This window comes from Ursus arctos, unplaced genomic scaffold (assembly GCF_023065955.2).
Source record: "Ursus arctos isolate Adak ecotype North America unplaced genomic scaffold, UrsArc2.0 scaffold_18, whole genome shotgun sequence".
Lineage (NCBI taxonomy): Eukaryota > Metazoa > Chordata > Mammalia > Carnivora > Ursidae > Ursus > Ursus arctos.
This window is the reverse complement of record NW_026622852.1, coordinates 55,628,952-55,687,503: the sequence shown is the minus strand read 5'-3', so window position 1 is coordinate 55,687,503 and position 58,552 is coordinate 55,628,952. Positions and strand designations below refer to the sequence as shown.

Below are 58,552 nucleotides of genomic sequence, written 5' to 3'. Positions count from 1 at the left end.
GGCATCCGGATGGCGGTGTGCCTTTATCAGCACAGAAACCGGGTGCTGGGGAAGAGGGGCCCCAGGGCATCAGACCCTATCTGTCCCAGGGGTCTTCAAAGAACCTGGGTCTCCTTGGCACCACCTACACCAGACCCCAATCCTCAAACTCCCTCTAGAGCACCAGCCTCCTGCCCCTGTCCTTCCTCTCCTACCTACAGAGTCCCTCCCTGGGTCACTGATGTCCACCACGTGTCTCTCTCTCTCTCTCACACACACACATGCACCCCTCACCGCCCATGGCCTTGGCTTTCAGCTTGTCTGTGGAGGACCATGCCTCTTCCCTGAATGCTCTCCCCCAACAGATCTGGACGGGTTCAGACAAGCTCTCAGTATATGGCCTTGTACCCAGAGACTCCTCTTATTCTGACTAGGAGTGGGGGGCCCTGGCCTAAGCTGGGTCTGTCTCTCTTGAGAGAAGGTGGAATCAGGACAGTTTCAAGCTTGTCTCTGCGTTTGACCGAAGACATGGGGCTAGAGTGGGGGGGGGGGGGCGGGCATCCTCTTCCATCAAGCTCAGGAAGAGCAAAGAAAGCTGCTCTGTGGTGGGGTGGGGGGAAGCAAACATGGGTGGGGCGGTGGGCTGGGGAGAAGCAGAGGCAGAGGCCGAGGGAAGGGGCAGGAGGGAGGGGACAAGAGAGTCCCCGCCCCAGGCTGTCTGGAGGCTTGGCAGTCTTTCCCACCCCAGGATTCTAGGAGACACTCCCATGTCCTCCCAACGAACTCCCCTTTTTAATTCAAACCAACTTGAAAGGGGTTCAGACCATGTGGCCAAGAGCTTAGACTGCATGCGCTCCACAATCCATCCTACCCACACAGCCTGGGGTTCTGGAGTGATCTGTGCTGGCCAGGCCCCCACCCTGTGAACCCTGAGCTATTGCCTACCCTCCTGCCTGGAATGTTCCCTCTGTCTCCCCATCCTTTAAGGCCTGGCCCAAGCCCTCCTCCTCCTCCTCCTCATTGGTGTCCCTCCCTGAGCCTTTCTGTGCCGGGGGACACTTGATCGAGTTCACGGTGTCCTGCCTCAGTGTCTCCAGCCTGAACCAGAGGTCAGCTGAGGGCCCCTCGCGCTCCCCTAGGCTTTGCCTGACAAACCCCCTGGAGCGGAGGGAAGAGAGCAGGTGCCTGTGGTCGTCGGACCCCAGCCGAGCCCTCCCCACGGGAAGACCCTGGCAAAGCCAGTGAGCTCCGCTTTGGCCACCTTCCTGCTACTGCACATGGACCAACGTGGATCACTGAACAATCTTCCACCCATTCACCGGGTGCTGGGCGTGCGCACCCACATGCCAGGGTAGTGAGTCTACACCGACAGCCGGGGCCCTGCTGCCAACCAGCAGGAGAGGACCAAAGGCATGCCACCCAGCTAGCAAAGGGGTCCTTTATTTTCACATTAAACAGAACCAGTCCATGCTCCTGCCTGTCCCCCCTGCCTGCGGCAAGAAGAGCCATGGGAGGGGTGGTGGGCTCCTGAGGCACGATCCTGGTGCTGAGGGCCTGATGTTGGCGCAGAGAGGGCCCCGGGAACAGGGAGGAGCTCCGGGAGGAAATGCCAGGAATCCCGGGCAGAGGCTGGCGGGGGGCCTGGCCACAGGGGGACTCCCCAGCAGGACAGACTGGAGAGGCAGCCAGGACCCCACACCCAGCAGGGGCCTCCCCAGGGGCAGGTAGGGCCACAGGGCCTCAGGGCCAGTGTCAATCAGTCAAAGGCCGACTGGGGTCATGGGATCCCAAAGAGGAGCTCCCCCCAGGACCCTAGTCCCCCTGAGGCCCTTGAGGCCCAGCTTTCTGTTTAGGCCACAGGCTGAAAGGAGCACCGGGCCCAGGGCGGGTGATTCCCAGGATGCCCAGACCAAGCATTGCACGGAGCCAGTGATAACCGTGCAGGGGTGGGCTATCCCCTTGGTGGGCCGAGTAGGCTGCACCACGGCCCTAGAGGTCCCCAGGCCTCAGGTTCTCCTGCTGAGACCCCCCGAGACCGCTGCTGAGGACCTGGCACCTCTTGGCCTGCCTGGTCCCTCAGCTGTGCAGAGCGGGCGATGGCGGGTGTCCCGGAATGTCCTGCAGCAGGACAGGGGGCAGCTCTGGGGCTGGGGCCTCTGTCTTGCCAAACCCACCCCGGATCTCTGCAGGTGGTCCCTCCTCAGCCTCTCAGGCACCAGCTCTGCCTGGGTCCTTGCCTTCGAAACAAGCGTGAGGGCGACAACACCGCCCCCAGCATCCGGAGGGGGTGCGGCGCAGCCGAGGCACCGGAACCGGCGGGGACTGAGTGTAATGCGTACACGCGCAGAGAAACTTGCATACGCGTGTGCACTGTGCACACCGGCGTGTCCCCACAAGGTGTGCCTGTGTTAGGACACTGGGGCGTGCACTTCTGTGCATGGCATGGGAGTGCACGCCTGGGTGAACTGTGTGGTACACTCACGCTGGTGGGCATGGACAGGATGTGACCATGCACTCGGAAGGCTAGGTGGGTATTCCCCTGGGGTGGGTGCACAGCGGCAGGCTCTGTGGGTGTGCCTGCAGGGGTGCAGCTGTGGGGTGCATGGGCATGCCCCGGGCCAGGGCCACAGCGGGGGGCCTGGGCGGCCCTCACTGCCAGCTGGCACAGCTCTTGGGCAGGCTATGCAGAATGGCCTCCAGGTTCTCCTTGTCAGCACGGATCTCGGCGAGGTCATTCTCGAAGCTTTGGATCTGCAGCTCCTGCTGCTCGGACTCCTGCTCCAACAGCCTCAGTTTCCCCTGCAGGGTCCCTGGCGGGCTCAGTTGCAGCCTCAGGCGCTCCAGTGCCCTCTGGGTCTTGTTCAGGGCCCGGGCTGGGGCTTGATGGGTGTCCAGTGACCCTGCAGAGGGGCCCGGACAGCCTCAGCCTTGGCCAGCGCCCCTGCCGGCCCCAGAAGTCTGTTCAGCACCCCCCCATCCCTGAGACCCTTGCCAGCCCAAACCTTCCAGAAGTCTGACTGCCCACAATCCACTATGGAAGCAAGGGACGGAGAGGGCAGCATGCCTGGTCTGGGCACCCCACTGGGTCCACATGAAGACTCTGAAACTTTCCCCCTAGGCAGCAGTGGGCAACTGTTCATTTTTGTTGTTGGTATTATTGTTATTGATAAAAAGAACGCCCTGGGGACGCCTCAGTTAAGCGCCTGCCTTTGGCTCAGGTCATGATCTCAGGGTCCTGGGATCGAGCCCCACATCAGGCTCCGTGCTCAGCGGGGAGCCTGCTTCTCCCTCTCCTGCTCCCCCCATTTGTGTACTCTCTATCAAATAAATAAAATCTTCAAAAAAAAAAAAAAAAAAAGAACACCTTGTGTAGGTCCTGAGCCCATTTCCTAAAGCCATGTGTGCACACACGGTCCCCATGACTCCTGCAGGCTCCCACAAACGTGCTGATCCGCCGAGAGCACATGCTTACAGACACCCCCTGTGCCAAGAGGCGGACGGCCACTGGGGTAAAAAGAAGCATCTCTGGCATGAGAATGAGGGCTGGGGAAGCAGATGGGGCAGGAAGGGCTGCGGGCCCCGGTAAGCAGGCAGCGGGGGTCTCGTCCTGGCCCAGCACCGGTTAACTCCATTTCTTGGAGTTAAGTACTTCCCAAAGCCTCTCCAAGGGTAAAACAAGGAGGTGGGGCCCAGTGCTCACATGAGAACTTGGTGGTGGTGGTGGCGGTGGCATGGAATCCCCGGGCTGTCACCCCCACCTGGCCTTTGTCACCTTGTCATTTAAGGGTGACATTCAACAGGAAGACGAGGTTCAGCCAGGTGGGAGAACAGTGGGGATGGGGAAGTAAGCTCAAAATGGCTTCTAATCCCACAGGACCCCACTGTGCGCAGGGCTCCCCCGAGCCCCAAATTTCCTCGGCAACGAAGGTGGGGGTTGGAGGGCAGGCAGTGGCAGGAGCTGAGGGCGGGGGAGGTGAGCAGGAAAAGGCATCGGGGAGCTGAGCCCTGCTGGCCTGGGCAGATCCCGCTCCCAGCAAAGACCTCCAGCCACAGCAAAGTCAAAACTGCCTGGGCTTCGAGGAGACTCAGGTTCAGGTTGCAGCCACACTCCACCTGCCCAGCGGGGGCTCCCAGGCAGGGTCCCGCGGGGTGCGGTTCACGCCTGCACCCCCGAGTCAAGTGCAGCACGGGCACACATGAATAAATGACAGCCACAGCCACAGCAGTTTACCCTCGCAGAGCGCCTGCTCCGTGCCAGGCACTGTGGCCAGCGCTCTGAGTCCCTGACGTCGGGTACAGACCAGCGGCTACCAGTGGGCACCCCGCATCTGCTAGACCTGCGTGTGAACCTCAACTTCCCCACGGACTGGCCATGGGGCCCCGGGCACATCATTTAAACTCTCTCTGCCTCAGACTGCCTGTCTGCAAAATGGCAAGAGAATCCAGGTCCTTGCCTCCAGAGCAGAGAATTCTAGAACATGTGCACGCGTAGCTTGGCGTGGGCCTGGCGTGCGGACACAAGGCGGAACGTGGCGACTCTTCCCCTTATTAATAATAAGGGAAAATGTGTGCTGTTATGGAAGGTGACCCTGAGGACGTGACACTAAGTGGCAGACAGTCATAGAAGGACGGATACTGGGTGTGAGTCCACTGACGTGAGGCCCAGGAGGGTCAAGTTCACAGAGATCGAAGAGAAGATGGTGGTGCCAGGGGCTGGGGCAGTAGGGAGTTCACGTCCAATGGCTGTGGTGTTTCAGTTTGGGAAAATGAGAAGGCTCTAGAGACGGATGGTGGGGACGGCTGCCAACAATGTGAATGCACTTAATGCCACTCAAGAGTATGCTTAAAGATGGGTAAAATGGCCAATTCTGTATTATGAGTATTTTACCACGATTTTTAAAAATGCATGCCTACTCTCCCCCCACCGCGCTCCGAGGCCTCAGGCCCTGCTGGGTGCTCGCCCCTTCATCTGAAACGTCTCCATCCTTCCTCCTCCCTGAGGGCCGCTGTTCACGGACTCCCACCATGCAGCGTGGTGAGCACTTTCTAAATTACACCAGTGTTTACTCCCATTTTACAGATGAGGGAACTGAGGCTCAGAGAGGCAGAGTGGTTTTCCCAAGGTCTCACAGCCAAGGAAGAGAAAGCACCAGACTTAAATCGTGGCCTGATTCCAAACCAGCACCTGATTCTCGATGCCATCCTTGCTTCTGTGACATCCCCTCTCCTGCTCTGAAACTCTCAACCGCTCAGGGCCCATCTGCTCCTGTGGTCCCCGCAGGTGTTCTGTCTGCTGAGATTTCCCTGTCTCTCTCTCCGCGCCGGACTGGTGGCCCCAGAAGGCACACAGTGACTCGCTTTGGGACACCAGCCCCACCTCGCACGGGGCCTGGGGCTATTACAAATGCTTGTGGCTGGGGGCGAGGAGGAAACCTTCTCTAGAACTGGGCCTCACAGAAGCTCCTGGGGGTCCCCCAGGGACCCAGGGGTCTCCTTACCCAGCCCGGCGAGCAGCTCCAACAAGGCCTGGATGTCCTTCTCCAGGGAGGTGCGTGATTCCCGGATCTGCCACTCCAGGGCATTCAGCCCAGCACCCATCTGGAGGAGGGAAAGCTTGAACGGCTCCCTGCTGGCTCGGGGGCCAGGAGTCATGGGCGGGGGCTTGGCATGCATACCTGCTCAGCTTTCCCCAGCTCCTGTCTGCGGGCTTGTGAGGCCAGCACCTCCCGGGAGGCCTGTCGGAGCGTCGCCCGCGTCTGGCTGGAGAGCCGGCCTGCCCGGCGGTGCTCCTGCTTGCCCTTCCCGAGCAAGGCCTTGGCAAGCTGGGGGGTGGGCAGCAGTGGAGGGAGAAGGGGATGAATGGACTGAGTCTTTTCAGAGGTAAAGAGCGCTGACGGCCATAATGCCAAGCAGACAACAATTTGAGCCCCGACTCATTCATTCATTCCACAGACACGGACCAGACGCTGGCTAGATACACAGAGCCGGCGGGGCTGGAGAGACGCACATGGATTAGACTTTGGCCCCAGTTAAAAAACAAGAGCCTAGAAGTTTGGGGGGGTAAAGCCAAACAGACCTAGGTGAGAGTCCTGGTTACGTGACTCAAGTCACTAAACTGGGCTGGTCCTCGGGGTCCTCCCCTGTGACACCAGTGATAAGTGACACCAATTTCTTGAGGAATCAACAGGGTCACTTGCATGGCGCTCCAGGGCTCCGAGCCTGGGGCTCCCTGAGCCCTCAGTAAGTGTGGACCATTCAGCATGGTCTACACAGAAGGGGGCAGATCTGTAGGGACCACGATTCACCTACAGAAGGGGCAGTTCTTCTAGGACAGTCCTCCCCCGGGCCCAGAAGGCGGGGACGTCACTGCTGTCACACCGGTGGCCCTGACCTTAGCACTGTCCTTGGCCAGCATCTCGGCTTCCCTGCCCTTCTTCCGGGCACTGGAGGAGACAGACGCTGCGTTCCCCAGCATCCTCTCCGCCTGCTTGGTCTTCTTCGTCACGTCTGCGAGGAGCCTGCCGCTGACGATGCCTGCCTTCCTCCCCACCGTGGCCTGGTCCCTGGGCCGAGGAAACTGCCGCTTCATTTCTGCAAACCCAGGAGAGGCTGCGTCAGCAGGGCGGGCTCACCCCTCAAAGCCTGCCAGGCGGTCAGTCACTGCCTCAGGCCCGCAGACAACGTGAGAGGGGATTCTGGAGGCAGGAGATCTAAGTGTAACCTTCTGAAGCTTGTCTGGGAAACAGGTAACGCACAAGACATACTGTTCAGTGAATTTAAAGATTCATATTATATTATGGTGTTGACTCCAATCGCAAGATTGCGTGGTTGGCCAATGCCTGGGCCAGGGGTGGGAATGGAAGGGGAGCCACAGCACGGTGCCCAGCAAATCCATCCAGCTCTGTTTCTGTATATATACCCCTATTTCTAAAAGGGCTTTGAGGCAGCTTATAGTGATAAGTAGGTCAACAACTGGACCATTAAACTGAAACACCAAGGGCCATATGCAACTGGGGATGAGGAAGGGCAGAAGAGGAGTGGGACATGCCAGAAAATTAGGATAGTGATATTGCAGGCACTGAATGCTCTATTTACCTCTGAGCTTCCTAGCAGCCAAGACAAAAAGGGAAGTATTATGATTTGCATAGGTTTTATTACCTAATAAGAAGTAGCTTTCCTCTGTAAAGAGGAGAGTCCAGAGAAAATTCTAAGGGAAATCAGGAGTACTAATGATAGTCACGTTTTAAAATGAATCAAGCCTTCTAAGGCAGAATGTCACGTAATTTTCAAAGAAGATAATCGGGAAATTAGATCTACTTTGTTTCCTGTACACAAAACTGGTGTTTCTTAAAATGCACAGAGTCCGAACTCGATGGGGTATTACTAAACATCATGAGGAAACGTCAAGCTTAAATAAAGAGAACCAGGTTTCTTCATTGCAGGACTTCTCAGGACCTTTACTATTGTAAGGCATGCACCGTATGGCTTCAAGAGGGCACTATAGTAGCGACATTTCCTAAACTTATCTGAATACAAACACAACTCGTGGCAGAGCATGTCTTGGGCTAAGAGCCCCAGGGCCACACCCTGGGGAAAGCTGATCCATATTCGCTCAGTGAATTTTCCTTTCATTTTGAATACACACTGAGCACAGACGGACTGGTGGTGAGAGAGGGTGTCTCTGAAAAGGGGTAGGATTGGGGAAAAAAGCCTGGGGTTAGCGGTTTGAGACGAGTCCTTGTGTGGACCACGGTACTGCACCAGGAAGGCAAATTTCCACGCCACACATCCAATGGCGAGAAGGCAGTACCCTGTGAGCTAGTGAGCACCCGTTGCTGGAGGTAGGGAAGCAGAAGTGCGAGAGCCCCTGCCCGGTGAGGGGGTTGCAGCAAACGGCTTTAGCAACCCTGACAACTTTAATGTTCTAAAGTCCTAATATTCTACCGCTAGTATCACAGAATTTACATTCTCCTAAACACGACTCAGAGACAAGTGCTCGTGGCCACACCTTCCCATCGGAAGCCCCCTGGTTGGTGGGTGGCCAGGCCTTCCGACTGCAGAGAAACCCAGAGAACAGGAAGTGCTGACCAGCTCGCCCTCTGCCCCAGAGGGCAGGGGTCCGAGGCCAGAGCCACGTCTCTCAGCGGCAGTGGATGGAGTCGGGGAGGAAAGCCCCGGAGCCGAGGGGACCGCAGAGCCTCACTTCTGGCCTGAGTGAGACCCCAAGGGGCCTCTGGGGCTGCCTGTGTTCCTGCCCTGCCCGGGTCACTGGTGCAGAGCCACAGATAGGGGGTGAGGGGGCTTCTGTCTGGAGCAAAGAGGACATCACCGAAGCCTGTTCTAGGGGGGACACGGAGCTGGAGAATCCGAACACTGGACGGTTTCTATTCAGTGCACCTCTGACTCAGGGATAGTTACCAATCCCTTTCCTTGGTCTACACATCTATAAAATGGGACCGCTTAGCCTCATTTTCCTAAAGTCAAGGAGACCTGGACTGGCATCAACCCACACCCCTTTCTAAAGAGAAGTCTGTCTCCCTCCCTGTGGCCCCAGCTGAACCCTGGAGCGTGGCAGCCCTTTGTACCAGGTGACAGGACCCCCGTCAGAACAGACTAGACCAAGGATGGACGGCCGAGGGCATCAGATTCTCTTCCCATCTCCCCTTGACGGGTTGTGCATATGGTCCGATGACTGACAGCCACGTGGGCGAGACACCCGTGAGTGGTGTGTGACGGAGAGAAGCGGCTGTGGGAGAGGTCCTGGCTGGGGGTGGGGGGTGGGGAAAGGGCTTCTCGGCTTATGCCCCCACATCTGGACTTCTGTCCCCTTCTTGTCCCCAGGGCCAAGCTGGCCTGGCTGAGGCGGAGTATGGATGGCTGTCACGGGCATTTGTGCGTCAAGAAGCCTTGGGCTTAGCAAGGCCTGTGTACCTTCCAGGTCGGCCAGCAGGGTCCTGGCTCCCGTGACAGTCACTGTGGCAGCCTGGACGGAGGAGGAAGCCCGGGTCAGGGCGGCTCTGGCCTCCTGGCGTAGCTGGAGAGAGAAGAGGAAGGCTGGGCGGGGGGTGCTGCAGGCGGGAGACACTGGACGGATGGGAAGAACTATTTCCAGTCTTTGCCGTTCCCTCTCCTCTACAACCCCCCTCCCACCCAAGGACAGCACCCCCCACCCCCCAGGTGCCTGCCTCAAAGGACAGGAGCCCACCTGCGTGAGGGGCTCGGTCTTGTGCAGCATGGCCTGGGCAGTGGCCTGGAGGGCCCGGGCAGCGTCAGTGGCCTTGTGCTCTCTGGATGCGACCATCTTTTCCAGGGCCTGCACCTTCAGGCTCAGGGCCCTGGCCTGGGACTTCTGAGGCTGCAGGGAGACGGTGGGCTCAGGCAGGGCCTGGCAGGAAGGCTGGAGGGGCAAATCCTCTAGCGGGTGAAAGGTGCCCTGGGGGCGGCAATGGCGGGGGCTGAGGGGCCAGGGCGGGGGATGCCAGGTGGGGGAATCTGTCTCTATTCCAGCTCTACCAGTTACTAGAAGTGAGGCCTCCCTGACCTGCATTTCCTTCCCTAGGTCCTCAACCTCAGCAGAAACCCTGGGGTCGGATGGACTTCCACATTCAGAATTTCCCTGACTTGAGAGAAGCAGAACAGTGCAGGCCCTGTACATCATCTGGCACCTTTGGCGGCATCTGGGGCCGCGCTCAGGGTCAGGCCTGTTAACACCTGCACAGGACTCTTCGCGTTCGGGGTGGGGGCAAGCACAGACCCCAAATAAGTGGCTTCGGGCCGGTCAGGTTTTACCCCAAATGTATTTGCAGAAGCTTAGTCTCTTCCTTAAAGTCCGGTTTCTGAGTTCCGGGATTTCAGGATTCCTGGGCAGACATGACCACGCTGATTTATCCGGGGGGCCGACAAGGGAATCCTCTCCCGGCCCGCGTGGACACAGCCTTAGCACAACCTAATGGGCGAGCTCTGACAGAGGACCTAAGTGAAGCTTGTTGGGGGGGAAGTCCTCGGCCAAGGTCACAGATCTGGAGTGGCCGGCGGAGCTGGGATCTGATCCCACGTCTGTCTGGTGCCTTTGCTAATGCCGCTGCGGAGAAGACGCCTGGCCTCACTATTATTATCGCGACCAACAACAAAGCCCGGCCAAGGGCTCACTCTGTGCCAGGCAGGCGCTCTGCCAAGCCACGGCGGTGGATTATCTCGTTTTAATCAACTGCAATCTAGTTAAAAATAAGCCACATCATCTGCCTGAGCTGGGCCGCACTGGTCTCCCCGCTGCCGCCTTCCCCCGCCCCCGCCCCATGCCGCGCTGCAGGGCCGGCCGGCCGGGCTGACCAGTGCTGCAGGGGCGGCCAGCGAGGCCAGGCGCAGGGCAGCGTCTGCATCGACTCGCTGCATGGCGGCCAGCGCCCTCTCCGCTTCGGGCAGAGCCTCTGCCACAGCTGTGCCCAGCGCCTTCTGGGCCGCCTGGACCTCCTGGTACCTGAGAGGAGACAGCAGAGGTGGCTCTCGGGAGCAGGACACTGGGCGACGCTTCCCCACGGCTGTCCCCCCGCGTCCCCCACCAGAGCCCTCTTCAGGGTGGGCGCCCAGCAGCTGGCCTTGGAAACTGGCCGCTACTCGGCAGCGTTGGGATGAATGGAAGAGGCAGTAGCGGCATTCATTCCGCTCAAGCACTCTCTTCTGAAGGGGCTGCCCTTGCTTTCCACCCGACAGCCATCTGTTTTGCAAATGTTGGGAGCCTCTGGCTGAATCACTAAGCGGAAAGTGCCTGGTGCTGGAGAAAGGACGGAAGCCCAGGCTCTGGTCTTGGCTCCGCTGTGCCCTTGGGTGATCTTGGGCATGCCGCTCTCCATATAAACGGAGAGCCCTGGGCTGTGTGATCACTCTGGGGCCCCTTTAGCTCTGAGGGGCTGTAGTCAACTGCCTAGAACAGTTCCCTGTCCCGTCCTGTGGATTGCACCCTCCCCGCCCAGCTCCGGAGGGCACTGCTGGGGCAGGGACCTCTGGCCATCTCTCATCTCTCCCCACTTCTCAGAGAGCCCCTGCCCCCACCCGTCCCGGGAGTGGGTCATGTGACCTCACCCCACCAACGCCAGTTGGCTGGGGGCTGGCCACCTGATTGGAGGCGGGCTAATTAGATTCTTTCATCTAGGAAGTCACCTTGGGACTTTTGAGACCTTGCTGGGTCTCTCCTGACACTTTGGCTATGGAGAATATAAGAGGGTCACCCAGAGCAGAGAAGCAGAGGCCAAGCAGGAAGCTGGTGCCTGAGAGGAGCTGTTTGGGGGAGTCTGGGGTGGGGCTGGGAGATGCTGCAGGGGTGAGAGAGGGAGGTGCTGTTCTGGACCCTCCTGGTTCAGGCCCTCGTCCCTTCTCTCCAGAGGCTGAGCTGCACCCCCAGGCATAAGTGGGTTCCTGTAACTCACCACCCAGTGGGCCCAAGACCTCAAACAACCCCCCCACAACCCCACCCAAAGACCATCAGGACTCGGGAAGGAAGCCTGTTCTGGAACCAGTGGCCTCTGGCCAGGCCCAGTCAGCTGCAGCAGGCCAATTCAAGCTCTTACCAAACCTGGGAGGCCTCACCTGTCCTCTAGTTCCCGCTGGGCCTCCAAGGCCACTCTGCCCTCCACCAAACTCCAGAGAAGCGCGTAACTGGTGTTGGAGGCAACCAGGGCCCTCCGAGCAGTGGCCTCGATCTTGGCAGTGGTATCCCTGTGGCTGTATGGAAATGCCAACCTGACCATTACCAACAGCTCACACAGAAAGGGGCCTGTGCCCGAACCCACACCTCCCACCACGTGGGCCTCCCACCATCCCAAACAGAGTCCAGCCCCGAGGGCCAGGCTCCTCCCCTCCCTCTGCCTGACACACATCAAAGGCTGATGGGAAGGGGCCCATGCTTCTGTTCCCGTTACATAGAGCTTATGCCTGCTGTCTTGGCAAAATGATCCACAGGCCTTTTTATCACACATAAAGTCTCAGTTTGGACAATAATGATATGGTCACTCTAATAAACCCATCATCACAGCAAAGGGCGGGCAGGACAGCCTGGGTCTGAATCTGGGCAGGGGGACACCTGTGAGGCTGACCCTGACCCCAGAGCCCCCCTGGAAAAGGGCTGGGCTCCCTTCATGACGGTGCGGGTGGGACCTCACCAGGCTCCCCGGGTGGGGTCTCACCTCCTGGCGAGGGCACGGGCTTCTGTGGCCAGGTGGCTCCAGGTGGTGGGCTGGCTGGGCCCTTCCTGAGGAATCGCCTTTAGAGAAGACAGGGAGAGAGCAGAAACCGCTGGCCATCCCTGAAGGGCAAGGGCCTCGTTTGGTTAAATTACTGGGAGAACCAGACGTGCCAGTTATTTTATAAATGCTGTATAAAGCCTCAAAGTCAGTGCTCAGTGAGCAGAGCCCCAGAACATGGAAGCGACAGCAATGCCCCCCCCCCCACTCATCCAATGGTCATTCGCCGTCCACTGGGAACATGCCTTGTTCTATGTAGACATGATCCCACTGAGTCAGCACAAGGGGCACTGTGTGACCCCCACTCTGCAGATGAGGAAACAGCCTCTCCAAAGAGGCACACCCCGGGCCACCAGATAGATCACCAGATGAGCCCAGGACGGGTGGTGGGGAGGGGCCCCTGGGGTACCAGCGATTTGAGGATGATGGCCGCCTGCAGAATCTCTTCTTCCGAGGACTCTAGCACTGTGTCGAGCTCTGCCAGCTGGAAGCACGTCTTCTCTGCCCGGGTCTGGGCACAGCGGGCACTCCTGCCCAGCACCCGCAGCTGTTCCCGGGCAGCCTTCACCGCACCCTCGAGGCCTGTCACCTGCTCCAGGAAGGCCTCCCGGGCTCCTGCATGAGGCCCACAAAGTCCAGGGGTCACAGAGCAACTGAGATTTCACAGTCAAGCACCACCCTCGGGGCCCCCCATCTGTGCCCTGCACTCTGCCTGGGCACAGCTGAGCTCCATCACCAGACCTGAGCACCACCACCAGTCAATCCCAAGGGAAGAGCCTCGCCATCTTACAGGTGCGAAGGCTGAGGCCCAGAAAAGGCCAATCACAGCCCAAGGCCTCCCACACAGGAAGCAGGCCACAGTCGGAGGACTGGAAGGAATCCAGACCTGCTAGGGCTGCAACAAGCAATTCCCAAATCTGAGACTGCAGAGACACCCCCGCCTCGAGTCAGCTCTGCGATCCGCAGTGTGGCTCGGTATGGACTTCTTTTTTCTCTGAAGATTTTATTTATTTATTTATTTGTTTGTTTATTTATTTATTTAAGAGACAGAGAACGAACATGAGAGAGGGGAGGGTCAGAGGGAGAAGCAGATGCCTTGCTGAGCGGGGAGCCTGATGTGGGACTCGATCCTGGGACTCCGGGATCATGACCTCAGTTTAACCAACTGAGCCACCCAGGTGCCCCTAGTATGGGCCTTTTAACACAGAACATCTGGAGGTTCCCTAGTCTGATAATGATGTTGCTAACAGGTGCTCAGCTTACCTATGTCTGGCTGCTAAATGAGCATAGGTGCTTATGAACATGAAATTACAGAGAAGAATCAATTCACTTTCAAGCGTCCCTAAATTGCAGTGTCCCAAGGCCAGATTCCACCTGGCTCTAATAACAACTTTTTTTTTTTCATTCACGCATTTATTTTCTATGCTGGGGAGTGAGGAAAATGGCCTATAGTCAAGACGGTAGAAATGTCACCTGTTCAGCACCAGGGACAGCACCTCAATGATTATTGGTCTCACGAGTGAACCCAGCCCCTGTCCTCACGGAGCTGACAGTCTCGGTGGGGCATGGGGCTAGATGCCATCGTCAGAGACTAATATTAACAAGGTTACAAAGTACAACTAGGTTGGGGACATTGAAAGAAAGATTCAGGGAGAGACAAGACTGTCAAGGGAGGGGCCCACGTAGTTGGGGAGGTCAGACAGTCTCTCCCAGAAAGTGACTTCTTCTTAGGACTGAGCCAAGAGCCTTCGAAGCATCCTGAGAGCAGACCAAAGGGCTCCCAGGGACGTGTCTGACCAGCCAGCCCTCCCGCTGCCTCCCGCTCTGTTCTCTCACTGTACCTTGCAGCAGGTGGTGGCCCTGGTAGATGTCCCCCCGTGGGGCCTCTCCCTGTAGAATGTGCAGTGGGCCCCAGGGCTGGCCACAGTCAGACCCCTGCAGCCACCCCTCCATCAGGGTCAGCCTGGCCTTCAGCTTGGCGGCCTGGAGGAATCAGGAGAAGAAGGGTGCATGAGGCTGGTGGCCTGGAAGTCCTGTCTGGACACCTCCCTCTGGCTTCTGCCTGGCCTTTCCTCCCCAACAGTTCCCTTCTCCCATCTCATCCTGGGCGTCAAAGCTGAGGACGCAGCAGACCTTCGAGAACCTGCCTTGCCCACCCCTTCCTCCTAGCGGTCCCTTCCCGTCTCACACCCACAGCACCTGCTGCCATTCAGCCAACCACTTCTCTGCTCCACTTAGAGAGGGATGCGCAGGGAAGCCCCAGGAGGATCTGTCTGTCCTGCTATATTGCCACAGAGCAGGCGCACCTGGGTGCCTGCTGGCCGAGCGAGCGTGCCGTGCAATGTCTCCTTGCACTGCTCTTCTAACCACACAAACGGGAACTGCATTTACGGAGCATGTGCTAGGAGCCAGCCACTAGCGCCCGTCGGCCACACGCCAGCTCACATTCGCCCTGTAACCACCCTAAGGGCCAGGGGTCGCAGGTCCCAAGCCCTCTCTTCGATTCTAAAAGTCCAGAATGCTCTGAAAAACCACAAGGCTTTCCATTCCTTATATGATGGCAAAATCCAGGTTAAAAAAAAATTCTAAGCTCATTGGGAAGCAAAGCTGTTCTGAACAAGGCTGTTTGTGGCCCTTATTTATTTGTTTGGTGTGACTATCTGCCTGTTTTCCCACAGATACGTCACTGTGTTTGACTGCAGGGACTGGCCTAGGCACTGCTGGGGGGCAGCTTATGCTCAGCGCCCATCATTGTATCTTTCTAGAGTACCATCACTCTGAAGGCTGGCCTCCGCCCCACCCCCAGTCTCAGGGAAGGGGTTGCAGGCCTGTGTCCACTGTGGAATAGGAGACAGACACCGAAACTGACCAAAAGCTAATGGGGACAACGAATGGGGCTGGGGAGGGGAACCCCAGAGCTCAAGCTCCTCATCCCTGCACCACACCAGCAACCTGCTCAAAATTCCACTTGTGCCCCAGAACGGGCATGGCCCTCCTCCTGACCCTCCCCACAAAGGGCCATCTATGGTCTCATCCCCACTGAACTTGAGAAAGTGTGAGACATGGGCCTGGGTGCTCGGAAGGACAGCCGGTGCCAGGCACTTTTCTCCCGTCCACTCAGGAGCCAGGGACCGGCAGAGGTGAGGATGGAGTGGGGCTGGCCTCGGTCCGATGGCTGGGTGGGCACAGGCAGAAGGTGACCAGTGGTCCCAGAAGGCCTGAGAGCTGGGGGTGAATGACATTTCCCGGTGCCCAGCACAGAACATGAGTGCTTGGGGTGTGTGTGTGTGAAGTGATGGGAGGTAGGGCGGGCTCACCTCCTCCTTCACCAGGGCGTAGCAGGACGGGCACTCCTGACAGCGTGTGCCGCCGGCCGTGAGGAAGAAGTTGTCCTGACAGCGGTCACACTTGTAGCCCATGAAGCCGGGCTTGCACACACACGTGCCGTTCTTGTGGCACTGGGCCGAGGCGGCGCCCAACGGGGAGCACCTGCAGGCTGAGGGAACCGGGGTGGATGGCACCCCCCATCGGAAACCCCAGGTCCCCGGCATCCTCACACCTGGCTGCTCCAGACCCCCCGGGGCCAGCTCAACTATACTCCTGGGTCCTTCCCGCGGGACTGCATCAGAAGGTCAGAGGTGACAAGGACTGGTTTCAGTGCCCCTGGCTCTGAGAAGCAGCCATGTCTAGGAATGGCCAGGCAGTCCAGCTGTGTGAATACGGACGCTGAGGCCCAGAGAGGTGACTCGATGGCCCCTGCACACGGGAATTGAGCAGTGGAGTCTGGGGCTCGAGTTTGGGTCCCCTACGCTCTCTCACTCCACATTTCTAAGGCTGCTCTTAGAAGACAGGCCCGCAGCTGATCTTTCCTTCTCTGCCACATGGCTGGTGTCCCCGTGGCTCGGAAACCTGAGGCCCCACCCTCCAGGACCCGGGAAGCACCTGGCCTCCTCACCCCGGCAGCCCTTGATGGAGAAGCCGAAGAAGCCCAGCTGGCATCTGTCACAGGCCTGGCCCTCAACCCCCGGGCGACAGGGGCACTGCCCGGTCTTGGGGTGGCACTGGTCCTCCTGGGAGCCCAGCGGGTGACACTTGCAGCTAGGATGAGGAAGGAACCCGGTCAGAGACAAGCTCTGGGCCGCAGACGGAGGGGGGCCTCAGGATCCCACTCGCTGCCGCCGAGGCCCCATAGCCACATGGCCACACGTCGAACAGCTTTCCCCAAGCTGTGTCCCGGGAAGCACAGTCTCACAAAAGTGCTACCTCTGTCCCCTAAAAAAGGCTGTGGGGACTTATAAATCTTGCAGATTATATCCCTCTGTTGGAAAGTCACAATGCAATGAGCATATTAAACGCTCTGAGGAGTCCTGCAAGGAAGAAGCATGTTTGGTGCACTGGACATTTCCCTGGGGTCTTCCACTGCTCCCTAAAGACACCGTCTCAGGTGCTGCTCTGGCCAAACAGGCCAGGGAGCGACGGCATCACTGAGTAGGGAATCAGAGACCGAACTGGCCCCTGCCCACCCGGGCGTCCCTCAGGGCTGCTCTTGGCCTGCGTCCTGGGCTGGCAGGGCCACGAGTCTGACCCCCCAAGGGACCATCCCTTTGTCCCCCTTTGGGGCAGGGCACAGTGTCCCTGGCAGTAGGCCTGGGACGACACATTCTAAGCCAGGCCCCCCTCTGCAGGCTCCCCGGGACTTCTTCCATCCTGGAGACACACCCAGGGCAAGGGCACCCGCAGCTTCACCCCACCCACCTCCGGCAGCCCCTCCCGGGCTGGAGGTCGTAGAAGCCGGGGCTGCAGCGGCCGCAGTCCCGTCCCGTCACATGAGGCAGGCAGGGGCACTGGCCCGTCACCAGGTCACAGGCTCTCTGCTCACTGACTGAGCCCTTGGGGTGGCAGCCGCAGGCTGGGGACAGAAGCAGAAACAGTGCTGGGGAACCACACAGCTCATTGACTCCACCTTTGGGGGTCCAGGAGAAGATAGGGAGCCCATGGAGATGCCTTTCAACCCAGACTCCTAAGCTTTTTCTGGAAAAAGGCTCTAGGGCCGGGCTCAACTCTCACCCCATTTCCTATGTCCTTGGAGAGACAGCCTAGAATCATCAAGGTGGCAGATGGCTCTTCTGAGCCTGCCCTGAGCCCCCGCTGGCTGGAGAGAAGGCCAGAGACCTGGCCAGGGAGTCATGGGTAGACCCCTGTGCCCACTGTTTTGGGGCACTTGACCCTTCTCTCCTGGCCTCCAAAGGAGAGGCCGGCTTCCCCACTTGGAGAAAGGACTCTAGAGCAAGTAAGTTTGGGGGAAACGCCGAGCTTCCCCCTCCAGCACTTCCGGGGGCCTTCCACGGGCCAAGGTACGCTGCGGCCCTCTGAGCGGGAACAGAGGGCTAAGTGCTAACCCAGGCAGGGGAGAGGAACAGCCCAGTGGAAGCCCAGCGGCAGCACAAACGTGATGGGTGCTGTCTGCCATGGACGACAGTCACAGGTGCTAACTGTGGGGCTTGACGTGAAATGCTAAGTTATCAAGGCAGAAAAAAAAATCACAGGATCAGCATTGATTAGATCAAGGCTAAGAGAGACCCTGACCTTGGAGGAGAGCAAATCCTTAGACCTCCCAGACAAGGGGACAGAGAAGGTGAGGAATCTGCCTGAGGTTGCCCAGCCCCCCACAGCTGCTGCCTGGGTCTGGTAGAGGGCACCCCATGCCCCCCCCATGGGGCGGGAGGTGGGTACTCACGCGTGCATCTGTCTGCGGGCCGAGGGGCCAGGGCGCCCCCGTAGAAGCCTTCCTGACAGCGCTCACAGTGGGCACCTGTCGTGTTGTGCAGGCAACGCAGGCAGTGGCCAGACAGGGGGTCACAGTTGCCCACGGCGTTGGGGTCCACGTTCCCACTGCACTGGCACCGCCGGCAGGGCTGGGGAGCCCCAGAGAGCCCCAGAGGGTCCCCAAAGTAGCCATCATCACAGATCTCACAGTGCCGCCCTGGGGAAGGGAGAAGGCTGTGTGTGGAGGAGGAAGCCCGAGGCACGCGGCTGCCGGGTCCCCAAGTGGGGAGGGCGGGTGCCCCTCGGGCCTCCCTGTGCAGCAGAGCATGGGCTCCGGGGCCAGGGCCCAGCTCAGCCATCAGCTGGCTGTGTGGTCTGGGGCAAAGCCCCTGTGCTTCTCTGAACTGGGGCTCCTCGTCGGCAAAGTGGGGACGATGATGGCCACCACCGCCGAGGGCTTGTCACCACCCTCCTCAGCACCACGGCCACCATCCTCTTCCTCAGCAAGGCCCGCAGGGTGCTGTGTGGTGAAGGCGGGGGCTGGCGCCAACCCAGGCCCCCTTCCCAGGGGGTTGCTCCCTCCACGCACAGCAGCGCCCTCCTCCCCCAAAATCCTCCCTCAGGCACATCTCAGCCTGGGCCAGACTCAACTTCTCGAACTGTCCACGCCCACCGAGGGGGCTCCCCTCATGTCTGCAGACCCGGGGGGAGCCAGAAAATGTGGGGGAAGTTTAGGGAACGGAGGCACAGCATGATGGCAGGGTGGGGTGCAGGGTTCCCAGCTGGGACCTGGCTCTGTCAGGTCTTGGGCCCCCCACCCCCGCTCTGCCGCTGGCCATGGGGAGCTGCTTCCAGAGCTCTCCCCAGCCAAGCAGGCATCTGACAGGACCGATGTAATGAGCCGTCCTGAGGCAGCCAGTCACCAAACACACAGTCAGATGTCTGAGAACCTTGGCAACATTATGTCAAGTGAGACAAGCCAGACACAGAAGGACAGACACTAGAGGACTCCACTCACATGAGGTCCCTGGAAGAGTCAAATGCAGACAGACAGGAAGTAGGATGGTGCTCAGGGTGGTGGTGGGGGGGCGGCTGCAGAAGGGGGATGGGGGCTGTTTAATGGGGACCGAGTTTCTGTTTGGGAAGATGAATATTCTGGAGACGGATGGTGGGGACGACCACACAATGCCACTGAGCTGTATGCTTAAAAATGGTTGAAGTGACAAATTTCATGTTATACATTTTTAGCCATAATTTAAAAAGTTATTAATGGAATATACCAAAAAAACCCCACAACCAACCTTTGTGTTGTATGCTTTAAGTGGGTGAATTGTAAGGGATATGAATAGTATCTCAAAAGAGCTGGTAAAGACAATCAGATGTTGAGGGTGGCCCCGGGGTCCTGGAGTGGGGGCTGGGGGAGTTTCTGGCAACATGTTTCAGAAGCTGAAAGTCTGGGGACACCTGGGTGGCTCAGTCGGTTAAGCTCTGTCTTTGGCTCAGGTCATGATCCCAGGGTCCTGGAATCGAGTCCCACACTGGGCTTCTCGATCAGCGGGGAGTCTGCTTCTCCCTCTGCCTCTGCTCTCCCTGCTTGAGCTCTTTCTCTCTTTGGCAAATAAATAAATAAATAATCTTAAAAAAAAAAAGCTGAAAGTTTAATCAGAGGTTTTCCATGTTAATTGTGTATCAGAATCAGCCAGAGCACTCGTTACGCATACAGATTCTTAGGGTCCATCTCGAGCTCCTAAATCAGGCTCTATGGGGCCAGGGCCCAGACGGGGATTTTCAAAAGCTCTCCTGGAGATGCTCAATCGCTCCAGTTCTGCCAGGAACCCACAGCAGCCTGGGGCCCTGGCCATGTTTCGAAAGGTCAGGCCTGCCCTCCTAAGCTGGGCCCTCCCCCATCTGTCACACTCCAAACCCAGGACCCCACTCCTGGAGGCAGGGCCCCAGGGCACGAGCCACTCACCTCTCTGGCCTAGGGGGCAGTGGGTACACACCACCTCCCTGCTCTCTGGGATGGCTGTGCAGGCTGACTGTCCGGGGCACGGACAGGGCTGGCAATCGTCGGCTTGGCCTGTGAAGGGGTTGCCATAGAAACCTGGCAAGCAGCGCTCACAGGACGGGCCCTCGGTGTGGTGACCACACAGGCAGATCCCTGAGGGGCAAGACAAGCACCGGTTATGACCACCTGAGCCCAGAATGCTCCAGAGACAGGGGGCATCTTGGTGGGAGAGGTCACAAAGCATAGCCCCAGCACAATGGAGGTAGGAACCTTCCCAGGTAGGAGCAGCACGGCCTGGGGAGAAAAAGTCTACCACTTACTGACTGTGTGGAGCTGGGAAAACATCTAACACCCTGCCTCAGTGTCCCCACCTGCAAGATGGACACAAGGGCTCTGACCACGAGGGTTTTTGTCAGGATGCAGTTAGAGAGCGCCCTACACAGTCCCCGGCTCACAGAATGATCTGGACTGTTATCGTTGGTATTTTAAATTCCAAAACCTATCAGTGAACCAACAGACGGCACATCTGTGTCTGCACTCCCGGTTTTCCTGCCCCTTCCTGTGCTCTGTTAACCTCAGGAGCCAAAAGCGAGAGGGCCGCAGACCCGGGAGTCTGTTCCTGACAGGAGTTGGCAAGGAGGCTCCCCACATATGGAGTCTACGGGTTCCCAGAGGTGGCCTGGTCTCATAGAACAGACCCCCCGCCTCCCCTGGTTGCTCACCAGGGGGACCATGCAAACCCCCTTCTCCAGCACCTGGAGTCTGCTTGGAGCCTGTGCCCTGGAGTAGGGAGGCACTGCACCAGGGACTGAGGGAGGGGCCTGGCTAAGAAAGGCTCAGTGATGCAAGATCACCGCTTCCAGGAGGCCCGGCAGCACCTGGAGGGGAGGGGGATAGAGGGAATTCAGGAGGGACCATCCAGGGGGGACCATCATGCCTGTGCTGCTTTCTGCTGGTCCCTGCCTCGGCCCAGACCCACACGCTCACTCCTCTTTCTATCCAGTGTGAGCAGCACTGGCCACGCTGCCCATCTGACAGGTGAGGACTTGCCCAAACGGAGCAGGGAGTCATGGAGCGGCCAAGGGCTCTGAGGGGCGACAGACCAGCCATGCATCCCGCTTCCCCGGCGGGCGCTGCCTGCAACAGCGTGTGGAAGGATTAGGAGGCTGCATCTGGGCTCGATTAGTGATGCCTGCCACGGCCAAAGACTAGAGGCCACTCATATGCAGCGCACCTGTCCCCTCCGGCTAGTCTGCAGATTTCCAGGCTGCTGTCCTCTGTCAGCTCCAGGACAGGCATTTCCCAGAGAGCCCCCACCTGCTCCAGGAGGGCAGCGGGGCATGGACCCTCCCACTTCCGAGGCGAGAGGCCCACAGTGTGGACAGAGGCCCCCATTCGGCAGCTCCTGCCTGGTGACATTGGTGGAGGGCTCTCTCTGCGTTTCCTGGGCTACAAGTGGGGATGAACAGCTGGTAGCGAACTTGTGGCTGGAGCAGCTCTGCCACCTACTGCCGAACAGCCTCCCTGCGCCTGGGGTCTCTCACCTGTGAGATGGGACACTAACCGAGCATCAATGATGTAGTATACAGAAAGGTCCCCGCATGGGGAGGAACTGGATGAGTACCATTTTATGAGCATTGATCTTGGTGACCCCTCGTACATGCACACAGCGGACGCTATTGAGGGCATCGGCTGTGCTGGGTGTAGCCCAGGGGGCTTCTGGATGGGGTGCCAGGACTCACCTGTGTGGGGGTCACAAGTGCCATGCTGGTTGCAGGTGCAGGGGACACAGTTGGTATAGGGACCCCCCAGTGGTGTCTCCCTCTTGTATCCTGGAGCACAGGATTCACAGAACTGGCCTGTGTACCCCTTGGGACACGAGCAGGTCTCTACCCAGGAGGCTGGCGGGGAGAGCCCCCGCTGGGCTGATGTGAGCCGGACCTCGGTCAGGAACACCTGGCCTGAGGAATGAGCATAGAGAGGAAGAGGGTTATAGGCACACATTTCCGCGCCCCCCCCCCAAGACACTCCTATTCACATACGTAACAGGTGAACGGTCATTGGCCTACATACAGAAAGGTGGTCTGTGAGTCAATTACAATTTTATAAAAACAGACAAAGGGCAAAAGAAAAACAAGGTAATTTTCAGAAAAAAAATTGGATATGGCTGGGAATTTAATGGAAAGACATTTGTTCCCCCGGGTTATTAAAGACATGTAAACTTAAATAACGAGTATACCATTCACAGTCCTCAGGTTAGTGAGCATTTAAAGATCAATGACAGCAGGGGCACCTGGGTGGCTCAGTCAGTTAAGCATCTGACTTCGGCTCGGGTCATGATCTTGGAGTCCTGGGATCGAGCCCCGTGAGCCCCGTGAGCCCCGCATCGGGCTCCGCACTTAGTGGGGAGTCTTCTTCTCCCTCTCCTTCTGACCCTCCCCCTGCTCATGCTCTCTCTCTCTCTCAAGATAAATAAATAAGATCTTAAAAAAAAATCAATGGCAGGCAAAGATGGTGGGGGGACTCATGCACAGGGATATAGGACTCTCCAGGAGATTCTGCTTCTAGTGAAGCAGGAGAGCCCCTATCAGACCCACCTTCCCCCAGAAAACAACTAGAAACTTAGGGCAAAATACAAAACAATCCGTAACCCCTGGAGAAGAACCAGAGCAGGCAGACAGTGGAGGAGGGGGGACACATGCCCTGAGAACACAGATGGGTACAGCCTTTCTGCAGGAAAATCTGGCAGCGGCTATCAAACTTTAAAATGTGCCCTCTTTGACCTAACACCAAACATTTCCATTTTTCCATTTCGAGGAACCGATGCTACAGACGGACTTGCACGAGGAGACAAGGACCTTTCTATGGAGCTCTTCCCTGTTCTCTGCAGCACTGTTTGCATAGTGAAAAACCAGAAACCGCTTCAGTGTCTAGGAATGGAGGGATGGTGGAAACTTTCGGGAGCATCTATACCATGGAACGATATGCAGTGGACGGACAGCCAGCCTTTTCTCTGTGTAAGACAAGTAACGGCCTCCAAGACACAGTGTTAGCTGAAAGAAGCAAGTGCATGAAGAGAGATGGCCCAGAACATCATCAGTGGGGAGAGGAGATCGGGTTGGAGGGGAGAGGGTCAGTCGGCGTGTCCACCTGCCTCTCCGGTTTGCCTGGCAGCCAGCACGGGCCCGGCCTAAGTAGGTGGTTTGTGAATATCTGTTCACTGAAGGCTGAGTGAGCGGCAGAAATGAAAATTCCTCCAAGAAGCCTCAGCAGGATGATCTGCGGAGCATGGAGGCTTTGGGGGAGGGGGGGCAAGGACGATGGGGATGAAACTCCAAAGAGAACGAGGGATTCGAGACAAGAGGGGCTGCGTTACAACCCCCAAGCCTGGACTTGAAAGGGCCCCGGAAGTCAAGGGTTCTCAAAAGGAGCCCATCACCCCCCTAGAAGCAAATCTGTGGCTGTCTGGGTTGTCACCATGATGGGGAGACGAGGGCCAGGGCTGTCAGGCACCCCAACATGAGCAGAACTGCCCCTGTGACTTTCGAATGTCTGGCTGGATGCCGAAAGGGGCAGGGGTGCCTCTTTGCAAACATGTGAGCCCAGACCCCAACTCCATTTTAAACATAAGCGCGAGGCATTTTTGAACGTGCAGGTGCACATGGAATGGTCTAGCAGCGCAGCGACCGTGAATGTGGAGGGACCATCATGCTTTATGATGCTCAGAATTTTCCTGAAAGTCATTCACCACTTTGGAAAATCATGTCACCAGTGCGCCCCCCCCCCCCCAGTGCTGGGAGTTCGTCACCAGTGTGCACCCTGCCCACGCCACGGGCCCCTCGGTAACTGCCCCACTTACAGTGATCTGGCCAATAATCCCATTTAGTGATGATGTCAAGACAACACATGTACAAGGTTTAAGGAACAACGGTCAACCATATTCAATGGGTGTCTGAAACTGGGTTTTACGGCTTCACCCACAAATGGTTACTTTGCCGAGGCGTTTTTACCCCCTAACGAAGCAATGAAACCACCAAGGCTAAGTAAACCTTTTCAAAGAACCGCGCTGACCGAGACAGCAAAACTGCACCATCTCCTTGCCGCCTGTGGCCACGCGAACCAGCGGCTTCTGTCCCTGCCATTTCCGTCAGTGAGGGCCCCACCGCACGCTCCTCGAGGAAGTCTGCCTGGGGACTGCTGATCCTGACCCTGGTTTTTATGCCGGCGTTAGCCATGCACGCGCCTCCCGTCGGAACTTCCCTGCTCTCCGCGTATGCAAATGGCCACTGAGTTTCGGTTTCTCTGACACCCACACTTACTCGCCACGGGGGGGGGGGGGGGCTCTGATTACCTCCTTCTGTCGTCCAGTGTGGTCACGCCTGAGCACTGACACTTTGGAAATCGATGATTACTTTCGTGGGCCATTTGCTTTCCTTTTATTTGCTCTGTCTACTACAACTAGGATACTATACTGGTTTTAGAAACTTGTGTCTGGGTAGGTTATGCTATCTCTAAGTTTCCCCTCCAGATAGTAAAGGGGTGTTCTGTGTGACATACCTCTTCTAAAAGGGGAGTAGTGAAGATGTCCAGTCTATACCCACACCCAGGGTATGGGGGGGGGCAGAGGACAGAAGGAGAAAGTACATTAAGGAGAGAAGGAGGAACCAGGAACAGTTAGAGACCAGCAGCACGATCACCATGAGAGCAGGGTGAGAAATTCCCCTGGAAGCTGGGTCCTGACCCAGCCCCCTCCGTGAGAACGTTCAGAAACCAGAGCCGCTCTCAGGGTGGCTTAGGGGCAATACCACCAATGACCAGCAGGAGGAGCCAACTCTGGGATCCTGACCTGCCCCTGAGCCCAGCACCCACAGAGGACCCTCAACGGTCCCGCCTTCTGACAGTGGTGGAATTGGCTGCTTCGTGGCCACACATCTGCCTCTTAGAGCTGTCCTTCCTCGGGCCCCTTACCTGTACAGCCCCGCCTCTGTCCTCAGGGTCTACCCTCCTGGCCCTCACCCGTTACATGACTTTGGGCAAGGGTCCTACTTCTCTGACCTTCGGATGTCTTTGTGGTGAAACAGGGCTGGTACCTGTCTGCTGTGGGGACTCAGCAAGGCTATGCACGAAGGATGGTTCTGGGGATGGGGGCTGTCCTTATCATTACTGACCAGAAGGGCTTGGGCTCTGGCCACCGGCCCGGATGCGCAGAGCCGTCAGATTGGCGAGCAGCCGCTGGAAGTGGAAGGGGGGCAGCGGAGGGTCCACGTCCTCGGAGGTCTCCTGCAACCTGGCAGGGGAGGGGGTCAAACCAGATCCCGAGGCTGGGGGCAGGTGGTGCCAAGGAGCCTCCAGCAGGGGTGGAGAGGGCGGGAGGCCCCAGACCACAGGAGGATCCAAGTGTGCCCAGACCTCAGGGACCACCCTGACTGCCCCACCCCACCGCTCAGGACACAGCAAGACACATAAGACACTTACTCAAACCTGAGCCGTACTTCCCCGGGCTGCCCGGCTTCCGGGGGCCCGGAAAGGCTGGAGTGCTGCAGAGTCAGGGCCAGGCCCGCCCCTTCCAGCCTCAGCTGCACGGGGAGTGGGGAGCCCCCGGGGGGGACCCAGAAGGTCAGTGTGAGGGGCTGTCCGTAGCTGAACCGCTGATCTCCCAGGAACTTCTCTGAAGACAAGAGAAGGCTTGTTTTCACTTACTTAGCTTGATTTCCAAGATTTTAAGTGCCTACAGTATATTGATTTTATTGACAATTAAATATTCAAACAAGATAAAGCTACAGCACGGAGAAAGCCGAAGGCTCCCTGCACAGCAGACGCTGAGCGCGGCCACCCACACCCCCTGCAGGCCGGCTTCATGGCCCTGTGTCCCTGCAGTAACACAGGGCCCCACGCCTGGCCTACTGCTCTGCTGTCACCGTCTCGAGCTTGGGTTCTGTAAGAGAAGCCTGATGGGACAATGGAGTCTCTGGAAGCAAAGCAGACACGTGCATCGCGCACAGTGGTGGCACCCAGCCGTCCCCGTCCCGATCTGTGCTCACAATACCCCACCAGGAGCTGCTGGTGGCCCCACGCGTGGGGGAGCTTAGTGGGGCTCAGAGCGCGTACAAGGTAAGCCTGCTACATGTACGGCTAAGCAGAGGCGCTGACCGCCCCGAGGCCACGCTTTCCACGGGCGTCAGAACATGCTTCGAGCAGAAAGACGGCGGTGGCATTCTAAGGAACACAGAGGAGCCAGGGGCCCTATCACGGCCTTCCAACTGCTTCAGCTGAAAAACCCCCACGTGGCAGGAAAGGGCTCCACCGGACCCTCCCTGCTCTGTCTCCCTCCTGTGTCCCGGCACTCACGAATCAGTAGGGGGCAGAGCGTGTTGCTTGAACATGGTGCATGTCAAGACATGAAATAAAAATGCTTGAATCCGTCCACCTGCCTCACCCACTGCACTGTGCCCAGCACAGGACCCAGCAAAGACTTCTTAAGCAAAAAACTTTTTCTTAAGCCTGTCAACAAAGCAGCCACGGAATAGAGCGTGTTTTGTGCCCTCGGGCCTCTGAGCTCGGAGCACCTGCTCCAGGACGGGGGTCTTAGGACCCCTGTGACGTCTGCTTCCTGCCTGGGTGCTGTGGCCACAGAGCAAGCCAGATGTCTGTGCACCATCACTCCAGCCCTTCTTGAAGAGGGAGGTCAAGGGCAGGACTGGGTTGGGGAAGCCAGTGAACCTGGAATCTGGCCCCAGGAGAGCTAAGAATGGACTCCTGGATCCTGGTTCCAGGTCTGGTACAGTTTCCAGGAGACCAAAGTTGCCCTACTTGGTGGGGTGATTCAGAATAATCTAGAACTTGTTGCTTCTGCAGGAATCCCAGGACCCTGGAAGGAGGGTGCCGTGGCCTGACAGAGTGAGAGGCTGATGGGAGGTATAAAGGGGTTTCTGGGGCCCTGAAGGAGTCTGGTGGCAAGGCCTTGATCAAAAAGCGGGGGGCGGGGGGGCCCCCAGCAGACCCTGCAGGGCGTGTGGTAGGTGGAAAAATGGCCCCCGAAGATATCCATGTCCTGATCCAAGGAATCTGTGAATGTGCTATGTTGCATGGCAGGGGCAATTAAGACTGTGGATGGGATGAAGGCTGTTCATCAGCTGACCTTAGAGTAGAGAGATTATCTTGGATTATTCACCTGGGCGCAGGGTAATCACAAAGCCCTCCCTGCACAGAAGAGGGAGGGAGTAGAGCTGGTGTCACGGAGCTACCACAGGGAGAGACTCCCGAAGACGAGGAGGGGCCTCAAGCGGAGGCCTCCCGAAGCTAGAGAAGGCAAGGGAACGGGTTCTGCCCTCGAACCCCAGCAGCCCCGTGCATGCTGTGCTTTTAGCCCCGGGAGACCCATTTCAGCCTTCTGGCCTCCGGGACATGGAGAGAATGTATTTGCATTGCTTTTAGCCCCTGGGCTGGTGCTCATCTGTCATAGCAGGAAATGGACGTGGGGCAGTCCTGCCCCTGCCTGGGGTTGGCAGGTACCTGGCAGCGTAAGCTCCTCTTCATCTGCTGGACTCAGGAGGAGCCCCCTCGGGCTCCATCGTGCAGGATGCTCTGGGCCCCCCACACTTCCGGTCCGCCAGCCCTGGGCTCCTGGACAGCAAGCAGACACGGCCGGGTGAGGCTCTGGAGGGTGGCCTCCAGCCCCCCTTCACACCCTTCCCAGGGGTGCACTGATGGCCCCCAGAGGCCTGAGCACAGCCTGAAACAAGTGACCGGGTGTGTGGGGGGAGACTGTTCTAGAAACAGGTGGGCGTTGGGGGGGAGGTGAGAGCCAGCTGGCGCTAGCAGATGCTCTGTGCTGCCCACAGCCAGGCAGCTCAGAGCCCCCACCCCGGGGTCAGGATGGGGGTCTTAGGGTGGGAGGTAGCCCCAGGAAAAGTGGGAAAGCTAGGGGTGCTGGCTCTGTTTAGGGCGAGGTCACACCTCGGAGCCTGCCTTGCCCCTTCGGTGGGCTCTGAACACAACGTAAGGACACAGTCTGGAGACCCCAGCATGGGGCACTGGGACATTGGGGCCATCTCCAACAGTACTGGACTTTTGCTCACCCGAGACCTCACCACACCTGTCCTTTGAGAGGCATGAGTCATTAGCCCTACTGCACTGAGGGAGGCCACCGGGTTAGGAAGTGCTCAAGCTGGGATGAGAACCCAGACCTTCCCATCCCCAGTCCTGCCCACCCTCCCTCTGGTGACGGCACTACACCAAGCAGAGTCCGGCATAGCACGAGTGACCTCAAGGGAGCAGCTGGGAAATGGGGTGGAGGCCCGACCCCTGGGGCGCCGGAAGGGTGAGGAGGGAGGGATGAAGGGAAAGAAGTCAGAAAGAGGAGGTCTGCAGCTCCTGGGTGCTAGACTAGGTTCTGCCCCGCACTGGCTGTGTGACCCTGGACAAGTTACTTTGCCTCTCTGAAGTTCCTTATCTGCAAAATGGGGACAATGGGGTACTTATGGCCCCAGCAACAGTTCTCAAAGTTGGTCTGAACACCCCGGGAGATCCCCGAGCCTCTTTCAGGGCGCCCACGAGGTCGAGCTAACTTCTTAGTAACACTAAGAAGAAATTTGCATCTTTCATGCTGTGTCTTATCAACACACGGTGGAATTTTCCAGAAACTGCAAGTCATATGCTAACACAACACACTGAGCTCTACTAATCCAGCTGTAAAGAGATGTGTGAAAGTACACGAGTGCTCACCCCTCTTTTTGTCTTTTTGAAAAAGAAATATTTTTCACAAGCTCATATTATTTTGTTATACGTTTATTATAGTAATTTTAAAATGAATTAATATATAACTATTTTTAAATAACCGTTTTCATTTCTAATACAGAAAATACTCATGGAAACTACCCACGTAAAGAACGGTGCTTGGAGGTCCTCGGTAATTTTCAAGAGCATGAAGGGATCCAGGGACCAAAAAAGTTTGAGGACTGTGGCCTGAGGGTCACAGCGAGGTACACGAGATCCTGAGACAGACGGACCAAACCCAGCGCCGGGCTCAACGTGAAAACAGAAAACGGTACTGTTCTTAGGGTCTATAAAATGAGTCCCGTCTGATGCTAACACCCTAGACCCCCTGCCAGGTGACCTCAAGGCGGGTCCCATCTCAGTCCTGTTTTCTGCGCAGTGTCCAGCAGAGGGCGCACTGCCCCCGTGTCTGGGGCGCCCCAGAGCTGACACCCATCTCCTGCCTGGGGAAGATGCAGGGGTGGGGGGAGTCTGTGGGGGCAGGGCAGGGGCCCCTGTAGGCTGTGATTTAATGTAGAGCTCCACCGCCCTCCGGCTCCAAAGATGTGCGTCCACACAGCTACAGTCGGGACCCAGGGCACCATGGCAGCCCTGGACCCTGCCCCCAGACAGCAGGCCAGCCCAGTAGCTGAGAGCAAAACTCAGGAGCAGACAAACCTGGGGGCCAACCACTAAATTCTGTGACATACCTTTTCTGGGCCTCAGTGGTCTCATCTGTAAAATGGGAATAACAGTACCTACCTTCCAAGGACTCTGGGTTCCCATGCACGTAAAGAGCTCAGCACAGTGCATGGCACACAGCAAGTGCTCAATAAATATAGTCCAGGGGATTGAGCGTGAATCCCCAGCACTAGGACATGTCAAGGGAGGCCAACCTTGATAGACTGATTAGAAACCCCCCACAGGGTCTAAAGGCTGCCCCCAACCCTGCTGGAGGCTAGGGAGGGAGCCAAGGTGTGCAGGTAGGTCCTGGGGAGCGCTGAAGGGTGGAGAGGGGCACATCTTGCATGGTGTGTGTGTGTGTGTGTGTGTGTGTGTGTGTGTGTGTGCCCGTGGGAGATGCTTCCCCTGCAGCCTGAGGCTGCCCCCTCCTTCCCACCCCTTCCCCCAGCACTGCAGGGTATCCCCTGCCTGGGCGGGGAGCAGACCCCCGGGGAGGTTGCTGTGGGGGGATGAGAGGCGCTTCCTACCCTGGCGGAGGTCGGAGAGGATGTGGTGCTCCCGAAACTGGGCAGCGGCCGCACACACCTTGGAGTGGCCGTAGCAGAAGCAGCTGGTGCAGCCGGCCGGGTTGTGGGGCTGCAGGTTGAACGTCCCGGGGCGGCATCTGAAAGGAGCACATGCCCCCGGAGCGGGGGTGGCAAATGAGTCAGGGAGGTTCAGGGGATCCCAGCTAGATCAAGGTCAGAATCACTGGGGACACTTCAAAAAATATATATATATATTTTTTCAGATTTACCAGAGTTGCAAAGATCATGCAGGGAGTTCTGGGGCCTCTTCACCAGCTTTCCCTCATACCAACACCCCAAGTTGCAAGGACGCACTTAACCACGCCGAAACAGTCACGTTAGTTCGCTGATTTACTAAACTCCCGATCTGATTAGGATTTCTGCCCTTTTCCCACCAATGCCAGTTTCCTGGCCTGGATCTGATCCAGGACCACAGCCACCCCCCCCCCCCCCCGTCTGTGCGGTATTCTTGGCATTCACGACCTTGACGCTTTTGAAGAGTAGCGGTCAGATGTTGTGTAGAATGCCCCTCAATTCGGTTTCTCTGATGCGGTCTCATGATTAGACGGGGGCCATGGGTTTGGGGAAGAAATAGAGGGGAAGTGTCCCTCTCGTCACATCACATTGGGGTAAACGACGCCCCTGTGACGTCACCGCGAGTGTTGACCTTCACCGGCTGGTCAAGGTGCTGCCCGCCCTGCGCGCTCCTGCACCGCAAAATGGCCACATTCTCGCCATCAGAACAAAGTCGCTAAATGCAGCGGGCAGCGCGGGGAGTTAAGCCCCAGCCCCCGGAGAGTGGGGTCTTAAAGACGTGTGGACACACGCTGAGACCACCACAGTAATTACCAAATATTTTGCAAGGGAGATACTTGGGGCAATGCAAACATCCTGCTTCTCCTTAAAATTCTGCCCAGTTAGACGGCTCTTGCCCGTGACCGTTACTGTGAAATTCGAACCGATTCCCTATTTCCCCCCTTCCTTCTACATTTATTATTTAGAATTCTTTTGCCAGGAAGAGGTGTCTTCCGTGCCGGTATATTTATTTTCCCCTCATCTGTTTCTATCAGTGTGGACTCGCGGGTATTTATTTGATTCTTTGGGTTATGATCCAACACCGTCATTATTTATTTTGTTGTTCAAATCGTTCCAGCTTTGGGAGCTCTTTCAGGTTGGTGCTTGTGTCCTTTTGACAAAGGCCCCCATCTTGGTTTAGAGTTTTTTCTGTTCGTTTCCATCTGGTTTTGTTTTTCATTAAGCACTTCCTTGCTCTCTGTGATGACCAGACACTCTGGGCTCATCTGGCATGGTCCCGGCCCCAGCCCCGGAATCAGCCATTTCTCCAAGGAGCCCTGGAGAAACCTTTCACAGACTCTGGTCTGCACCTGGGGGCTCTGTGTGAGCTGGCCGGGGCAGACGTATTGGGTTCGTAAGAAGCCGTCAATGACCCCCCGATGCCCAGCCAGCTCTGAGGAACACATCTCCTCAAGCCGCCCCATTTCACAAACAGGCAAACTGAGGCTCAGGAGGACCCCCTCAAGGTTCTCTTTTCTTCTCCCTCTTCCCCTCCCGTGCTCACTCTCTCTCTCTCAAATAAATAAATCTTTCAAAAAAGTATAAACAGTGTCGAAACCTTCAGATAACTTCAAGGATGGCAGACCCATGGTGCTCCAGGAAGGGGGACAGGCGGTGAAATCACCCAGGTCCGTACGGACCCTGCCCCTGCTCCTCTCCCACCACAAGCCCCGAAGTCACTCCCAGCAAGCTGAGGGTTGGGTCGGCTCACCCACCTGTCACACAGGTGGCCTTCCACGTTCTCCTTGCAGGGGCAGCGTCCGCCATGGGGGTCACAGGTGCCCAGGCTGCCGGCCGCACTGCAGGCGCAGGGTCTGCCAAGGAGATGGGACGGTAGGAAAGGTATCCGATGAGCGGTTCTGGAGGGAGGCTAGCCCATCCTCCTGGGAGGGAACTTCTCCATCCTTCCCCATTCCCTAGAGGACCAGGAGGCAGGCTGACCCAAGAGCCTGCCGCCTGGCTTTTACTACTCCCACCTTGCCAAGGAAGGGACCCATCCACTCACCTGAAGAAGGATCCATCTGCCGACCCACCCACTCATTCACCTGTACATTCTTCCAACCACCCATCCATTTATTCATCCTTCCAGCCTTCTATCGATTGACCCACCCACCCATCTATGCACCTTTCCATCCATCCATCCATCCATCCATCCATCCATCCATCCATCCATCTATCCAATTATCCATCCATCCATCCAATCATCCATCCATCCAATCATCCATCCATCCAATCATCCATCCATCCATCCATCCATCCATCCATCCATCCATCCGCCATCCGACAAGACATGGTTCCTGCCCTCACAAAGCCTACAGTCAACTGAAGACTGACAAGCAAACAGGTAGGTGCTGTATTTTGATATGTTCTGTGAGGAAATGCGAAAGGCTATAGGTACACCAAGGAGCTTGGGGTAAGGGACAAGAGGACAGGTAGAGGGAAGAATTCCTGGGGGAGTGATACCTCGGCTGAGAGCTGTAGAAAGCAGAGGGGTTTGCTCGACAAGGCCAGGAGAGGCAGGGGGTTGCAAGGAGAATACTCCGGGGTAGGAGCATATGCAAAGGCCCAGCGGCCTGAGAAACCCTGGGGAGACACGCAAGTTCCTGTCTCATGGCCAGAGTTGTGCCTAGACTCACTGAATATTCTGTGGGGGCATCCAAGACTCCCCATCCAGCCCCAATGCATTTCCTCTGCCTTTCAAATACACAAAGAGCCTGTTGTAACCAAAGCCAAGTTCGTTTAAGTGTTTCTGAGATTCTAAGAGCTTTATTTTTTCGGTCATGGGTGTTTCTCAATCAAGTGATTGGGTTAGACCGGCATGTTAGACCCCTGAGGTCTGGACCCGGGGAGCCCGTCTGTCTCTCTCCCCTTGGATGCCCCAGCAGCACCGCAGACTCAGTCTCCCCCCGTATTGTGCTCCCTGTCGTGAATGGCCTCCCTACACCCAGGGGTAGGGGCTCAGCCTTCACCCCTACTTCTTCTGCTCCCTGATGATCACCTCCTGCCAACTCTGCCTTCCAAGGGGCTCTGCAATCTGTCCGGTTCTCTGCCTCTCTGTGGCCAAACCCTAGTGCGAGCTGCCACGTCTCCCAGCTGTTCCTGCTGCAGCCTCTACCCCAGCCTCCAACCTCATCCCACTCCTGCTTCGTGCCTGTCCACAGCTCCTCCTGAGGCCTCCGAGGCCCCTCGGACCGTCCTCCTCTGTGCACCCTCCTGCCCTGTACCCCCCGCTCATCCATACTGAGCTTTGCCTTGCACTTGCCTCTGAGCCTTTGCATGTGCTCTTCCTCCACCTGGAACACCTGTCCCTCTGCCCTATCTTGGCAGCCCTCCCTTCTCAGGCCTCACACTAGAACTCCGTGCCTCTCGTGGGAAGCCTGCCCTTGACCCCCAAGACCAGCCGGGCTTCCATGGGACTCATGGCCTGTCTCACAGTTTCCAGGGACTGAGTGTCTCTAGTCCTTGCATGGGACTGGGGGGACTGGGGTAAGAATGAGACGGAATGACGGACAGAGGGATGGAAGGAAGGAGGGAAAGACAGCTACTATCCTCTTCCTCCCACTTCCTGGCATTCATGTCCAGTCCACCAGCTGTGCCCTGCGTGGCCGTCCACACCCGCTGCCCTGGCCGCCTCACCTGCAGCCTCCCTCACTGAGCGAGTGGAACCCGGGCCGGCAGCGGTCACACTTCCAGCCCGTCACCGTGGGCTTGCAGACGCAGGTCCCCGAGGCGTCACACTGGAGGCGCAGGGAGCCTGGGGGAGGAAGGGCACAGGGCAGCGGGGGCCCCGATCGGGGCAGGGGGCGGGGGCCAGGAGGTGGGGCCTGCTACCTGCCGGGTGGCAGTCACAGGGCTGGCACAGCGTCCGAGGGCTCCAGCGATAGAAGTCCTCCTGGCAGCGCTCGCAGTGTGGCCCGGCCGTGTGGTCCCGGCAGCGGAGGCAGCGCCCGCCGTGGCCCGTGCTGCGGAAGAGCTCCCGGTCGAAGGCGCACTCCTCCGAGTGGCCACTGCAGTTGCAGGCTGTGGGCAGGAGGCAGGGGGCGGCGCGTGAGTGGCTGGCGCCCAGCGGTGGGGGAGGCTGGGCCCATCGGCCTCCTGGTGATGAAGGAGCCGGCAGCTCCAGGAAGGTCCAGGATGAGTGCAGGCCCAGCTTGATCAAGGATATAGAGACCAGTCGACTGATCTTCCCAGACAGGACTCTCAAGAGCAAAGGGGGCCCCAAGACCCAGGACCCTCCCAGGAGAGCCGGACACACCATCCGCAGGCACGGATCACGGCTGGCCACCTTCTGGAGTGGCCGTGTGGCTCACTCCTAGCTGTCCCGTGGATCCTCTCAGCCCTAAGAATTGCATAGACCTGGCTCCTAGTGACCATGAGGTTATTCCGAGGCGGAAATACAGGTCACCCCTTCACTCACTAATTCATTAAAAAAGGAGTATGTACTAAGGGTCGCTCCGGCAGTCTCAACTCCCATGGTGAGCCCAGATTGGGGGGCCCAGCGAGTAGCACGAACAGGGCTGCCCACTGTTTGACAGGGGCCAGATGCAGCAAGCAAGTGGAAGTCCTACAGGCAGAGGGCTGCAGGGAGGCTCTGGGAGCTGAAGGAGGGACCCGACGGGCTGTCCTCAGGGCGGGGGGAGTCCCAGGCAGGAGGTGAGGGCCACAGCATAAACCGTGGACAGCCAGAGAAGATCTACCCAGTGCTGGGCAGCTGGCAGGTCACCTGATGGGCCACCTGACGGGACAGGGAGGGATGTGGGGGCAGCTATGGGGTCAAGAGGTCAGCAGAGCCTGATCCAGGGAGGCCAGACAGCCATGGTCAGTAGACTTCACTTTGGAGCAAGGCCAGCTTTGGGAGGGTCCGCCAGGGGCTGGGAGTAATTGTGCTGGCACTTTACAAGGGCCTCAGGCCGCGGGTGGAGCCGGGTTGGAGGCTGGCTAGCAGGGCAGGGGGAGAGTCAGGCCTGGAGAAGGGGTGATGGGGCTGGGACCAAGGCAGACTACACAGGATACAGTCAGGTGGGCTGGAGGGACCTGGGTGAGGCCGAGCTCAGGGCTGCCTGCGCCGGGGGGTGGCAAGCGGTCAGGCACAAAGCCCCGGCTTCCCGGCTGATGGTGGAGAGGACAGAGATGTGACCACTGGGCAAGGACATGACAGAAGAAGTGGTCTGGCTTTTTGTGTCCCCATCATGGAGACAGCCTCAGGCTCAGAATGGGTGAGCCAGCCAGCACCGCCTCCTTGGCCCCAGGGAGGGCTTCCTGGTGGAGGCAGGCCAGTGAGGGCAACAGAACCCCATGAGGACCACGGTGGCCCTGGGAAGCTCCCGCAGGCAGCACTACGCTGTTCACAGGACAGGCTGTCCCCCTCCCCGCCCCAGCTCTGGCTGCCAGCAGTCGGGATCCAGGGCCCGGTGATGGCCAGCTACACACGGGGAGCCCAAAGCAGTTCAGGTGACTATCAGGGGGGCAGGTCAGGGCTCGGAGCCCTGGGAAGCTGGGGTGGGGGCTGGGACTGATGGTGACGGACAGTCCCAACCCCACTGTGTGCAGCCCCACGTCCCCGGGGAAGGTATGCCGGCCCCATCCTCTCTAGCCTGGCTCTGAGGTTCTGTGGTCAAAGCCACATCACATGGGGACCAGGACATCAAAGGCTGCCTGGGGGGCCGTGGGAGAGGCTGGGTGGGCAGGTCAGCACCCCCCAGGACCTGGGGCCTTCTGTTCTGGCTTTCATTAGCAGCTGTAGTGGGAGCCATTGAAACAAAGAACAGCGGGGGGGGCCTTCCCAGCCCTCCCGCCCACAGCCGCTCAACCTGGGGATTTGGTCTGGGGGATCGCTTTGTGCTCTGTAGGGGCAAGACGGAGGAACACAGGCCCCCTCCCGCTCTCTCCCCGCCCCTCCTCATCCCTGCAGCGACAGGGGGGCTTAGCATCAGGAGCAGCCCCTGCTGCCGGGTCTCAGGGAGTCTGCTCCCCCGCCAGAGCCACGGCCTCTGGCCTCCGGTGCCCAGAGTCCCAGGACACTCACGCACACACTCGTTGGCAGCCTCGGCCGTGCCCCGGGCCCACGGGCGGTCCTGGAAGAAGGGCAGGCAGCGCTCGCAGTCGGTGCCCGTGGTGTTGTGCTGGCACCGGCAGACCAGCCGGCCCGCCGCGTCGGGACCACACTCACTGGCGTGCCCGTTGCACTTGCACCTGGGGGAACACGGAGATTGGGGTCCAGAAACTGGGGAAGGCACCGTCAGAGGAGGGGCTCATCCAGGTAGCCCCTGATCCGGCCGCTCAGTGACGGAGCTGCAGGGAAGCCCTACTATGAGCCCGGGGGGGCAACAGTAACGGAAAGCTGGCCACGCTGCGCTCTTCTGAGCTCCGGCCGCGGACAAACCCAGGGTCTTCACGAGCCTGCTATCCTTCCCATTCCACGGGTGGGGGAACTGAGGCACACATAGGCTATCCCAGGCCAGCTGTTAGGAATGGCAACATTTGCGAGGCTGCTGCTGCAGGAGTCCTAGCCGAGAGGGACCCAGAAAGAAGTCCTCCCAGTCTCCAGGTGGAAGGTAGGGCAGCCCCCAGGCGGGGTGGAGGAAGGGGGCAGCCAGCGAGTTGCCTCACGCAGTCCTCCTTCGTGTCTACAGGGGTGAGAAAGAGGTCGCTCCTTACCGAGGACGGCCCCCAACTCATCTCAAGTCTGCGGTGAGTCTGTGCCTCTGGGACAGCCCCTGGGGCCCGCGTCCCACTGCATCCAGCTGTCCACAGGGACAGGCGACTGGCAGAACTGGGCAGACACAAGTGAGCCCGTGGGGCCACCACGACGTCCAGCTTCCAGCCTTCCTCTGTGCCGCCCCTAACCAAGCTTATACCTTCTTGTGGGAGCGTCCCTGCTGCAGTGGGAGGGACCACCCCCGCCCCCATTTCACAGATGAGGAAACAGAGGCTCAGGCCACGAAGGACAGGTGCTGAGTGGCCGGGCTAGAATCTGCCGCCTGCTCTACTCCACGCAGACCCTGCGCCCCCGGACACGCGGTGGCTCCCGTAAGCTACGTTCCATGCTCCGCACTCAGTGGGTGTTAGGAAATTGCTGACCGCTGCCAGCACCCCCAGTGTCTTCTCTACTTTGGGGACACAGGGCTTGGGGGGGGCACAGGGCATTGTTTCCTCCACGGGAGCCCCTGGTAGGCAGGGAACGCCCCAGCATTTCTGGCGGGGTGAGGTGGACACCAAGCAGTCTTGAGAGATGGTGATCCCTGGTCTTGGGACAAGGGACCGCCCATGTCCCCGGGGAGGTCTGCAAACACCACCCTCCTCCATGAAGCCCTCTGACCCCCAGGGAAAGAATGAAATTCTTCTAGGCCATTGTGGGACTCAGGGTACCAGCCCACCTGCCCCCCAGCCAGCTGCAGGCCCGAGGGTGGTCTGGCTCTGACAGCTGGGGCCCAGATGTTCTCTGGCCCGAAGCCCCCTGACAGCAGGCGCTGGAGCTTGCCACCAGCCCGCCATCCATGGAGAGCGCCTCCTCCCAGTGGTTTGACCCAAATCAGGTGTGCGAGTGGCAGGGGAAGAGGCGCAGAGGGGCCCTCATAGACACCCCACCTCTCCTTCACTCCCAGCCCCAGCGTGCCCCGGAGGGGGCAGACACTGCGAGCGCAGGCAGCTGGGCCCTGCGTTCCCTTTCTGCACTTCTCCACCTCTCTGAACGCCACCCAAGTGTCCCCGCGTTCCAGAAGCTCCTTGCTTCCCACCCACACAGGCCATCACCCCCACAGCAAGCTGACTTCCCATCCCAGACAGCCTGCAGACCCGCAAGCTTCTCTCTGCCCTACCACCCGCTTCCACGGCCACTTTCCTAACGTTCTCTGTCTTCTCTCCCCTTCTATCCTTCCACATGTGATGTCAGGGGGTTGGGGCCTTTTCAAACCCTGTGACTACCCTGGCCAAATCCTTCCACGGCTTCCCACTGCCTGTGGGACATGAATGAACTCGGTCCATCTTCCAGCCTTGTCTCCGGACGCGGCACACATGGGCCCTTCTGCCCCGGATGCTGGCCTCCTCCCACCTTGGCTGGGCCCCCCGTCTGCAGAGCAGTCTCCCTGACCGCCGGAGTACCCTGCCCTGGCCCCCATCCTCGTTACTCTGGGGTGCGCGGACATGTTCCTTGGAGAGTAATCTGATTACTGTCTACCACCCCCTTGAGGTTGGGGCGGGAACACCTCTGTCTTCCTCTTTCTTTTCCAAGAAGGAAGCCCCCAAGCGTTCCTGCTGACGACACCGTGTGTGCCTGCCCTGGTTCCACAGCCCGCCACGCGTGCCCAGTACTGGCGGCCACGCGGGAGACAGGCTGGGGATGTTGAGGAAGACAAGGCCTTTGCCCTTAGGGCAGCCCCGGCTTCCCAGAGAGCAGAGACGTGCAGCCAGCACCAGGGGTCCAGACAGCAGAGCCCAGCACTTCCCACAGGAGAGAGGGGGCCAAAAACGCAGCCCCTGCTCACTTGGGGCCCCTTCCAAGTAGTCGGCCGTAGGGCTCTGGAGTGGCCTGAGCTGTTCGTCTGCACGGAGGTGCCTCAAAGTCTTATTAAAAACGTTTGGGTCCCCATGAAGCCTGACCATGCCCAAGGTTAGCAGGAGACTGAGGCAGGAACGGGGTGGATGGGCTTCGTGGTTTGTAAAACCAGGAGTGATGACAGGAGTAAAGCTTTGTAAGCTTCAAGCCCTGCACCTGCCCGTGTCATCCCTAACCAGCTTGCCTTGGAAAGAAAAAGGAGGAAGGGGGGAAGGGAAAGGAACAGAAGGGAAGGAAGGAAGGATGAGGAAGGGAGGAAGGGAAGATGGAAAGGAGGAGGGGAAGGAAGAAGGAAGGAAGAAGGAAGGAAGGAAGGAATGCAGGGAGGGAGGACAAAAGCGAAGGGGCAGGGACCCCCAGGTGGAGGGATCAGAGGCGTGAAGGTCTCACCGGTCCCGCGCACGGTGGTGGAAACAGCTGATGCAGGAAATGCAGGAGCTGGGATGGGGCTGGGCCATGAAGGCCTTGAACGCCGGGCCCAGGGCACCAGGATCCTGTCCCCCCCGACCCTGAGAATTCTGAAATGGCTCCTTCACCTGCCACAGCAGCCACTGGCTGACCCCCACATGGCGGCCGCCTTCTTTCTGCCCACCGCTCAGGGTCCTGGGGTCCCCGGCCCCACCGTCCTGCCTCCCACCTACCTGCCACCCACAGAGAGGTCGGACACGGCATAGTAGTAGGACTGCAGCACCTTGGGGTCCTTGAAGATGTCGTCCCCAAACGTGTTGAGCCGGTCCAGGGAGATGAGGAGCTCGGTGCTGGTGACCCACTCCTGGGGGGGGGGGGGGGACAGAGGAGGGAAGGCATCAGCAGGCTCCTGAGTATTTGCTCTCACCCTGCTCTGCTTGAAGGTCCAGCTGGCTGCGCTGGGGGTCTCCTGGGCCCCAGGGACAAACCTTGCTTAGACAAATCCCAAAAACGGTGCAGAAATAAGGAGCCTGTGCTTTGGGATCATGCCCGTCTGGGGGCCAGGCCGCTTATAGGCTGTGCAACTTTGGGGAGTTACTCAACGTCTCGGAGGGTCCCCTTCCCCATCTGTAAAATGGGACAAGGAACTGTGCCAACCCCACAAGGGTGTTTGGAGGAGGATGGCCAATGGCAGCAGTGGGGCGTGGGGTAGGGTCACGCCCAGTAAGTGGCCGAGGTGCTGGGACGCAGGGCCGAAGCAGCCCAACCTATCACTTGTCACGCAGGTCACTTAACTTCTCCCAGCGGCTTCTGCGCCCACATCCTAGAGATTAGCGGAGGGAGGACATGTCCCAGTGCCCTTCTCCCCCACTCAGCTGGGCCTGATGCGGGGCAGGTCCTAGCTTCCAGGCTTCCCACACGCTTAGGCTCCCACAGCCAGTCCCCTGCCCCAGGTGACACCTGTCCCTACAAGAGTAGGGATTTGGGGCCCCTTGTTCTCACGGCATCCCCAGCCCCCAGGCTCTGCCTGGCACGTAGCAGGCGCTCAGTAAATACTTGCTGATGGCTGAATGACACCTCCCCCTGGAAGAGCGCGGCGGGGAAGGAGGGGAGAGCCCACGTGAAGGCTGACATTTTCATCCGCCTGCTGTTATAATCAGAGGTACACAGAGGCAGCTCCAGCTGAATTTTAATCAGCGTTTTAATTCAGCCCAGGAGCTCCTGGTTTAGCAATCAGGCCCATCAGGGCAGAAACGAACTTCTGGCAAAGTCTGTCTTCGGGTCCCAGCATGAAACGTAAGCCAGCGGGTCTCTGTGGCTCCCTCTGAGCTCAGTAGCTCGCCAGCCCACTGCCTGGGACCCGGGGCCTCTGCTCAAGGAGGTTTCTGCTGGGGAGGAAGGGGCCGGTACCAGAAAAACTTAAGTGGGAGCCTTAGCACCGAGCCGAGTTTGAAAGTGCCCGTCACTCCTCAAAGCAAAATGCCTCGCAAATGTCAGTGTGCCTTCAGGGATCTGGTTAAAACACAGCCTCTGAGGCAGAGGTCAGGGGCAGGGCCTGAGGCTCTGCCTTTCTAGCAAATGCCCAGGCCGTGCTGATGCTGCCGGGTCCCTGGAGCAGAGAGCTAGTGCCTGGGACGGGGGAGCCCAGCATGCATGGGGCTGTGGGCTGGGAGAGAGAGGGGAATTTGTTCCCTCGGCCCGAATCGTATGGGACTCCTCCTGATGCCTTAAAGGTCATTTCAGGGCAACCCGGAGCCCCAAGGTACAATGGGCTTTTGCAGCTTATAATGGCCCCAGCCAAAACCACGAGTGGGCTCTCAGGCAGATTTCGGCCAGACTCTGGGGTCCAGGATGTGGCATTACGAGGCAGGGGGCGGGGAGCTTGTGCTTCAGCCAGCACCCCGCAGAGGAGACGCTCAGGTGGCCACTCGGGTCTGGTGGCCCGATTCTGCCGTGGCAAGCCGGCCTTCTCCCCAGGGTCCCTGGCCCCTCATGGGGAACAGAGGGACCCAAGACCCCGCAGCACGCGGACACACCCTTCATTACTTCCCACCCAAAATGCTCCAAGTCCTCAGAGGAAGCCACCGTCCCAGATGTGCCCAGAAGGAAGGACAGAAGGGCAAGGTGGGTTTGTCTTTTGTCATCCTTCTCTGACCTTGGGTTCCACCTGGGAGCAGGGGGCTGGGTGGGGGGAGCATTTCTGAAGACGTTGTTTCTCTGTCGGGACAACGCCCAGCACATAGGAGACAACAAGTCATGGAAGGGTCTCAGCCTGAGCCTCTGCCCCGGGGTGATGGCTCAGACACAGGAACAGGGGGCCCAACCCTCTGCTTGTCTTCTGATGACCTTGGCTAATAATTGGTAATCTACAGAGCTTGGAGCCCCGTGGAGAAGAAATTGTCATTTTAAACAGAATCACGATGATGACATGCGAACATTTTTAATGAGACAAAGAGGACCTGGGCATCTGGAAATGTGATCCTGTATCTTAAAGGATTAGCCTTGCCCAAAGAGAGGCCTGGCCTTTGTCCCCCCGCTCCTGGGAGGTCGCTTCTAAGTCCTTGGAGTGCCCTGTTTGATAAGAGTGTCTTTGCTCGCCCGTGGTCTTGGGCCTCTCCAGACAGTCTATGCTAACAACTGGTTTATACGGGTGCCTTGGGCCGCATAGGATCAGCTTGCCCTCTGCGGGAGCGGAAGGTTAAGGTCAGCAATGTGACCTAGACCGGCCGTCTATGTGACCGACTCCTAGGCAGAGGCGAACCTCCCTGGTTGACAGTACCCTCCATACCGTCACATGGTTGGTGGGAGAAATAAATGCCGTTCCCACGACTCTACTGGGAGAGGACGACGGGAAGCCCCACACCTGGTCCTTCCTGGACCCGGCTCCGGGCACCTCTTGTCGCTGGGGTTTTCACGGCTGTCTTGAGTTCTGTGAGTCCCTCAAGACCATCACTGAACCTCAGGGTGGTCTTGGGGACCCCAAACCACCTGATTCCACGTGCTCCTGTGCTGGGCAGCCCGAGCAGGGACATAATTCCTCCTGGGCCTAAGTGTTCCTTTTAGAGAGAAACAGGAATTCTACCCCTCGCGCCCTGTTTATCTCTGACCAGCAAAGGGAATGTTCTGAGCCTGTCGAGAGAAGGCAGGGCAGACTTTCTCGGCACAGGAGACCCAGGGACCTGGACTAGAGGGTTGACCAGCGCTCAGAAACATCCAGCAGAGCTCCACGTCTGTAGGTGAAAGGTCACTGACACTCAGGAATGTGGCCATGCGTGGGGACCAATACTGGTAAGGCCACGAACCTGAGCAGACCCCGGTGGGCTGGACAGCGGGACGTGTGAACGGACATGGCTACGGGCCTCTCCTTGAGCCACTGGGAGCTCTTCCCTTCAAAGTGTGATTGGGTACCTCTTACGTGCCAAGCACGGTGTCAGCCGCTTCACAGTTGCCTGTCCACACCAGGCAATTCTAATCAAAATTCATTAAAATAAGACTTAAGGGGCACCTGGGTGGCTCAGTCGGTTAAGCATCTGTCTTCAGTTCTGGTCATGATCTCAGGGTCCTGGGATTGAGCCCCACATCAGGCTCCCTGCTCAGTGGGGAGTCTGCTTCTCCTTTTTCCTCTGCTGCCCCCTCTCCTGCTCCTGTTCTCTTTCAAATAAATAAACTCTTAAAAAAATAATAATAAAATAACTTCAATTCCTCGGTCACGCTAGTCTCATTTCTAGGGTTCTACAGACATGTGGTTAGTGGCTACCATCCTGGACGACGCAGCTAGAGATGACTTCTGCACTGTAGAATATTCTGGAGAGCACCACCTTACAGCACGGAACCAGGACTCTACGATTCCCAAACTCATGTTCTTTTCACATTTCTCATTTTATCCTCATAAAGCCCCCGGGGACACACGGGGCAGGCAATGGTATCAGTTCACAGAGGAAGGAAGCAAGGCCCTCGGGAGAGTGCTCTAGAAGGTTCTAGAAAGAGCACAAGTGAGGAGTCAGGACACTCAGGTTCTGGTCCGGGCCCTTCCACCAACTCATGCATGCCCCTGGCAAACCCCTTCACCAGTCCAGGCCTCAGTGTCCCCCGCCACATAAGGAAGGGCTCCCGGGAGCCACAGGGCTCTGCCACAGCAGGCAGGGGAAGGGACACTTCTGCTTGGCTGAGCAGGTCCTCCTCCATGTATCTCAGTGGCGGAGTCCACAACACGCATAGACACCACAAAGGCCTCTGTTGTTTAAGATCTGAAAACCGTGGGATCCCATAGGACCCCCTGTGTCCTTCCATTCGTGACTTTCCTGTGCTCCCCCAGGCCCAGGGATCCCCCCCTGCAGCCCAGTCCCGACTCGCCAGGCCCGGCTCCCCTCTGACCTGCAACACGGGGCTCTCCTCGAAGTTGTAAGCGCTGGGCCGGCCCTCCAGCGTGGAGAAGGCCACGTTACCGCCACTCAGCGGGGAGATGTCGCTGAACTCAGAGGTGCAGAAGGCCACGCGCTCGTCCTCGCCAGGGCGCAGGTACTGGCCCTCGGGCCTGCCGTAGGTCTTCTGGCAGGAGGCACTGTAGTACTGGTAGGGCTCCCACGGGCCGCTGGCCTGGGTGCGCTTGTAGATGGCAAAGCTCTCGGGGCGGCTGGTGTGGAATTTCAGCCTCACGTAGGTGATCTCGTAAGCCTTCCCTGCGGCAGGAAGACATGGACCCATTTTACGGCAGGGAAGGGGGGGTCAGAGTCCTGGGGCAGGGAGAGTCGAGGGGCAACGCGGTGTGAACTATCTCGGGTGGGTCATTAGAGGCTGTCTGGAGCGCTGTGCTCGGTGTGCCATGATCGCTTAGTGATGCCTGTCCAGGGGCGCTGGAACTGGATGGAAAGTGAACACTGCTATGCTTCCTAGACGCCTGCCATCCCTCACCTAGGCCAACTTGCCTTCCTGCACAGGATCTGAATGGTAACACCCCTGACAGGCCTCCAACCCTTTTTGCTCAAATATCTCTAGCAACGGGATGTTGCCACATCCTGAGGAAGGCCGCTTTACCATTAGAAAGTTATTTCTTTTACTACACTCCAGCAAAGCCAACCGTTCCACCCGCGTCTTTAGGCTCATTCCTCCCCTGTGATTTCAGACCCTTGGAGTCTGGAACGCCCCGTTCCAACTCCCCCGAACCCTAATGCAACCCTCCCAGGACTCTCAATTCTTCTGGTGTCCCTTTAACTTCTCTCTTGGTCCAAATTTCTCAAGAGAAGTCTACGTCTGCTTGGCCCCACAGCCTCACCTTCCAACTTGGCCCTCAGTCCATTGCAATTCAGCTTCTCCAGGCTACTCTATGGAAAGTGCTCTTACAAAGCCCCCTCACCAATAGCCCTCCATGGCCACAGCCGGGGGGCCTGAATTCCCGGGCCACTGGCCAACCCCCCAGGCCTCTGTGCAGCCCACCCTCCTGGGTCACGCTCCTGGGCTGCTCCTCAGAGCTCCCTGTTCATCCCCTCCCCCAGTGCCTCCTCCTCCGTCCGCTTCAGCCCTGCCCCCTCTCCCACACTGCTGACACCAAGAAGGGGGAGCTTCCAGCTTCGGTCCGCCCTGCCCTCCTCTCTGCCCAGCTCCCCCCATCACATCCCGGGAGTCCCCACAACAATGACCCAGATCCCCCACAAGGACTCCGGGCTGTGCTGGAGGTCGGGATGGGCAGGAGGGTTGTGGGTGGGAGCAGGGCGGGCAGGGAGGAAAGTCTGTCCCTGCGTCCTCACCGGCCGTCAGGGGTTGTCCACGAGCAGTGCCTGAGAACAGAGGAACGAAGTCGTGCTGGGGGATTGTGCTGGGGGATCGGGAGCAACAGAAGAGGACTAGCTGGGAGAGGGAGGGTGGCTGTTTCTGGGGTGGGGGGGCTGGGTGAGTGGTAGGGGGAGATGGGGAGTGGCCTCCACAGTTCGCTGAGCATCGGCCCCTCTAAACCCAGGGCGTGCCTGTCTGTAAAACAAGCAGGAAATCAAGGGCCGACTTAGAAGGTGACTTCCCTGGACATCCCCACCCGCTCCTCACGGTCCTATACGCTCCACATGGGTGCCCCTCCTCACCCAGCTCTCCTCCATAGCCCCCCCCCCACTGGCACGTCCTCCCCCAGCTAGAGACGGGGCCTCCTGGGCACAGCACAGTACCCGGGCATCGCACTGAGCGTCCTACGCTCCGCGTCTCCCCACTCCCCTCATCAGCAGACAACCTTCTGCTCATCGATCTGCATCCCTCACTGGACGGAGCTCAAGGCCAGCACTTGGCCTTTCCTTTTTATACTTTGTTCCACCAGCGCCTCGCAAAGTGCCTGACACCTGGCAGGTACCCATGAGTGTCTACATGCGTATGAAGAGGTCAACAAGGGACCACAGGGCCTACCGTGGCCGGAAGCCTCTCATCCCCAGAGCAGCACGAGTCCCTCCCCTTTCCTGCATCTGCTTTTTTCTCTCTGCCCAGGGCCCAGATGCCCCCGGAGGCCTGCCCTGCCTGCCGCACTTCTGTCCCTGTGCCCAAATACCCCTGGAGGCCTGCCTCGCCCTGCCGCACCTCTGTCCCTGTCCCCAGTCTTCCTTACCCACCCAGGAGACATCACTACAGTCCTCTGTTTAAACATTTTGGTCCTATTTAAGCGCTAAAACTACAAAACTCAGGAGAAAACACAGGAGCAGATCTTTGTGACCTGGGCCGGGCAAAGTCTTCTTAGCTGTGACCCCAAAGGCACAAGTGACAGAAGCAAAAATGGACACGCTGGACCTCATCGAAATAAAAAATGTCTGTGTTTCTAAAAACACTGTTGATGGGGCACCTGGGTGGCTCAGTCAGTTAAGCATCTGCCTTCAGCCCAGGTCATGATCCCAGAGTCCTGGGATGGAGTCCCGATCGAGCTCCCTGGTCAGCAGGGAGTCTGCTTCTCCCTCTGCCCCTTACCCGGCTTGTGCGCTCTCTCTCTCTCTCGCTTTCAAATAAATAAATAAAATCTTTAACAACAAAAAAAATAAAGACACTATTGGGGCGCCTGGGTGGCTCAGTCATTAAGCGTCTGCCTTCGGCTCAGGGCGTGATCCTGGAGTCCTGGGATCGAGCCCCACATCAGGCTCCTCCGCTGGGAGCCTGCTTCTTCCTCTCCCACGCCCCCTGCCTGTGTTCCCTCTCTCGCTAGCTGTCTCTCTCTCTGTCAAATAAATAAATAAAATCTTAAAAAAAAATTAAAAAAAAAAGACACTATTGAGAAAACAAAAACCCACATGATGAGAGAAGATATTTGCATATTTATAACTGAGAAGCGATTTACCGAGAATATATAAACAATTCTTACAACTTAATAACAAAAAAGACAAATAACCCAATTAAAAAATGGACAAAGGATCTAAACAGGTATCTCTCCAAAGACGACACGCAACCGGCCAATAAGCACATGAGAAGACGCCCAACATCATTAGCCAGCAGGGAAATGCAAATCAAAACCACAGGGGCCACCACTTCTCTCCCCTAAGCTGGATACAACCAAAGAGACAGATGAAAACAAGTGCTGTCAGGGACGCGGAGAAATCGGGGCCCTCCTACCTTGCTGTTGGGAATGCGAGATGGCGCGGCCGCTGGGGAACAGCCCGGTGGTTCCTCCAAAGGTCGACACGGAATACCGTGTGACCCAGCAGCCCCAGCCTCGACCCCGTGCCCCAGTGAAGGGGAAACACGTGTCTACGCAAACGCACACAGATGTTCACGGCAGCATTGCGCGTAATAACCAAAGAGCGGAAACAACTCAAATGTTTGCCAACTGACCCATGAATCAATAAAACGTGGTACGTCACATACTGAGATAGTATTCGGCAATAAAAAAGGATATTCTGATATATGCTACCATGTGGATACGCCTCGAAAACACTATCGTAAATGAAAGAGGCTAATCACAAAAGACTACACATCGTATGACTCCACTTATCCTGGATGTCGTGAGTCGGCGCACCCATAAAGACAGAGAATAGACAGCGGTTGTCAGGGTCTGGGGGATGAGTGGAGACGGAGGGCCACTGCTAAGGGGTGCAGGGTTTCTTTTGGGGGTGATGAAATGTCCCAAAGGCAACAGTGGGGATGCGTACACAACTCTATAAACCGACTAAAACCCACTTAGACTTTAAATGGGTGGATGGCGGGGGGGGGGGGGTGCGCCTGGGTGGCTCAGTCGGTTAAGCGTCTGCCTTTGGCTCAGGTCGTGATCTCGGAGTCCTGGGCTCAAGCCCTGCATTGGGCTCCCTGCCCAGCAGGGAGTCTGCTTCTCCCTCTCTATCCCCCTGCTCATGCCCGCTCTCTCTCTCTCTTAAATAAATAAAATCTTAAAAAATATAGGGGTGGACTGTATGGTGAGTTCTATCTCCACAAAGCTATTTTACCTGCATTCAAAGATTGGATCGCATATGCATGAGGCTGGCCATGATTCGAGGCAAAAACCACCTATTAACAAGTGCTGGTGAGGTTGTGGAGAAATGGAAACGAAACCTTGTGCACGGTTTGTGGGATTGTAAAACGGTTCATTTGCTATGAAAACGTTTGGCATGTCCTCAAGAAGTCAAAAACGGAAGGAGCCTACAGTCCCGCAATTTGGGTATATACCACAAAGAACTGACAGCACGACTTCGCACAGCTATCTGTCCACCCGTGCTCACAGCAGACAGAAGGTGGGAAGAACACCCACGTGGCCATGATGATGGACAAACTGTGGTCTAGCCACACCACAGAATAGTACTCAGCCCTGAAAAAGGAAATCCGGACACACGTTACAACATTATGCGGGGACATTATGCGGAGTGAACTAAGCCAGTCACCAAAGGACAAATACTATGATTCCACTAACATAAGGTCCCTAGAGTCGGGGAGCTCACAGGGACGGGGAGGGGAGTGGCAGGGGCTGGGGGCTGAGGGAGGGGACGGGGAGTCAGTGTTTAATAGGAACAGAGTTTCAGTTTAAGAGGGAAACGTCCTGCGGGTAGATGGTGGTGATGGGCACACAGCAATACAAACGGTTGAGATGGTTAAGTTTTACGTTGTGTGTATTTCATGCAATAAAAGAAAAACTGGGGACCCTACCTATGTGTATCGGCCCCTTGGGAAGGCCATTTGGTGGCACGGACGAAGGGCCATGGGAGTATCCCTTGCCTTTGGGAAAATCATCCCGCTTCTGGGAATTCAAACAAGGAAAGGAGCCTACGTGTGTGAAAATGTGCATCCGGGTGTTTTTTAGAACAGGAGAAAAATGGGAACCATCGGGGTCCAGTAAACGGGAGGATGTAAATTCGCGGGGTGACCAGAGCCATAGAGACAGCCGGCAGTGAGCTTGTTGCACACGGGCAAAGCTTCAGCCAAAATGCTGGGTAGAAAGACACGAGATCGTATGTTCAGAATCATCAGATTATAATTTAAAAACTCCCAAAGAAGAGGCAGAAAAGGGAGACATCAAACGAGTCTGGGCGGAGGGCTGTGAGTGACACTGCCTCCTTTTCAACTGTTCTACGTTTTCCTAATTTTCTCTCACGAAGCTTGTTCTAATTTAAACACTGGAGAAAACACATTAAAAAATTTTTTCTGAAAAGCAACCGCCTTGCCATGTTGTGTTTCAAATGTTTTTCAAAGTTCCGTTGCAGCACAGCTTGGCACTGGAATGCCAGGCCCCCGAAAAGAAAGCATGTGTTGGAACCTGAGTCGGTGTCTGGGGGCAGCCCAGTGGCTGCTTCTGTTCCGAGGTCCGGGCTTCAGAACCGGGCAGGGGCTTACCCCAGATGTGCGTTCACGAGAGCACACTGGGTGGACACTGCTGTGGGTCCCACAGCCCAGACTCCTCCGTAAACATCCAGCAGCCAGACACCTCGCGGGAGGGGAGCTTGGAGCCACTTAAAAGGTAGCTGGCAGCTAGAAGCGTGATCGGAAAACGGCAGTCACTGGGATTTCATGCAAAGAAGCAACATCACGCGCTAGGAAACATCACGGCTTTTCCTCTTCCTTGCCAAGCCAGGAGGTGAGAGAAGACACGACAACATCACAGAGACCCGGCAGGGACTTTCTGTTACAAGAGTTAATTAGAAGGGCCAAGAAAACAACTTAATCCTAGCTTTGTGATGAAAAGGTTTCTGCCGAAGGCAACCCAAAGGCTGGGGAAGGAAGCGGCTCCAAGATCTTCTGAACAGTGACAAGAATTAAATTTGCAGCCTCAACGCATACGCTTGCAAGCTCCAGGGGATGACGAGGCTTCAGGTTGATTAAGATAGGTGTGTTCCTGTCAGGAAAACTGGGCCAAAATGTCATCCCCAGTTCTTAACTGAGAGGACACTACCTCTTAGCAGCCCAATATGCTGTTCCCTCTGCCTGATTGCTGTTCCCTGTGCTCCTCACCTGGCTGGCTCCCATGCATCCCTGCTCATCCCTCTGGCCAGCCTCAGCCTAGTGTAGAATGCCCTTCTTCCCACCTTTCCTAGGTGACAATTACTCACCCCTAGAGCTGTGGGTTTGGGTGCCCCGTCAGTGGTCCCCCAGCCTCCCTGGGCTTCTTCATCTACTTCTGGAAAGACCTGCCCATCTCTCCCACTAGTCTGTGACCCTCTTGGGACAGGGCATGGGACTCCTTAAAGCTGACCACAGGGCCCGGCACACAGGAGGTGCTCAATAAATGCTTGCCATATGAACGATTAAAGATGAAGCATGATCTGTACCTTCAAGGTGTTTATAATCCAGTGAGCGAGTTGAGACAGGCAGGTCTGACAATGCCACTGATATTGCAAGCCACGACCCCTGAATGCGTCTGTTTTACAGCAGCCAGGATTTAGTGAGCAACTACTATGTGCCAGGGACCATGCTAAGTCCTTTTCTCATACTATAAGGCTAAGATCCCCAAACAGGTCCATCACTGAGCCTGAGGCTTAGGCAGGAGAAAGGCTCAACATCATGCAGAAAACAGCTGGGTCTCTGCTTGACTGCAGGCTTGTCTGCCCCCAAAGTCACTGGCCTGAGCTAGGCTACCCTCTGTTAAAGAATCTGTGGGTTCCCAGAGACAAGGGGCTGCCCAGGAACGGGTGCTGGTACCCATGAAGACTGCAGAGGCCACGTAAACCAGCACCAAGAGCACCAAGCATGGCCTCTCCAGCCAGCTGGGACATAAAGCCCATCAGGAATGACACCAGGGCAGTCATAAAACCAAGCCGGCCCACATCCGGCACTGACCAAGCAGAATGAGCTCGGAACAGAGAGGCTTATTTTGGGAAAGTGGAAACAAAACAAAGCTCTTTAATTGGAGCCATCTGGGAAGCAGTGGCCCGGGGGTGGGGCCGGAGGGGGCAGGGTGGGGAGCTGAGCTGGGAATGTGTGGGCGAAGCTGCCCTGCCCACTGCGGGCATGAGAACCAGGTGGGGAGAGCTGCTCCCAGCCTATGGGGGAATCACTTGGCCTTATCATGGTCATTCACTATTCCTGTCTTCCTCTCTCACCCCAGCTCTTGGCAGTCCGGGGCACAGTGAGTCCTGTGAGGAGCTAGGGAATCCCCATGAGCACAATGACAGACACCATGAGAGCCCAGCTGACTGAGGGCTGGGCCTGTCACAGTTCTCTAGTCTTTGGACCAAGAGTCTACACCCTAGGGGTGCCTGGGTGGCACAGTCGTTAAGCGTCTGCCTTTGGCTCAGGGCGTGATCCCAGCATTCTGGGATCGAGCCCCACATCAGGCTCCTCTTCTGGGAGCCTGCTTCTTCCTCTCCCACTCCCCCTGCTTGTGTTCCCTCTTTCACTGGCTGTCTCTCTCTGTCAAATAAATAAATAAAATCTTAAAAAAAAAAAAGAGTCTATACCCTAAATATGGATCAAGATTGTCAAGCATGTTGTCTAACCTGGGAAGAGCAACCAGTTTCCGTTGCTGATTGATTATTGCCTAGGGCTTTGTGTTAAGAAGGATTCTGAGGTCTGATCTGAGAGGTGACTGAAATGTGCAAACTACACGTTTGCAAAGAGAGGCGGCAGGGCATTCAAGGCCACTGCAATGAATCAAGGAATAGATGAGGGACTGAGTGAAAATGATGAAGAGGAGGGGAAACATGAAGGATATTCCAGAGAACAATCTAGTCATCTGGTGAATGCTGAGGTCAAAGGAGGGAAGAAACACAGCTGACACCCAAGTTTCTTGCTCTGGTGCATGGAAAGATGGGAGGACGATGCCTTTCCTTTCTACTTTTAAATACACATAAAATTTGCCATCTTAACTTTTTTTTTTTTTTGAGAAAGAGAGAGAGTGCATGAGAGTGATTGGGGGGAGGGGCAGAGGGAGAGGGAGAATCATACACAGGCTCCATGCCCAGTGCAGAGCCCAACGCTGGGCTCGATCTCACGACCGTAAGATCGTGACCTAAGCCAAGATCATGACCTGAGCCAAAATCAAGAGCTGGATGCTTAACCAACTGAGCCACCCAGGAGCCCCTAGTTTTTTTTAAGTTATCTCTACACCCAAGGTGGGGATCGAACTCACAACCCCAAGATCAAGAGTCACATGCTCTTCTGGGGCACCTGGGTGGCACAGCGGTTAAGCGCCTGCCTTCGGCTCAGGGCGTGATCCCGGCGTTCTGGGATCGAGCCCCACATCAGGCTCCTCCGCTGGGAGCCTGCTTCTTCCTCTCCCACTCCCCCTGCTTGTGTTCCCTCTCTCGCTGGCTGTCTCTATCTCTGTTGAATAAATAAATAAAATCTTAAAAAAAAAAAAAAAGAGTCACATGCTCTTCTGACAAAGCCAGCCAGGTGCTCCCATCTTAACTCTTTCAAGCACACAGTTCACGGAGAGTAAGTACACTCACACTGCTGTGCGCCCTCACCCCCAACCACCTCCAGAATTCTGTTCGTCTTCCCAAATGAGAGTCCTCACCCCGGGAACAACTTCCCCCTCCCGACCCGGGCACCCACCATTCTACTTCCCATCTCTAAGAACCAGGCTCTTCTCGGGGTCTCCTAGAAGCGAAAGCACCCAGCACTTGCCCTTCTCAGCGTGACGCCCTCCGGGTTCACCCACGCTGCCTCAGGTGTCAGAACCTCTCTCCTGTCCCAGGCTGAACAACACTCCGTCATGGGCCTGGGCCACGTTTCGCGTAGCCGTTCGTCGCTTCGCGGACACGGGTTGCTTCCACTCTGGCTACTGTGAATAGTGCTGCTGGGAACGTGGGCGCCTTGACTTTCGGACCCCAGGTTTCAGGCCTGTGTGACGACCCCTGGCTGACATTCAGCTGGGTGTTCCAATGACCTGGTCAAGGGCTCAGGTGGGAGACCGGGCGAGAAGAGCAGGGGGAGTCCCGAATGTTGACCAGGGTTCCAACAGGAGCCCTTGTGGTGGCGGGGCTGGCATGGGGATGACGGAGAGCAGGGGAAGGCAGGGGTGAAGTGGCTGGAGGGGGGAGGCTGGAGCAGGGCAGGGCCAGGAGGAGGGCTGAGGCCCTCGTGAACGCACAGCTCAGGAGTCTGGGCTGTATCTGGAAGGCTGGGAAGTCACGGCGCCTGCACTCGTGCGCTCGCTCCCCTGTTCCCAGTGCAGGATACGGTGTGGGTGTGGCTGGGATGCGCTGAGGTTCAAGTCCGGCTCCATTTACCTGGCCTTGGGCAAAATACCTAACGGGGGGGGGGGGGTCATTGGACAAGTGACTTGAAGGCAGGGCCTCATCTTCCTTTCCTTTTTTTATTGCTTTGCAAAACAGGTGTAATAACAGGGCTTGAGGAGTAAATGCCTGCAAAGCACGTGGAACGGTCTACGCACACGGCATGTACTCGGCTAAATGCTAGCTGCTGTCCCATCATTCACGCGACCAACGTTTAGCAAGCACCCCTGCGCAGGGGGCCTGGGCTGAGCGCCGTGGTACAGCTGTGCAAACAGGCATTCCTCTGCATCTCAGAGCTAGGATCGACACAGACAAACCGAAACCCCAGTGCAGCACGACCCGCTGTGAAGGGGTAAGGGCGGGGGGCTGCCTGGAGGAGGGCGCCTCTAAGCTGAGAGGGGCAGACAGTGGCTTGTCCACGGTTGCATCCCAAGGGCCTGTCACAGGGCCTAGCACACAGCAGGCACTCTACTGAGCTTTGGGACTTCTCGCTCCTGCAAATCCTGGGTCAATCCTGAGCAGCCCAGACAAGGGTGAGGCGGACAGGACCAGCTGGGCCCAGGGGCTGTGCGGCGACTGCTTCTGTGGGTGGACGCAAACCAAGGCTGCTGCCTTGACCCTTGATCTGAGTAGAGCCCAGCGTTCCCGCCAGACCCTCCAGGGAGAAGGAAGGAGGACTCGGCCCCCCAGCCCCAGCCAACGCAAACACGGCCGCCCACTCGACAGGAAGACACAATGCGGCCAAAGCTCAGGGGACCCAGCTGGCTTCGGGGCTCCGCAGAGGCCGGCAGGGTCCTCCTGACGTCCAGCCCCCACCCAGACCAGGCCCCCCAGTCTCCCTGTCCCCTTTGCTCCAGCCGTCCAGCCTCCTGGCTGCCCTGTGCTGTCCCCTTGAGCCAAATCATCCTTTGGTCTTTTATCAGTGAGGCTGGCTAACCATGTGTGTTCCCAGAGCGTAAATCCTCATGCACGTCATCCTGGGCTTGACCCGTCTCCTGGCAGGCCGTACCCCAAGGCCAGCACGGCCGAGGCTCAGCTCAGGCTTCGGGCAGCCAGCTGGACGAAGGCACAGAGAAGGCCTGCACATGGCAGTCAGACCTGAGCCTGGGGAGGGGGCAGGCAAGAGCCCACCTGCCTTACCCCTGCAACTACCCCTCTCCAGGGCTCAGTGCTCGCCTGCTTGCAGACTTGAGAGTTTTCCTGTTATTCCAGGAGATTCTCAGAAATCCAAGGAAGTGTTCAAACAAGAAGGGAGGTTCTCTCCACCCTTACCAAAAGCCAAGGCTCAGACCAGCCTAACCTGGCATCTTCTCATTCCCAAGGGCAGCGCTGTCTGGGCGGGACCCCAGGGCCTGCCAAGTACTGGCTGAGTGACCCTGGACAGCTGACTTTACTTTCAGGGCCTCAGTTTCCCTGCCTGTAAAAGCCCTCAGGCTGGGCTGGGGTTCTCAGCACTTGGTGGGAGCCCCCGGAGTAGTGTCACCCCTGATGGCCATGCACCTCCCCCAGCCTGCCCCCTTCCCTGGGCCTCGGTGGAGGGCGAGGACAGCCAGACCCTGACGCTGCCTTTCATCCCAGACAGGAAGGCTCAGCCTGGCGACTCCGGGATTTGGAACAGATGTCTGCGAGCTCACAGGGGGCTGGGAAAGCAGCGACCTCCATCCCGGGGCTGACCAGCCACCCCTCCCTCCCCTGCCTCTTACCCCACTCCCTCCAGGGGCCGCAGACCAGAGCCAGCCACCCATTCTCCCCTCCCATGAGCCCCGAGGAGTGGGAGAGCTGCTAGGAGCTGGCAGAAGTGGCCTGAGGACCAGGGGGAGAGGATGGGGCCTCCACTGGGAACACCCTGACAAGCCCAGACCTCTCCTTCCTCCGGTATTGTGCAATCCACAGCTCAGCATGGGGCAAACCAAGGCTGAACGGAACCCCAAATGGGCTAAATCTGGGGCCGCTGCAGGTCTCTGCCGTGCCCAGTGCGGAAACAGGGCCCAGGGTCAGGACAGATTTTGGGAGCCAGCTCGGCAAGCGTTTCCCAATCCTTGCATAGAGGCCACCCCCAGGGGAACCTCAGCCCTGAGCTGTTCTCAGCAGAGTGGCCTTGGCCACACACAAGGACTGTCACGGTTCCTGTAAGCACGTGGCCAACCTGAGCTCACGGAGCCTGCACCACCGCGGGGGAGGTGGCCGGTCTCAGCCCCATTTCATGGGGGAGGACATGGGGGCACAAAGAGGTGGCAGCATTGGCCCAATGAGGGGCTGAGCTGTGCCTGCGTCCAAAGCTCGTGTTGTGATTTCTACTCTGCTCTGTCTCCCAGAGCAGGCCAACGAGATCCCGAGCCGGGTCCAGAAGCACAGGACAGAGGAAGGGACACCGCCATCCATTCATTCAGGCTTCCTTTCTTCATTCCTAGGAACATTCCAGAGCCCCTCCTATATGCCTGGTGCCGCGCAAGGTGACTGAAAGAACACTGGCTCAGGGTAAGGGGTGTGTGTGTGTGTGCATGCGTGTGTGTGTTGAGTGTGACTATACGAGTGTGTGAGAGTTTAAGTGTGCAAGTGAGTATGTGTGAGTGTGAGTAGATGTATGTGAATGTGTGAGTGTGAATGAGTGAAGGTGTGTGAGTGAGCATGTGGGTGAGTAGATATGTGTGAGCATAAGTAGATGTGTGAGGGTGAGGGTGTGGACACAAGTGTGGTTGTGGGCACGTGAGTAAATGTGAGTGTGAGAGCACGTGTGTGAGTATGAGTATATGTGAGTGAATGTGTGTGTGTGAGGGTGAGCATATAAGTGTGAGTGGTGTGTGTGAGTGTGACTAGACGTATGCAGACGAGCACGTAAGTGTGAGTAGATGTGTGAGAGTGTATGAGTGCGAACAGACGTGTACGGCTGAGCATGAATGCAAGCAGATGTGTGGGGGTGAGCACACGCGTGTGAGTAGATGTGTGTGTGTGAGTGTGACTAGACGTGTGCGGACGAGCACATAAGTGTGAGTAGATGTGTGCGAGTTTATGAGTGCGAACAGACGCGTATGGCTGAGCACGAATGTGAGCAGATGTGTGTGGGTGAGCACACGAGTGTGAGTAGGTGTGTGAGTGTGACTAGACATGTGCGGACGAGCACATAAGTGTGAGTAGATGTGTGCGAGTGTATGAGTGCGAACAGACGCGTATGGCTGAGCACGAATGTGAGCAGATGTGTGGGGGTGAGCACACGAGTGTGAGTAGGTGTGTGAGTGTGACTAGACATGTGCGGACGAGCACATAAGTGTGAGTAGATGTGTGCGAGTGTATGAGTGCGAACAGACGTGTATGGCTGAGCATGAATGTGAGCAGATGTGTGGGGGTGAGCACACAAGTGCGAGTAGACGTATGTGAGTGACCGTGTATGAGCGTGTGCCTGAGCATATGAGTGTGAGTAGATGCGTGTGGCTGTGAACATGAGGTTCTCTGCCACTAAGGATCCCAGGCAAAGCTCAGCAAGGTCACCCAGCCAAGCACAGGGTCCCCATACACAAGTGCTCAGCAAACGGGAACTGCCCCAAACCCCCGGTGCTTCCCCGCCCCGCCCCCCACTTTGAGCCTGGGCTGAGCCTCTTGCCGCCCCCGCGTTCCACAGACACATGCAACACGTCAGCCAAGCCCCCACCCTCCGTCATGGAACAGCTTAACCCCCCACAGCCCCCACCCTGTCCCAGATTCCTTCCCCAGTGGTCTTGGGGTTCTGCCAGCCCCATCCAGCCAGCTCCCCCAGACTCCCTCCACACGCTGGTTTCCTGTCACCTGTCTGGGGAGAGACCCCGCCCCATCTAGAGGTCCTGACAGGCCAGTGAAGGTGACAAAACCCCAGGGAGCTGAGCTTCTTGGGGGTGACAGCCCACAACTGGCCTGCTCTGCTGAGGGGCTCAGTGTCCCCACCCCCACCTCACTTCAATGTCATCTCCCAGGCCTCCCCGATGCACTGTCACCCAGGGCTGGGATGAGCCGATTCCATGGCTGGGTGGGGCTCATGTAAAGGAATTTATGCTCTGACCTTGGATACACACGGATGTTCCTATCCAGTCATTTAGCAGCTGTGCGTCTTTGGGCAAAACACTTAACCTTTCTGAGCCTCAATTTTCTCATCTGGAAACTGGGGTTCCGTAACCCCTAATCCAAACTGCTTAGCTGTGGATGTGTTTTGGGACTCAGAATTTTTTCGAGTTTAGAGAGATGATGTAGTCCTTATACCACGGATTGTGTTAACACCCCCAGCTGGGTTTGCCCCCACAGGCTGTACTTAAATGAGATTTCAGTAGCAAAATGTATGAATATTCACTCTAACTAGGATAAACAAGGTCTATAAATAGTCTCGGGTCCGGTTTAGCAGCCAAAATGAGTTACAAAAACACTTGAATTTTCAGAGTTTGGGGAGATTTCAAACCCACAGACAAGGGAGTGTAAAACGGGTGGACCCACCCCGCCAAGGGCTGCAACAGAGAAGACGTCTAGCTCAGTGCCTGGCACATCTTGGGGCCCAGGGAGGACCTGGGTTGGGCTGGAATTGAAGGGGAAGGGGATAATCCCATTCCCAAACGGGAGTGAAGGGCTGGGTCCAGGCTGGGAGGCTGAGCCCAGGGGTCTGAGGGGCCGAGGGGAGGGAGGCGCGGGCGGGGCAGAGCAGGGCGGCCATGCCATCAAGTCCAGCCACCCAACAGCAAGCTTAGCTCCTGCTCAGGGGCTAAACCTTCCGGGAGGCGAATGCCTTGTCTCCTAGCCCCAAGAATACATCCAGGACTGCACACAGCCCCGGGGATTCATGGGCCCCCAGAGTCGACCAGATGATCCACGCTGAAGAGCTCCTGCCCTAGAGCGCGGACTAGTGCACCTCCGGGTGGGTCCCCCCTTCCCGCAAAGCTCTGGGTCTAGGAGGACCCAACCGTTGCAGGGCACGGTCCTTGCATCCAGACCCACTGCTCTATGAAGGGCTCCCCGGAGGCTTCCCGCCCCTGCCAGCCCCCGGGGGGGGGGCACCCATCAGTCCACCCTTCCAGTTCCCCGTCTTAGGGGGGGAGTGCAGCACGGGCCCCGTCCCGTCGACAGCCAACCCAGGGCGCGCAGCACCCCGACGGGCTGCGGTCCGGGGACGAGGCGGCGGCAGCGCCCGCGGCCCGAGCCGGCGCTTACCCAGGCGGAGGGTGATGTTGACCGAGGTGGGGTACTGCACACCGAAGGCCATGGACGGGCTCTGCCACCAGGTGCTGTCGTCCTGGCTGTGGAAGTCGGTGAGGTAGGCGGCGTCGTGGCGGCGCCGGGGGTCGGCGGCGTCGCAGCGCTGGCACTGCGCCCCCGCGCCCGGCGCGCCCACGTGCGGGCAGAAGTCCTCGGGCGGCCGGCCGCACGTGTGCGAGGCCTCGGCGCGCCGGCCGAACGCCGCGTTCTCGAACACCGGCAGGCAGCGCTGCGGCCGCCCCGCGTCGTCGTAGCACGCGCCCATGCCCGCGCCGGCCGCCCGCGGCGCCAGCAGCGCCAAGCCCAGCAGGAGCGCGGCCGCCGCCATGGCCCCGGGCCCCGACGCCCCGCGCTCGCTCTCGCAGCCCTGCGCGCCCCGACTCTGCCCCGCCGGCTGGGCGGCGGTGGGCGCGGACCCGCCTCCCCACCGCCCCACGGCGGGCGGGCCCCACGGACGGGGCGGGGCGGGGCGGGGCGAGGTGGGGAGGGGCGGGACGGGGCAGGGAGGGGCGGAGCGGGGAGAGGTGAGGAGGGGCGGGGCGGGCGGCACCCCCACCTCGCGGCCGCGCGGTCCCTGGGCGCTCACCCCCACCTGGTGGACGTGCCCGGGAGTGCCCCCGCTGCCTCCGGGCCCGCCGCAGGACCCTGGCCTCCCGCAGCCTCAGCGTCCTCATCTGTAAAATGGGATCGGTAATGAC

General features: G+C 57.9%; 1 protein-coding gene across 1 annotated transcript; it reads right to left on the bottom strand.

The window, feature by feature from the left end:
• Window positions 1-1,405: 1,405 nt before the first annotated feature.
• Window positions 1,406-58,197, bottom strand: LAMC3 (laminin subunit gamma 3). The gene is made up of 28 exons (XM_026514199.4): window positions 57,810-58,197; window positions 43,405-43,709; window positions 39,264-39,394; window positions 36,094-36,260; window positions 33,900-34,088; window positions 33,705-33,822; window positions 31,784-31,882; window positions 29,955-30,091; window positions 27,502-27,612; window positions 25,465-25,657; window positions 25,158-25,276; window positions 21,732-21,950; window positions 19,954-20,142; window positions 17,953-18,198; window positions 16,971-17,124; window positions 16,171-16,313; window positions 15,533-15,711; window positions 14,057-14,198; window positions 12,625-12,830; window positions 12,159-12,235; window positions 11,563-11,697; window positions 10,309-10,456; window positions 9,185-9,334; window positions 8,911-9,013; window positions 6,371-6,570; window positions 5,655-5,801; window positions 5,478-5,577; window positions 1,406-2,879 (listed from the first exon to the last, which is right to left on the bottom strand). Exons 1-28 carry the CDS (start codon window positions 58,180-58,182, stop codon window positions 2,629-2,631), a joined length of 4,731 nt encoding a protein of 1,576 aa, XP_026369984.3. The 5' UTR covers window positions 58,183-58,197; the 3' UTR covers window positions 1,406-2,628.
• Window positions 58,198-58,552: the final 355 nt, after the last annotated feature.

Bases quoted from the DNA above. Each gene is read 5' to 3' on its own strand.
- LAMC3 (XM_026514199.4), bottom strand. From the start codon at position 58,182: ATGGCGGCGGCCGCGCTCCTGCTGGGCTTGGCGCTGCTGGCGCCGCGG. The intron at 10,457-11,562 runs GTGAGGCCTCCC...GTCTCCTCTCAG, and splicing joins CAGCGGGAACTAGAGGACAG to GTACCAGGAGGTCCAGGCGG. The intron at 5,802-6,370 runs GTCAGGGCCACC...CCCACCCCCCAG, and splicing joins TGGCCAAGGACAGTGCTAAG to CTTGCCAAGGCCTTGCTCGG.